At 41.7% G+C, this 61,491-nt stretch overlaps 5 protein-coding genes across 6 annotated transcripts; 1 reads left to right on the forward strand and 4 right to left on the reverse strand.

The window, feature by feature from the left end:
• Window positions 1–14,889: 14,889 nt before the first annotated feature.
• LOC139653531 (high-affinity choline transporter 1-like) lies at window positions 14,890–21,263 on the reverse strand. Its single transcript, XM_071530393.1, has 8 exons — window positions 21,080–21,263; window positions 20,277–20,390; window positions 19,538–19,693; window positions 18,914–19,062; window positions 18,296–18,439; window positions 17,795–17,948; window positions 16,084–16,301; window positions 14,890–15,543 (listed from the first exon to the last, which is right to left on the reverse strand). The coding sequence occupies exons 1-8, from the start codon at window positions 21,261–21,263 to the stop codon at window positions 14,890–14,892; spliced, it is 1,773 nt and encodes a 590-aa protein (XP_071386494.1).
• A 5,816-nt stretch (window positions 21,264–27,079) lies between these two features.
• Window positions 27,080–28,528, reverse strand: LOC139653538 (claudin-14-like). The gene is made up of 2 exons (XM_071530402.1): window positions 28,289–28,528; window positions 27,080–27,601 (listed from the first exon to the last, which is right to left on the reverse strand). The coding sequence occupies exons 1-2, from the start codon at window positions 28,520–28,522 to the stop codon at window positions 27,080–27,082; spliced, it is 756 nt and encodes a 251-aa protein (XP_071386503.1). The 5' UTR covers window positions 28,523–28,528.
• A 4,466-nt stretch (window positions 28,529–32,994) lies between these two features.
• LOC139653541 (F-box only protein 47-like) lies at window positions 32,995–39,237 on the forward strand. The gene is made up of 10 exons (XM_071530406.1): window positions 32,995–33,181; window positions 33,408–33,572; window positions 33,816–33,892; window positions 34,083–34,157; window positions 34,923–35,031; window positions 35,672–35,845; window positions 36,687–36,836; window positions 37,442–37,584; window positions 38,153–38,303; window positions 39,131–39,237. Exons 1-10 carry the CDS (start codon window positions 32,995–32,997, stop codon window positions 39,235–39,237), a joined length of 1,338 nt encoding a protein of 445 aa, XP_071386507.1.
• A 708-nt stretch (window positions 39,238–39,945) lies between these two features.
• On the reverse strand, window positions 39,946–43,935 carry LOC139653537 (ADP-ribosylation factor-like protein 6). Of its 2 annotated transcripts, none has more exons than XM_071530401.1 (7): window positions 43,813–43,935; window positions 43,311–43,372; window positions 43,120–43,188; window positions 42,910–43,004; window positions 42,070–42,199; window positions 40,961–41,016; window positions 39,946–40,400 (listed from the first exon to the last, which is right to left on the reverse strand). In XM_071530401.1, exons 1-7 carry the CDS (start codon window positions 43,933–43,935, stop codon window positions 40,375–40,377), a joined length of 561 nt encoding a protein of 186 aa, XP_071386502.1. In that variant the 3' UTR covers window positions 39,946–40,374. The 2 variants fall into 2 exon arrangements, with proteins under 2 accessions (XP_071386502.1, XP_071386501.1); XM_071530400.1 differs by having other exon boundaries at window positions 40,948–41,016.
• A 3,933-nt stretch (window positions 43,936–47,868) lies between these two features.
• On the reverse strand, window positions 47,869–54,791 carry LOC139653542 (ephrin type-A receptor 6-like; the record flags this gene model as incomplete). The annotated part of the gene is made up of 6 exons (XM_071530407.1): window positions 47,869–47,983; window positions 48,559–48,698; window positions 49,089–49,265; window positions 50,958–51,107; window positions 53,729–53,938; window positions 54,730–54,791. Coding segments are annotated over 6 exons (854 nt in total), but the record flags the coding sequence as incomplete, so codon positions are not given.
• Between the last annotated feature and the right edge of the window lie 6,700 nt (window positions 54,792–61,491).

Raw genomic sequence — 61,491 nt, forward strand, 5'->3', positions numbered from 1 at the left:
CAAGAAATATACTCCCATAGTCTGTGCCACAACTGGAGCAAATCGGCAGCTCCCAGTCAAGACACCAAAATAATTTTGTTGGAATCTTGGAAAAAGACGTTTTGCAAATTTTACAATTCGGTTCCACAGAAACACACTGAATTTCACAATCAATTAGATTTCACAAATGACAATACCTCAGATTTGTCCAAGATGAAACCTGCCTGCATTTAGAGACAAGATGTTGGTCTGAAAATCAACAAACATTTGACTTTCAAATATTACGGATGAATGGGAGTGTTTTTAAGCCATTGATGAAATATAGAAGAAACCAAGATCAACAACTTTTTTGTTTCATGAAATTAGAACAATAGATTTGCTTAACAGGTAACGAGTCCTAGTGCTCTCTGCTGAATGGTCAGGAGCAGGGAAACATGGCAGCCTGTCTGACAGCCTGCCTCTGAGCATGATGTGTAGCAGGAGAGTTGTCAGTTTGAGACTGACTGAGGCGAGACCCGAAACAAACACCAAACAGACCAGTCAATACATCTCACACACATGCAGGTACCAGCGCAGGCTTGTGCATGTGTGCACACCGAAACTCAGTGTGCAGCAGCCTACCTCCCAACATCATTTTCATAAAGCATGTCTCAGTTGTGTTAAGGTTTAAAAATCCTTCTTTAACCTGTTTCTTCCCCTTCATCTGCATCTCCTCTTCAGTATCTTATTGTATTGACTGTTGCTGAGACTTAATATTATATTGTTCTAACATATTAGACTTAATATGATTATATTATGGTATCTATCTTGGCATTCTCTTGGTATGAATGTTTGTTCATTTTATGCACTAAATAAATAAATGTAAACCTAAGTAGATTTAATTAGGTAAAAATCCAAATGGGATCACAGCCCTATACCTATCACCTGGATTCACCTGCTTGGTCTATTTCAGGGAAACATCTGGTGCACTCAAAACAAACGAGTATTACAGTACGTGCACACACACACACATAGACACAAACACACACTTGCTTCTCATTACTTGTTAACCCACTTCCCTTAATAGAAGGCTGATCGTCTGTCCTTGGCCTCGGAGCTGCTGGATGTCCCCCAGAAGGCAGATCAGCACAGTTGCTGCAGTAAGGAAGTACATAAGCCCCAATGTGACGATGGCAAATTGATGGATGATTGTTCATTACTGGAACTGGAAATGTGATGACCACTTTACATAGCTGGGAGCTTTGACTGACAGATTGGACAAAATAACACAACAACTACATGAAAAAGGACTTTCATTTTAAAGTAACTATGTTTAGGCAGGGCTGCCATTTGGAAACTGCTTGTGTCCAAGATCAGTGCACAAAGACACATAACCTGGTGTAAGAAGCACCAAACTTAACCCCCAAGCAATGCCAATGTCAGCAAAGTCATCTGATCTAATGAGTGGCCTTTCACCCTTTTCCTTCATCCACACAGGTTTACATCTGAAGAAAGCCAAATATTATCTTCCACCCACTGTGTCTGTTGCCAACTGTTGAACATGGTGGTGGATCTGTGCTGGTATGGGCAGCCATCTACTGGGAGACAGTAGGTCTGATGATTGCTCTGCATGGTCATATACAGGATATACAGTCCATGTCCAGGATCATGAGCACCCTAGGGTGCAAACACCATTCCCTCATGATGTTCCCATGTTCTAAGATGAAAATTTACCCATGTGCACTGCCAAACAAATTCAAGAGTGTCTTCACAGACACCAGGATGAAGTCAAACTCCTTCCATGGCCCCAGTCAGCACATCTAAACATCATTGAACCTTAATGGCAAGTAGATTTCCACTCCTTCATCCCTCAAATAACTGGAGGCTTTCCTTCTTATAGAATTTGCCTTATTCACATAGCAGCCAAATTTGATTTACGTTATACTCAACCAGTCCAAAAAATGTAATATTAACACCAAATTTATCCTTTGATATCACTGAGAGATGAGCAGAGCTGGAGGCCAAATTACCCAAGAAGGTTCACATGAAAGGCTACAGCAACTTACCAGATCTCATTCTTATGTAAATAACAGCCATGATTGTTGAATGTTTTACCAGGCATAAAAAAATAACAACAGTCATTCTGGAGATATTCTAGTGTTCTGGGAAAGAAATGTTTCATATTTCCTTCTTAATCCCCTTTATAAATTTGAATAAACTTCATGTTTCCAAGGAGCTCAGAACTGTGTCATTAGCAGTCTGCTTTCAATCTCAAGTGGGTCTCATGTTAGGCAGCTTGCCACAACACACACACGCACACGCACACACACACACACACACACACACACACACACACACACACAAACACACAGTTCTCTGCCTGACAATTAGAGCAAACTACATTCTTCAGAGTCCAACCTGCCAATATTGGACAGACAGTAATGAACTTTACAATTTATTTTTTAAAAAGACAGATACTTTCCAACAATTTCCCAGATTTGTGCTGGAGGATTAGATTTTCTACACCTCTTTCTGATTTGTGAAATCCTTAAAATTCTTCACTGCTCGCAAATATCCGAGTGAACCATGTCAGGACATTTGTAAACAATTTTATTAGACTCTGCATTATTTCCATAGTTGATAAGGTCTAATATACCTCACTTGTTCTTTTGAGAGCACAGTGAAATCTGATTAAGCCTGACCATTGGCCTGAGGTCTGGCTGTACTCTGGACAATACCTTTGGACAGGTATGAGGTTGGATAAGCAGGCATGGAGAACATCACATGGATGATAATAGAATTAACTGCAATTCTCCTACCTTGTAATGTCATTTATCATATTTCCTCTCTATCTCATTCCCGCTATGCTGTATTGCCTTTTCAGTGTGTCATGTATTCTTGTATGTATGCAGTGCATTTGCAGTAATAAAGTATTTTTATTCACAGTAAGAAGTATGCTCATTAAATGTGCATAGTTTATTACAGTAGCTGTGGCATTTGCAGTGTGCATGCAGGCCAACTGCATGATGGCATTACAAAATGAATGCTCCATGTCTATTTCCCAGTCTGTAGTGTGTCTTGTTAAGCTATAATACTTGCCATAGCTCCAGCTGTAATAACTCCTCCAGTAATTTATGTTCCTGTCTACAATCGGCAGCATTGATAAACTGGTGCCCTGGGGACTAGGGAGGCTGTGTGTGTGTGTGTGTGTGTGTGTGAGTGTTTGTGTGTAAATGTGATTCCTGAGTATATGTACAGTATATTTGTATGTGTGTACGCTTTGGAAGATGTAAATGGTTTGGCCATAAAAAAATACAGCCTGCTGTAGTTTGTGAGTTTAAATGCCTTCTTGGATTTTCAGTCATGGTGGTAGGCATCATTCCAGCTGCTAGAATGAGATACTTTATTTTTATTTTGAGAAATACACCTAAATCCCTTGAATTAAAAAGGAATGGGTTGATGCAGTCATAGAGACAGTGTCACATAGGATGGATGGAAGAAATAAACTGAAAAGTACTGAGTATCTAATTGGGACCATTTGGCTTCATATTAAATTTAGTAATGTAATATAGGTTTGCCTTTTTTTTCCATCTCCCTCTTTGTCAATATGCTCAGATGTCAATTGTTTTTTTTCTTCTTTTGTTTCACTGTATTATCCACATTTACATAATCCCAATTTGCTTCATAATTCTATTTCTGTTATGTTTTCATTGCTGTATCCTATTACTATTTGCTACTGCAACAAGCAGTTTTCCACATAGGGATCATTAAACGACTAGACTGACTTTTTGGGAAACTCAAATAGAGAAACTCAAACTTCATCAACAGAAAATCCAAGGAAAAAGATGTCACAGTACTGGACACACTGTTTGATTGACAGCTGATCTCTGGGAAGAGCAGTGCAAAAACACCACAGCAATGAGCGCTGAGCAACAATGATGGAGACAAAATGAAGAAACAATGAGAAACTCAGGGATTACTAATTTAAATGACCAAAAAGCCCTCCTTTTCCTCCAGAAGTAACTTGTGTTTCCAGTGGGATTAGCTCCCTAATGGCAAGGACAGGAGCAAGGGCATAGCTGATGGGTGGAGACTCTCAGTCCAGCCATCTCTCATATGAGCTAAGGGAGACACAGTAAATGTCTCGCCTTCCCATTCATCTCTCCCCCCCTTCCTCTTTTTTTCTCTCTCTTTATCTCTCTATCCCGAGGAGCGGGGCACTTAGTCTAATGTGAATAACGGTGACTATTTTCCTGACTGGCCCCTCTCTGCTGCCCTTATTGAAAAAGCAGTAAATGGGCCAAGATGTATTGCTATGAATTACATCGTCCCTCTTCCTCGTCTTTGTTTTTTACAGTAGCTTGCCTTTCTTCTTTGTTATTATTGTTTCTCTTTTTTTTTAGTTCACTATCTCTTTCCATTTTTGTTTTCTTTGATGTTGTCTTTGTGTCTCAATCCCCCAAAGATTAGGGATATGATGGACCAGTACTCAGCTTCCAGTGGTAGCAGGTTATACACAAATAATTTATCCTGACCCTGAAAAAGCTTGATAAGGGAAAACTAACATGGCTAGTGTTGTGTGGCATGTCACATTATTACTGAAGTATGCCAGAATTAATAAAGAATGGTCAAATCATATGCAAAAGAGGACATGTTGGAAAGAAAAAAGCACAAGTCTTTGTATTCATTTACTGCATTCATTTTGGCCATAATTGTGAACTTTCCTGTCCTGCTCCTGTTATTTTGCAGCCTAATACATGTGTTGAAACTATCAGTTGCATATGTTCATATAACCCCAATTGTCTATCACATCACAGAGTGGAACTACTTGCAAAGGATGTCTCAAGAAAGCTTTTGGAAAACCTTCGAAAAGCAGAGGTTATGTCTATCGATGTGGACAAATCAACTGATTGTACCGACATGGCCCAGCTGTGCATCTATGTCAGGTTTTTCGATGGAGTGCGCTTTCAGGAAGAACATCTGGGGCTTATTCCGTTGGAGGGACACACTACAGGTGAAGTGATTTTTCAAAAGATTGTCTCGTTTTTTAATGAGCGTGAACTGGATTTACAAAAAGTGTGCATGTTGGTTACTGATGGCGCTCCAGCTATGATCGGTAGAGTGCAAGGGCTGGTGGTGAGGCTATCAGCCATGGCCCCACATATGCAGTTTTTACACTGTGTCATTCATCAGTCTGTGTTGTGTGCAAAGCTCAGTGGTGATCTGAAAAACACCATGGACACTGTCATGAACATTGTGAATTTCATTCGCTCAACCTCCAGCCTACAACATCGCCTGTTCTGTCTGCTGCTTGCTGACATGTTTGCTGAACACACTGACTTCCTCGTCCATAACGATGTCCGATGGCTCAGCAAAGGAAAAGTTCTGGACCGTTTCTGTGAACTCCGCCAGGAGATTGTGTCTTTCCTTCGCACGTGTAAACACAAACGGGCAACAAACCTCTTGAACGCATGTTGGATGAACAGTTTATGGCAGAAGTCTACTTTCTGTGTGACACTTTTGGAAACTTGAACCCTTTGAATCTCGAAGTGCAGGGACGGGAAAAGTCTATCGCTGATTTGGTTGAGAGGCTTTGTGCCTTCAAGACAAAGTTAACGATTTTCACAACAGACCTAATGGCAACAAAATTGCTGCACTTCCCACAACTCCGTGCATTCATGAGCACAGCACCTGGGGCACACATAACGCCCGTCATGACAGACTTCATGACAAAATTGAGAACTTTACTGCGAGATTCCAAGACTTCAGCATTCCCACTGAGGTATTGCAGTTTGCTCGTGACCGTTTTCCATCAGACCTGAGGCAGACGTCTGCGTAAAAGCAAAAGAGGTAATATCTTGTATTGATGAGAGCATCTTTCAGATGGAGTTGGTTGATGTGCAGTCCTCCTTTGCTTTAAAACAACACTTGCAGTCTGAGGGTGCAGTGGACTTTTGGTCTAACCATGTTAGCCAATATCAGTACCCCACAATAAGGAAAGTGGCCTTGCTACTACTGACAATGTTTGGATCTACCTATACTTGTGAGTCTAGCTTTTCTCATATGAATGCCATCAAAACAAGGGCACGTTGTTCCATGACCAATGAGAAGTTGCATGAGTGTCTCAGGATTGCTCTTACTACTTATAAGCCAAACTATGTTGAAATAGCAAAATCAAGGCAGTGTAATTTCTCTCACTGACTCAAACAGACTCAAAATGACAGAAGTCTGATATGTGTGGTGGTTCTATAGTAGTAAATCACCTGATTGAGGCATGTAATCCTAATGATTCAAACAGGCCTACTTATTGCTAGTCTGGATACTGTTACTGTTTTCACCTTTAACAAATATGGATATGGACCTGCTATAAGCACCTTATGTTTGCTTGGAATTGTTTTTGATATATGAACAGGTCCATTTATTGTTAGTCTGATGGCTACTGTTTTACTAACTATGTTCATCTTACATTTATTTATATGGACCTGTTTTAAAAGCACCTTATGTATGCTTGGAAGTGTTGTTGAGGATATTATAAACAGGCCTACTTACTGTTAGTCTGATGCATACTGTTTTACTATATTCATCTTGTTTTCTACATTTGTGGATATGGACCTGTCAGAAAAACACCTCATGTCTCCTTGTTTTTTTAGATTTGCACTTTTTGCACTTCTGTATCAACCCTTGTAACCATAGATTTCCAACTTTTTTGTATGGACTGGCTGCTGTCTGGTATTGATTATAATGATACAATTAAAGTGAAAGAAAAGGGATGTGCGTGACTAGTTTATTCCATGTAGTAATATATCTATTAACATTATACTGTGTAAGAGTTATTCGTAGCCATTAATTGACAAAGTATTCTGTGTGGCCCATGAAACCCCATTGATTTTCCTATTTGGCCCACTTGCTATTGAAGTTGAATAGTCCTGTCGTATCGCATTGCATCGCATCGTATCGTATCGCATCGTATCGTATCGCATCGTATCGCATCGTATCATAGTTGAAGTGCATTGAAGCATTACAAGCAGGTTATAAACCTATAGAACTGATTACCTACTCATATGAGACATTGAACATTAGAAAATTACATTCTATTTAATATCAAGTCATTAACCGTCCAGATGCCCCATTCAATTCCCTAATTTTTTTACATTTTGACATTTATGTTCTTCTGATGGCCATGACTCATCAGAGTAAATTGTGGCTAAATCAGATGAGGTTGATGTCAAATAAATTTCAGCCATCTTTCACCCTCTCTCTTATTCCCGGGCTCTTAGATTCCTAATGAGCTCTGTTGGCAATGATTTTATTCCAAAGCAGGGACCAGTAAAAACATTTGAAGGGCGTCCAAGAGTGTAATTGGGTGTTTTTTCATCAGCACTTCCAACTGCCTAACTAACTCTTGGTCGTTTTACAGAGAATAAGTCATGAGCTGTGCTGCAGGGCTGAGTGTGTGTCTGTGTGTGTGTGTGTGTGTGTGTGTGTGTGTGTGTGTGTGTGTGTGTCTGTGTGTGTAAAGTACATGCAATTGATGACGTTCAGGGAATTCTCCGTCACTTCAAACACAGAGGAAACTTCAGTGAGGACAAATTGGGAGTCGTGAGGCCTGCGGCTTGGCTTAGGGTTACGAGATAGATACATAGAGAGAGACAGAGAGAGAGAGAGAGAGAGAGAGAGAGACAAGGAATGGGGAAACATTTCAAACATAAAATGTTAACTTGAGCTGGGAGTTCAATCAGAGGATTGTGGTGACAAACACAAACACGGCTCATCAGGAGTCGTGTGTTTGTCAGATGATTATGTATGGGCCAGTGATGCGTTAAACATAAAAAGCTTCACTCAGGACGAATAAGACCTTGTGATATGTGAATCTGAATCTGAGAAAAGAAGATTAATGATATGCTGTATTCATCTACTACAATAACCTTCAATAAGCCCAGGGGGCTTGGCAGTCAAAAGTCAGTTTAAAGACAGTTTGTTAAATGTAGACTCAAAATGGACACCAGGAAAATTAAAAGATTAAATAAAAAAGTGAGAGTAGCCACCATTGAGCAGCTGTACGGGAGCAGGTGGGATCGAGTGCCTTGCTCAAGGGCACAGTGGTTATAGAGGGAGGGGAGAGCACTTTCCCCACCCACTTTTTCACGGCCAGTACAACGATTCGCACCAGCAGCCTTCCAGCTGCCTGCTTCTCTAACCTCAGGCTACTGCCACCCACAATTTCAACATCTCTTTTTGTATTTGTATTGTAATGTATTCAAAGTGTGTGGGGGGTAATCTACTGTGCCTCAGAATTTATACGTACATAAATCATAGGAGGGGCATAGAAAAACATATAGAATTGTAGCATATAGCCTATACTGCACTCACGTTACGGCATGAGAATACCAGTCTAGCCTCATGGTGACTTACAGGGCTCTTTACCACCTGACATTAAAGGCATACTGAGTAGGATTTTACCGGTTGTGGCTTGTAAACACAGCCTTCGAAGTTGACACACGCGCCCTGAACACGAAGTACAGCGAGGAGAAACTCCAAGCTGACAAGGCTCCTTCCAAAACCAGAGTGAATGGGTTTGGCTTTCACCTGTTGGCGAGTACTGAAGGAGGAGATGTGGATGACGAGCGACATGGAGTGGGCCTGTTTTCTGTTGGACAGGTAGGTGCTGGTTATCTTAGCTAGCTAGGTAGCAGCTTTTCTACAACAACGAAGCTACGCTAACAACGGTAGCTAGCTGCCAGCTCACAACACACACTAGCTCTGACCAGAACTCAAATTACTCTATATTTTGGTATTCTGGTTGAAGGCGTACGCACCCACTGCCAACAGGTCGACACTCAGAAACGTCCCGAACATTCAGAAAAATTCAGGTAGAAGGCAGAGTCTGCAGACACACTGTCACTCACTACCAATGGGCCATAACTTAAGTAATGATTGAGTAGGATCATGTTTGGATGAGTTTATGGCATTTGAAGGGGCAAAATCCTGCTCAGTATGCAGTATGCCTTTATCATGCGTCTCATATTTGGATTCTGTTAGATATGATTTATGTGAATTACATTTACACCTGACATTATGCAAGGGTCAGATCAATATATTTGCCAATAGTGGCCTTTTATACAAAAATCTGACAATATTGTCCACCTCCAATATGATGGATAAGATGCAGTTTGTTTAATTACATATTTATAGTGTATATTTCTAATTCGTCATTTTGATTCTAAGTATGCATGAACACGTTTTGTTGTTATTATTCAGTATTGTTGGTGTTCTCATTATCGTGGTTTTCAATGGAGAGTTTTAGTGTCTAGTGGTCTAAATGTTTCAGAGGGTTTCCACAATGCCAAAGGAGAAAACACTGAATACTTGTAATTTTTTAAAATGAAAATTGTCATATATATAAAGACACTGAATATCAACTAATGGTAGCTTTAATTAAAAAATATTGGTTTGGTATCAGCCTTCAAAAACCCATATTTGTTGAGCACTAATCTCCTGTATACTGTGCACACACACAGATTTCTTTCCCTTGACAAAATGCAGATCGCCATGCATATCAGTTCCACTCATAATATTCACATCCTTTAAAACTGACAGTAAACACCTTGACCTGCTTGTTCCTCATCTAGCAGTATCCTGACAATCAATTCTGACAAGTATGTGAGCTGCCAGCCGCTTGTTTGACTTGTGTGTGCTTCCTGGTTGGGCCCATGCAATAAAGTTTATTTCCATTTCTGTAGCTGTTATATGTAGATTGAAGACAGATTGCATTTACACTTGTTGCCAAATGTGTCTCTGACCACCTCTGGTTTGGATGATCAAATCTTTTATACATCCTGAGTGTATTTAATTCTGAATTTGATGTGTTTTTGCTCTTTCTGAATTCGATCTGATCATCCAGAACACATGTTAATTCCAGGTGTAAAGGGGAACAAAAATGTCATGATCCTTTCCTACAGTAGTGAGTGTGTTTTCGCGAGTCTATCACACTCCGCTGAATGTACCTTTAATGTAATGCTTTATGATCTTGGTGACATCAAACTAATCTCACATCTGTCGCCTGCAGACAAATCATCTGTCACTGTGTGACAGATTTGTTTGACACTTACACTAATAACTATTACATCTCCTTGGATATCTCAATCTCTCTTAAGACAGAATAATAGTTTGCTGTTAGCTATCGGTCTGGAGGTGTAGAAGGTGTGTGAATAATTCACACAAGATACAGCACTGACGGAGAGGGATATCACATCTACACTGTTCAAACATGGTCCTATGCATGGAAATCCAACCAAAATATACAGAATTCATAAAAAAAGGAGGGTAATTCAAGGGTTTGCTAGTTAGGGTAGAGGTTGTATATGGAACCATAGTGACTCAAAAAAACATCTAATTTGTTAAAATAAAAAAAAGTGGTAAATCACAATAAAGAACCCAGAGTGGTTCTTAAAAAGTTCCTTTAATACTGCTGATTTGGAGGCTTTTCTTACATGTTATTTACAGCACCTTAAGGTTCTATGTAGAACCATTTGAGAAGAATTGAGAACCTGTCTAAAAGGGTTCTTTACAGGGAGCTGGGAGAGTTAAATCATCTATATGAAAGATCTAGGGACCTGGAGATGTAGGCAAGTAGTCTACAACACCAACTGCCAAGGCTTGTTTCTTCATTTTTCTCACAGTTTGGATCTCTGGTCAGAAAACAACAGGGTTTGGATCTCTGGTTAGAAAAAGACATTCTGAGAAGCTAGTGGACTGTCATCCTGCATGGGATACAAGGTCAAACCCATCTGTCTTCTCCCAACACACACAGACAGTGTTTCAATACTGACAGACCAACCTTGGCATTCCCCCACTCTCATTAGTTCATAGCGAAGAGGTTAAGGTGAGAGGAACACGTGACTGGTGCTTCACAAACCAACCAAAAACAAAGCTGTTACCCAAACCAAGGGCAAGATGAGAAAGAACCTTTGGTGACATTTTTGGTGATAACTGGTCATCACTTTGTCAATCATTGTGTCCAACACTGTGACGTCTTTTTCTTTGGATTTTCTGTTGATGCAGTTTGAGTTTCTCTTTTCTTTCTCTGTTCAGCCATGGTGGCTATCACTGCTCATGCTAACTACCCAGTTCTTCTTCTGTTTATTCCAAACAAAACAGAAATGGAAAAAGCATCACTTCCAGTGCGCCAGAGGAAAGACCTACTCGACACCGAGTGTTTAGAGCAGCAAATGCAAAGGCTTTGATGAACTGGATACAGGTTGAATCACTGTTGTGTTATATCAATCAGTGATACAGAATAGCAAATTGGACATTTATCTCAATGATGTTACGGCCGTGGCCGTACCCCAGAAGATTCCCTAGTGTTTCCTTGTGTTTCCCCTCCCCTGTGTTCCCAGTACTCCCCTGTCGGTCTGTCTCTCTCTCTCTGTCTATGTTTTGTTTGTGTGTGTATTGGCGTGGGCGTGGTCTCCCTTCCTTGTTCTCCTGGCTCCCGACTCTGCTCATCCTGCACACCTCACTGCAATCATCACCTCTCCCAGTCTGCTCACCTGCCTCTCATCAGCTCATCTGCCTGCAGTATATCTACCCCGGCTCTTCAACCATTCGTCGCCAGATTGTTGTTTCAACCTCAGTGGTAGTTACACTTCCAGGCCAATCTATATAGTTTGAACTCCTAGTGATTTTGTCTCTTCGTGTTTCCTGTGACTAACCAGCCTGTCTTGTATCCCAGGATCATCACCCGCCTGCCTGTTTTCCTGCTTGTCTCCCTGCCTGCCTGCTAGCAACCAAGCTACCCCTGCCTGCCACGCTTCCCCTCATCCCACGCTCACACCAAGCCCCGCTCCTCCTCACCATCACTCCCCCCTGCTGCCACCGGATTCCCATTCCCTGCCATCAGCCCCTCATCCAGATCCTCTGTTACAATAAAACCTTTTTTCTTACCAACACCACTCTGTCTGTGTCTGCGTTTGGGTCCCTCCTGTGTCCGTAACAAATGAAAGTTGATGACTTTAAACTTTAAGTTCATATGCAGCAGCAAAACACCTACTTTGTTTTTTTATTTTATGATTTCTACTTGGGAGGTGGAATTTGGCGTGAGGGGGGAAAAACAGGATGAAGACTTCTTCCATCAGTCTGGGGTCAGAATGTTATATCAGCTGTGTGTGTGTGTGTGTGTGTGTGTGTGTGTGCAGGGAGTTGATTGACCAGCAGAGGATTTAATCTAGCGGTTGGCGCCTGCTTGGACACATCAATCAAAACACCCACCTCAGAATATTGTAACTGCCGAAACTGTCAGGGCTGTCAATCTTACACACACACACACACACACACACACACACACACACACACGCCCTGTCAGTCCACATACCAATGTGGAGATAACATTGAGAGAGATTTGTCTATCTTTCCATCGCTCACTAAAAAGTTTGGAATAAAACACTGTTACAGAAAGCTGCCATGTGTTAAATAGACGTGTAAATCAGCATCCAGGTAAATCAGGTAATCTGTAAAATATGAAACATGTTATAACACCAGTACATACAGATGGAAAGAGAAAAACAAATCATCAATGTGCCAAATAATATAATTTATTCAACTGACCTCACATGTTTATTACTATACTCTTATGGACACTGCATGAATAAATAAATAGCTGTAATTTCACTGTCACCAAACAGATATCATTTTCAATGCTGCATTTAAAAGTAGACTAATTTGTTCCTATGCTTTTTTGGTATATACATTTATCACACAAAAATACAGTATCATTGCAATTTACGACATAGAGCCACAAATATGTGTCAGTCCAACAGCTGACATGGATTTTTTGTGTTTAGTTGGTGAATCAACCTAAGCTACGACACACCCATGTCTGCCTTTACGAGGCTTATCTGATGAAGAGGAAGGTTTACATTCACATTCAAGTCCAATGAGATTGCCTGATGCATTTTCTTCATGTGGACCTGACACTGACACTTTGTATAGCATCAGACCAGCAGCCACCCAACTCAGCTTGAAAGGTCAACTTGGTGGCGTGACGTCAAACCCACAACTGAGACACGTTTCCTTCAATCACCTCTTTTTGGAGGGAAGAGATTGTTGTGGTGACGACTTCACTAACCACTAAGCCATCCTGCCTCCCTTATTGAAAAACGATTTTTGAAAAAGTTGTCATTTCAGTTGCCAGTCAGTTTGGAAGCAACATCCCACCGCTCAGTTGACCTTTAAATTAAGGCGATTCAGAATAGATTGAAAGAGACTCGGTACAGACACCAACAAACCACGACAATGCGGAGAGGAGATGGACACACAGAAACCAACTGGACAACAGAAACACTTAACAATGTCAAAAATTACTGCGTCGACTGATAACCGATTTACTTCATTCTCCCTGTACAGTGCAGCAGTCTGCCTGGCAGTTAGAAACGTCCAACCTGGGAACTCTTTATTCCAATTGCAATTGCCATTGGTGAATTGATGTGTAACAGGTTGTTTAATCAGTAGCAGCACTGTTACTGTTGCTATTAGTGTAATATCACTAGTTGGCTCTGCCATCATCACAGCACAACACACTGTAAAACAAACACTTCTGCGCCTTAGCTCCTAAACTCTTTACAGCGCTAATCAAATGTCCTGCGGCCGATCGGATTGATGATGACCAGCGATATTGATACTGTCCCGGAGGAACAATCCTTTCCCGTCTCCGCTAACCTGCTGTGGCTGGCCAGTCAATAAAGGTTTAGGATGAGGAAACGAACCATCATAGACACACACACTTTAAAAATAGCTTCTGCGAGACCATTTTAACCTTATGATGATAGTCCCATTTCTGCACAATGGTTCCAAATAACAACTAAAGTGAGTGTTTATAACACTATTTGAATCCTAAAGATAGCTGAATTTTATTTAAGTACCATGGTTCTGATTATAATAGATTTGTCGTAATATTAAAAGTTTCCCTTGAAAAGCATCACTGCTTTCTTTTCAAAGCCTATCTACCTGCAGAGGAGGGTTTTGGCACATGTTCAAAAGCTAATCTGATTTAGATTTGGATATTTGACCCTGATTACATCAGGGTCCAATACGATGGCGGTACACAGTTCTTACTCTCCTGTGTCTAGCATTAGAGAGTATGACAGTAACATTAAGAGCATGGTGAACACACAACATAAATATGGCAAGAAAATCGATTGGTCCTCAAGTTAAAAACAATGATTGAGAATAACTGCCAATTCAGTAAAATGTGTCTATGTACAACGCGGATCCTAAAAATATTATTGCTCTATTGGTAAATTTATTCTACGCAAATGAAGATCAACTCAAAGCAGGTTTCAGGAGCATCCACTCGACGGCACTTTGTCATCAGGCAGACACACACACACATTAACACACACACACACACAAACACAAACACACATGCACACTGCTGTGTAGACATAATTCCTTGGTTAGATATTGCACTATTCTCATCTGACTCACAGCAGTCCGTTGTAGACCTCCTGATAGTGAGATAGATGTCCACTGGCCTCTTTTCATCGCTTTGCCTTTAAAATCCCTCCATTCACTGTAGCAGCACTTAAAACAAATTAAAATGGCGGAGGTGGGACTTTTTTCTTCACAAAGAGAAAGAGAGAGTCATCAATATGATTAAAAACACATGAGTGGGATCGGTATGCTTCGCACAGCTGAGGATCTGGGTCTGATTGACAGTCAACTTCCCGTTTCTAGGCAAGGAATGTCAAAAAAGAAGGAAGCACCACGTCATCAGCATAAAACACACTTGTGGAGCCGCTTGGGAGCCAAAGCAGATTTCTGTTGATTTGGCTGCCAGTGCGGCAGTAGCTAGTTTCCTGAAGGATGTTGATGCCTCTTTGACTATTCCTTCTTCTTCAAATTCCTCGGTTCTAGTTTGCTTTGTGTCTTTGTTCCCTAGTCTTCGTTGTGAAAAGCCTCTGGACTGGACTCCCCGTCATCGCTGAGGACCTCGGTGTTGATGAAGGTCCCGGCCAGCGAGGCACCCATCGCCTGCTTGACCGGCGCCATCTCCGAAAGGATGATGTTATCGTGGTTTCCCACCAGCGTGGTCTTGTCCATGATCTCCTTGCTGTGCTTGGACACCACGGCATCCAGGAAGTCGTACTTGTGCGACAGCATCCCGCTCTCAAACAGGTACTTGGTCAGGTAGGAGAAGGCCACGTTCGCCAAGAAGGACGCCGCCATGGACACAGACTTGAACGGGAACCTCTGCTGGACAAAGTACTCCACGTCCCCAGTGAGGTGGTGGACCCTCTCCTGGGTCACCCAGCCAGGGTAGTAGATGAAGGGGGGAAGTTTGAGGTAGGGCTCCCCTCCACCGATGCGGAGCAGCAGGCCGAAGATGTAGGCAGCCACCGAGCCGTAGGTGTTGGTGCCTTTGACAAAGAGTACGCTGAGGAGCTGGGGGAAGATGATGACGTAGACCAGGTCGGAGCTCAGGTACCACAAGCCGTACACTGTTCCCGTCAGCAGCGCCATAGCGGTGGCCAGAGCTCCGAATACAAAGATGGTGATGCGCATCACCCACACAATCTCACGGTCCGAAGCCTGGAGGAGGGGAGGGAGAGGAGAGTGAAAAAGGAGGCGGGAAATGGACAAGAAGGGGGGAGGTATGACGAGAAAAGCCAAATTAATAAATAAACCCTGCGTATAAATATTTGATCAATAGGTAGCATTGGTTCATTCTCTTAACATTAGCAAATGACAAATACAATTTTAATTTGATGAGGTAACTTGAAAATGTTCTGCAGTTTTTCACTTTAGCTCATGTCACCTTATTGATTGGCTGCAGAATGAAATGGAAACTTTGCATTTAGATATGTTGTTTTGAGAAGTTTTTTCTTCCATTTCTAAGTCTCCCCTTGCATCTAGTCTTCAGTGGATTTTTGGGCCGACGCACCCCTGGTTTTGCATGTCCAACCAGATAAGTGCAGAGTCAGTTCTGTTTCCATTCCTCTTTCAAGAAAACATCTGACACATTTCCACGGAGATGGAACTCCAATCGATTTATTGATTGGTTGACTGATGCTTGCACCCGCTGGCTCTAACTGTGCTGATGTATGTTAGTGTTGCTGTTGGTGCTCTCACCGATTGCCGGAACGCCAGTTGATAGATGTTCCTGGCAAACATGGAGCTGGCTGAGAGAATGGATGAGTCAGCCGATGACATGACAGCAGCAGACACCGCCCCCAGACCGAAGAAGGAGATGTAGGGCGGGCAGAGGTGCTGCAGCACGATGGGAAGGATCATGTCCGATTCATCCTTCTCTTTGGGAGGGAGGGACCCGTAGGAAGTCTGGTTCCAGTCTGGTGCAGGACACGGGAAATACAGTCAAAAATCAACTGGATAGTCGTAATACATGGCAAAGTGATTTTTTTTTGTCTGTTTCTTCCTTTTGAATTATCATTCCTTATATGCCAAAGCCTTCTATTGGTGTTGGAAGTCCAAATAATTGCCATTTAGTATAGAAATAGGCTATAGTAAATATACTATTCATAGGTCCTGAACACAAGGCCTGCTTGATAATTAATTTAACAATACTAAGAAAAAGAAGAAGAATCAGAATAAGAAGAAGAATGATAAATGATAGAACTATATTTTTAACGAGGTTTTGATGAAGTTCATGAACAAATTAATAATTGAAAATACAGCATACATGCAGTAATAACTAGGGTTACACAAATATATTGGTTTGATAATATTATGGCCAATCCTCACCTTCCATTAAATATGGATGATGAGGCAGTCAGTGTTGTAGAATATGATGCAGTTTGTTTGAATACATATTTGTATTATATTGTATAACTGGTTAATACTACACTGTTTTTTTTGGTGGGAAGCCCTTAACCTGAACTGATTCTAGATAGACATTTTGATTGGATATCATTTGCAAAAGCAATACCTTGCATGTAATACAGTGAACTGAAACTAGCGTAAGACACAGATGGTCTAACTCCATAGTGAAGGTCCCCATGATATTTTCCCCATGATGTTTGGGTCAACAGATCTTCCCGTCTCCCAGCAGAAGAGTGAATCGTCTTTACACTTTCTCCTGCACCTCCATCTATATCAAACTCTATCCATCCACCCATTCTCCACTACATCCACCTGTCCTCCCCTTCACTGTGATACCATTTGTCTGTCCCATCTCTCTTTCCCTTCTTTCTCTCCATCTCTCTTTCCCCTCTTTCTCCTTTTGACATGCTTCATCTCTCTCCCTCTCTCTCTCTTCTTCCTTCTCTTCATCCTCCAGAGGTAAATAATCTCTCTCTTTCTGTCTGTCACTCCTCTGGACGTTAACATGCAGTGGTTGATTAGCACTGGCTCACATGAAACAGCTTCAAATTAATTAGTTCTTCTTCAGATGTAATATTCACTGAATCGGCATGGTCTGATGGCTCTCTTCTCTGCCCAGTGTGACAGGAGCCGTCTGCTGTTGTTTATCCTCCAGATACTGTATGCATCTGCATTTACACATCTGAAATGAGCTGCTGTGGTGTAAACAAGCTAATAAGGGATCATATTCCCTTTGATCAAACTTCCCCCTGTTTGAATAAAGGATCAGATTCCTGGATGTTTCTATTGTCCTGTGATGTTTCATTAACTGCTTAATCAGTGTGTGTGTGTGTGTGTGTGTGTGTGTGTGTGCATTAAGTCTTAGATCAATGTGCTATATGTGTGTGCTCATCTGTGCAGGGTGTTTTAGCAGCTGCATCCAGGCGTGTCTATCAGGGTTAGCAGTTTGTTACTCCGCAGTATGTACGTTCACGCATGTGTGTGTGTCTGTGTGTGTATTTACCGGTGGAGGCCCCTATAGCTCCTATGAGGACCGAGGGGACGGCCATGACCAAGCAGCCGAAGGCGGCGAGGAAGGAGAGCACCTGGGCGTAGGTAGCTGAAGAGGCAGAAAGAACCCGTTGAAAATAGACCTGCCAGGGAATCCCCCCCAACATCTAGAAACAGAAACACCATAGTAAATACAGACACCAAACCAAGGCACAGTCAGCCAGACCATCACTATGACAACACTGAATCCTACACTTTTATTTCCACTCTCACAAATGAGAGTTGTGTTATCTGCAGCTGTGTTTCTAGTCATTCTGAATTATGACAATCAATTGTTAACCACATCCAGAGGAGACCTGTATCCCAAAGACAGTTGTGCTCTACCTACATCATAAAAATACTCCACACAATCCCCCTATTTGCAACACATGATGGTTTATCTGTTTTCGATGTGTAATCAAAATGTGTTTGCGCCATTTGAATATACTGTCTGATGATAAAAGCGCTGGCTTACCAGCAAACAGAAGTTGTCCGCCCAGAGCCATTTGTCCCCAGGCTCGATCTTCCCCAGCCAGGGTGACTGGTAGATCGCCTCTTTGGCTGTAACACCGATGTCTGACACCGCCGGGTTGGACAGGGCAAAAGGCACGCTGATCCACTGATGGGGAGGGGGATTAAATTGCAAATATTATTAATATCATTATGATATATGATTTATTTATTTAATAGGGACATTGCATATTAATGAACATTTAAAACCAAATGCAAATATGCCAGATTTAGCCACCAGGCTAATTTTCATCTGTTGTACATATTTGGCTACAAACATATTTGGTGATGTTAATCTATTTCAGATATCAGACTTGTTTACTAATCCCTGAGTTATTGTAATTGTTCACAAAAAATTTGAGATTGTGAGAAGATTGGCACAAATTATCAACTGATGACAGCTTCAAACTTTGATCTGAAAAATATCAGCATTAGTATTGTCCTTCAAAAACCTATATCAGTCAAACCCTACTGATAGCATTACATTTTGAGCAACATAATCTGAGAAAATATACCATTCTATCAACCAATCATCCACTCACTGACACCTCTAGGTGGATGTTGATCGCACAGTGAAACTCACCAGGCCCAGGAAGATACAGAAGAGCTGGACCACGTCTGTGTAGGCCACAGAGTAGAGTCCTCCAACCAGGGTGTAGAAGATGGCTATCATGGCTGAGATCACCACCGACATGTTGATGTTGATGTCCACGATCACACTTAGAGTGGCACCTGCACTCAAAGAGAGACATGCTTCACTGAGGCCAGGACACTTCAGCAGGCAAATGTGTCAGTTAGGGTCAAGTGAAAAGCTTAAAGTAGCTCGTATGTGAAAGACATTTTTGTAACACTGGACATGAAGCGGTGATCATAAGGAATCTCTAATCTTCTAAGGCATTAGAAGTGTGTGAGTGAATGATAATTTTTCCAATCAGACACAATGTGCAAAACAATTCACGGGGTTGAATACTTTATGGGGCAACTGTACAGTTAATATGATGATGGTTATCTGATGGTTATATTTTAACAAAAGTTCAAATTTGATTATGAATGCTTGAATTAGTCTGCTGTTTTCCAGTCCTTTCTAAAGTGGGTGAATGGAAGGTAAATAGGTGACATTCACTGCAGGCATTGTATGTTAGTGAATGGTGAATTGGATCTTTCTCCTCCAGTGACCTTTAAAAGATCCCGTCCAATGATCACCTACCCAGGGCAGATAAAATGGCTGCAGACCAGAAGATTTCCCCCATGAGTGCGGGGATGAAGAGCAGGCCACCCATCCTCTTCCCATACAGCTGCTGGAAGGGATCGAGCATGGTGACGTATCCACGGGAACGCATGGGCTTGGCAAAGAAAAGGCCGCCTGAACGATGCCAGTCATTGAGGCAAAACATAAATAGACAGGCAATCACAAGCAGCCATTTTAGCAAGCAAAGTTCATTTGTTAAACCTGAATCATTGTACTTCACGAGTATAATATTCCTATAGTGACTTAAAGTGTGTCTGGGTACTCAACAGTGAGTTTATAATGACCTTGTTGTACTTCAGGTCCTTTGTTTTATCTTGTATGGTATCACTATAATATTTCTATAGGGACTTACAGTTGTGATGTAATATTAGTTTATTATCCATCCATTATTTATTATAGGATTAGTTCTGTTTTGCAAGGGATAAATCAATGAAAAGGTTGAGGCTGACATTTTAGTAACATTTCATGGTGGAGTGAACCCATTTGTCAATTACCTTCACCTATGAGATAATGCACCAGGCAAAAAAACACTGGTAAATCAGAATAAAGAGCCCAGTGTGGTTCTTAAAAAGTTATTTTAATGCTGCTGATTTAGAGCATTTTGTGCATTCTTAAATGGTGCTTTATAGCAACATCAAGGTCTATGTAGAATCATATGAGCATGGTGGTAAGAGTGTATAGACACATGGGTTCTTACCTACAACCAGGCTGAGGGCGTACCCGAAGGGAGCCTGAGCCCAGGCCAGGCCGTAGTCTGGCAGGTAAACATACTCCGCCGTCCCGTTGATGTAGCCCCCGCCCACCCAGGTGGCTGAAAACCAAGAAAAAAGAATCATACAGAAGCCTAAAACACAGTTTATAAAGAAAGGTTGTGGGCTTTTATGAATGACTGGTTTGGCACTTGTCATGATGCATTTCATTAACATACCCAACATAATGGCATCTAATGAGTAAAGTGTGGCACTCACTATACCTCAGCCTGAGTGAGTTCAGTTTGATCTTGTAGTTTTTATTATAATGTAGGCTAGAGCAAAGATCAAACAGAATCTATTAAGAAAACCAGAACTCTATTTGGAAGCCATCTAAAAAAAATCACATCAGAGGAGCACTAATAATATTTACACTAATAATTTATCACATTGACCAAACAATAATAATATATTTTCAGTCATCAGTCACTGCTCCCCACAATAAATGAATGAATATTCCCTCAATGAATATAAGCAAGTTTGGAAGTTTTGGTAGTACAAGATATTAGATGCAGGAACAGGTGCAGTGCTATAAAAGTGCGTAAAAGACTGTGCGTCAATGGAATTCACAAAGCACAAATTTACTTTCTCTGACTTCATGTGACGCCCAAAGGTAACGGTATGTCGGTAAACCTGTCCAAAGTAACGGGAGAGGTTTATCAATACCTGTCACAGAGAAAGTCCTCCAACAAACAAAGTAAGGGAGACGTTTACCGACACTTTATCACACTTTATCACCTACTCAACTCACCGGTCATTGTGAATCCACCGACGAACAGCCCGATGTCCCTCCCGCCCACCATGATGCTCTCGCTCCGGTCCGTGCCCTTGCTGACCCCGGAGTCCTTGTTCTTCCACGCGGCCCAGATCCCCACGAACAGAATCAGCACGTAGAAGACCACTATAGCCACGAGACCCTCCGCGTGGATGGCCATCTTCCCGCCGCCGCCCGCTTCCCGCCTCCTGCCGAGATCAAGTTTTACTGCGCGCGGCGGACTGGAATCTCATGGAGAGAACCTGGAGGAGAGAGACAGAGAGACAGATAGAGAGACAGATAGAGAGACAGATAGAGAGATAGCGCAGGGCGTCAATTCACTAAACACTAAATTTTCAGGGACAAAGTAGTGGAATGACTGATGGCTGGCCAGATATTATTTGTCAGTGGTAAATTATTAGATGTACGTCACCAGACTATCAGTTTAGAGGGAACACTGGTCCTGAATGCTTCCCTAGTGGGGTTATATTTAGACTAGATAAGGCTTCCAAATAGATTTAAATCTTTAGTTTCTTGATCTTTGCTATGCTCTCCATTATAATTATAAGATGAAACTTAGACGCACATGGTGTCATGCCTTGCCATACCCAACTGCCATACAGGTTTTCGTCTAATGTTTATTTATGTTTATGTTTCTAATGTCTATTTGCAGGGGGTTTCTCCAAGTGTCTAGGGGACCAAGCACATTACAAGGACCATTAAGGCACCATTTTGAAAAAGAACTATATTAACCCTATAATACATTTTATAGGAATGCTATGCAAGCATATCCACCAGATCATATCATATTTTATTTTATTACATTGATAAACGCTACAACATCAGATTTGGTCTTGCTTAGTAAAAGATACGTAGAGTGGCCACACCTCGCCATACCCAATTGATTCCCAGTGCTTCCGATGAAGTCAGAGAATGCAAACTAATTCACTCTAAATTTCTTTGACATGTCTTTTACGCACAGATAACCGAGAAATCATTACCTTCATAACAAAAAGCTACAGGTTTACTTCAAAAGCCAAGCATTTACTACTTTGAAACCTTTTCATGAAAGCAACATTAACACATATTAAGTGCATGAACCCAGAGCTTTGCCTAACTCCAGTAATTGATGCTATTTTCATTTCAAACCCCGAAGGTAGATTCACTGTAAGAGAGAAAACCATCAATTATTTATTCCTTGCAAATTGCACATTTTTATGAATAGCAACAGCATTCCTGTTTCACGCATGTTGCTGATAAACCAGGCCGAAATAGCTTCTATAGATCTGTATTTTTAGACGTATTTATTTTAGTAATGTAGCCTGTAGTGGCGGCAATTCACTAAACCCCAATGTAGGCTACAATATGACAAAGTCCCTGCATCTCATATTATTTGCCACTAAAACTCAAAAAACAAAACAAAAAAACACTTGTAGACAAAGTTTTGACTGATGACTGACCAGATATTATTTTGTCAGTGTGATAAATTATTATTAACTAAATTATCAGTTTAGAGGGAACATTGGTCCCGAAAGATCCCTGATGTGATTTCTTCTTTAAATTATGGATTCCAGTTTCTGGAAATTTTCTTTATATTTTCTCTCTATTACACTAATAAAAAACTACAACAACAAATTTGGACTCACTCAGTAAAAGGCATGAAGAGCGGCCACACTTTGCCAAACCCGATTGACGCCCATGGGAGAGGGAGACGAAGAACCGGCGCTCCATTATGTGTCATGAAAACAAATTATCTGAATCGGCCAGATACAGAACTAGACCTAATGTTTCTTCGGGGTTTGACTATACGAGTTACTAATGTAACAGTGTTTCCATTTTTTTCTTCGGCTTTGAAGACGGCGCAGTTGAAGACGAGTTTTACGCGCGCCTTACAGTTCTCGCCACTTTAATAATCGGCATTGTTCACCCCAGTCATTCTGCCAATTAGAGCAGGTATGAAGTCTGATCCACCTTCAGCTTAATTTAACACTAAATTAACATTTCACGATTCAAAAATCTGGACCGTCAGGGGGGGTTTTGCCTGTGCTGTTGCCGTGCGTAAAAGTCGTTTCATGCTTTCCGAGCGCGACGCACCGTAAGGAAACTCCCAAACATGAACCAAAAGAGACCTAAAACGGATGGATAAGGTTTTTTTTTTTTTTGTCCGAGGTGCTGCATCACCGGAATCAAAGCTGGCGTTTTCAGCTCCCCGTTACGCTGACACCATGGGTCCAGGTGGCCAGTGTTGCAGTATTGACTTCTCTTTAAATCAACATCCGTCACTATGGGCAAATTCAGTTAGACTCAGTCGACACTATTAGTTAAGGAAGAGAATATCAGAAACTATCATGCTCTTACCTTTCCTCTGGAGAAGTGGATCTAAATACAGTCGTAGGAACTCCAACAGGGGATTCCAAAAAAGTATGAAAAATGTTTTTTGGTTGGTTAAATGTTGGAACACCACAACGTAATCCTCTACGACGACCAAACGCAATCCTCCTATGTTGTTTTTAAGTCACCAATGTTCGTCAGACGGAGAGAGAGAGAGAGAGAGAGAGAGAGAGAGAGAGAGAGAGAGAGAGAGAGGGGGGTAGGGGGGGTGGGGGGGGTTGAATGGGAGTGGTGGGTTCATTGGGTGCTGTCAGGGTGGGTAGATGGTGGATGGATGTCTTCCAGGGCAGGACGAAAATAGCAACTAATAGAGAATGGCATGACGCACAACCTCCCCGGGAAAGCTTTCCAATATCATATCGGCAATGAATGAAACCTTTACTTTGCCAGGTTACATTTCAGGGCCTGATTTACGGTCTTGCGGGCCGCGCCTGCATAGCAATTAAAGCGCTGCGTTTATCCTGCAAACGCTGCATGGTGAAACTACTGAGGGAGTAAGAGCCTTTTTCATATTACTATCTATGACTCGCTTCATGGGCTCTGGATGGCAATTTGTCTTAGGCACTTGCCACCAAAACTTCCAAACCAGTTTATATAGATAGAATGCATTTCTATCATGCATTTCTATCATTTCTCTCAGTCATTGCTCCACATGACTGACCAGATATTATTTGGTCAGTGTGATAAATTATTAGACGTAGGATACCAAGCTATCAACTTAGAGGGAACGCTGGTCCTGAATGATGTATTTTATTTAGATATGGCTTGCAAATACAGTTCTGGCATTTGCTTGATCTTTATTCTCCATTATAATGATAAAAACTTCACATTTGGAATTGCTAAGGCTAATGTATGGCAAGTGTCACACCATCCCATACTCAGTTGATGCCCATGTTTTCACCTAATCTTTACTTAGTATATTTGCCACTTCGGCAAACTGTCGAGAGGAAGTGTTCACCTTGCGAGCACAGTACAGAGAGCATTAAGAATGGCACCCTTACGAAAAATAACTATAGTAATCCTATAATATATATATACATTTTAGAAGAATACTAATATAATGCAAATATCACAGCTAGCTGACTGAATACAATAGAATACCGCAGACACATTATAAGACCATATAGGAATATTCTAGGGGTTTTTCGTTGGAGCAGCAGAAGTTCAGCCGCTGTCCGTGGTGCTGAAATGTGGAAAGCTCTTCTGCCTGTAACCCAAAGCCTCAGAGAACTTTTCTTTTTTTCTTTTGAGAAACTTGGTTTGCATTTGTGTCACTCTCTTAGATGTCTTTTTCTCGCCACTCCTAATGAAACATCATTACAATACTCCTAGAGAGTGTGTCTGTTGTACTCAACAGTAAGTTTATATAGTACTTGTTATTTTTCATCTGCTACGGTATATTTTTTGGCTCACTATAATATTCCTATAGGGGCTTCTAGTTTTGCTGGGATATTTGTATAGTATTTTTCTAAAAAGTAAAAGTGAATTAAAAGTAAAAGTAAATTACTCTAGCTCTGTTTCATAAAGGGTTATGCAACCGTATAACATTACGTAATTTTGTTTACTGAATTCCAAACGACATGAAATGCATTGTTCCATTGTTCCTCCACTCTTGATTTGGATAGTCCAATACTGATAATCAACTTACTGTCAAGTGAATATGTGTCATTAAAAAGTCTGTGAGTTTCAGGTGAAGTCTACAGGTATTCACTGTAACCTGCCAAGGGACTGCAGATAAAAATTAAGATTGGGATTAAGATTAAAAATGAGGTAAGGGGCAGCGTTAGGATTGGGATTAGGCTAAAGTCAGTGTTAGGGTTACACACTCTATGGAGATGCACCAAATAGGCGAGTGACACTTTGTTGAACATCTACTTTCTGTCACTTGATAGCTGATAGTTGAACATCAACATTGGACTATCCAAATAAAGTGTTACCATTCCTCCTTTACCAGCAACATCATTTAGTTTATTAATCTAAGTGGAAGTATCGACCAGTTTAATAACAGGAAATCAGACCAGTGACTTGCCTGAAATAGTGACACGTCCTCTAATTTAGTGCCAGTGAGGCTGACAGGCTGCCAGACAGAGAGGAGCTCTAATTGGAAGGCTCTCCAACAAATAAAGCACAGAAACATGCCCACATGTCTATTAGTTAGGCAGGTAGCCCAGCCTGCAATATCAGCCTTTATGGAGACAAGTAATGAATCACATCACAACCATATATGGATCAAACATGACATCGTAACAAGCATTCATGACAATTATTTTCATTTCACACATATACCTATTGAGACTCAGGCTATATGGTCATTCCCATTCCTAATTCCATCCACAACTTTTGACACAGCTTCTTGATAGAGTGTTGTCGCCATCCAGTGGCTTTCTCAAGCTTTACTGGAAGCTTTATACTCCTCATGAATAACAAGCTCTGTTGTGTGCAGCAGCAAATTAATCGACTACCAGAAATACTTTGAAAGTTCTACAATAAAAACAACATTTGGAGGACAGGGCTCCAAAAAAGACACATAATGAGTCACTTAGTATCTGAATTCTTTTGTAAGACAGTTCATCCCAAGATTGTGCACAGTGGAGAGTTTTAGTGTCCCATGGTCTAAATACAGTTTGAGACAAGAATACAATTCTGTGGGAAACAATGAATAGTGATATTTTTTTTTTTGGCATGAAAATGGTCAGATTTTAAGATATTGAATAGTAGCACAAAACATCAATTTCATTTACAAAATATTGTTATTGGTATTGGCTTTCAAAAATTCATATCAGTAAAACCCTACTTGAAAGTACTAGAAAGTGACAGAAAAATTATAACAACTTTCAACTCAGTCTGGTCACAGACTGAAACCAGAATCCATGTAAAGTCTAAGAGAAAACTCTTGACACAAAGTCTTCATTTGCTTTCTTTGTAAAAAACAATAACACAGGTTGCAAAATAGCAAAGCATTTACTTAAAAAAAGAACAGAGAGTATGAGCAATGTGGAGCAAAATCAACGGCAACATAACAACACAAATGTGGAAAGAATTCTAGTGTAATGCATAATTAAATGTATTTATCCAGCAGGGGCAAGCAAGTGTCCACTAGGAGTCTTGTGCCATACAGAATAAGCTGATCTCGAGTCAGTTTTGTGGATATTTGCAGGAATATACTGCCACCTTCTGGTCTTTATGGCCATCAACTTTTTTCCCTTCAGCCACACGTCAACTAAACATTTCTCCTTTGCCTTATAGCTTACTTTAAAAAATATACCAAAAGTGGAAATGGGAGACCATAGCTGCTTATAGACTCATGACTCTGACTGGGTCAGAGATTTGATCACTGTCTCAGATTTGAACATATTAAAGTTAGAGGAAAGCCTGGACAGTTTAGCAAGTTGTGATATCCTTATGAGTTTTCTCCTTGTTATTAAAGTATCCTTTCCCACTTTTTGCTGCTTGTTTTATGGGTCTGGAGGGCAAGAAAAATACCTGCAGAGGTATTAAAACATAAGGCAGAGGTGTGTTTAGTTGACAGGTTGGTGTTATGGTATCCTCAGTCAGACACAGTCCTTGTGGCTTTGCAGTTATTCTGTTAGTATTTCCCCTCTCTTCTTAGACGTAGTCACTGAGCCTATAGCCGCTGCTGGAGATGGAGACAGATGAGGGGCAACGATTGTCCTTGAGGGCCTCAGGCGGCTTGTAGGGGGGAGCAGGGGGATATATGGTGCTGAAGACAGGGGGGGGCGGGGGAGGTGCGGACGCCTGGTGCCTCAGCATGGGGAGGGGGTTCCCGGCTGACCTGACGGCACCGCTGTTCCAGCACAGCACCAGCCCCCCGGTCAGACTGAGGCAGGCGGAGGCGTATCCCACGTAGACGGCCAGGCCGATCTCATACTTCATGCCGCTGTGGAGGAAGGGGTCATAGAAGTCCAGGATGACGTCGTTGGTGGTCCAGGACACCGTGACCAGGCAGAGCAGGCCGGCGCAGAGGAAGCAAACCCCCCCGCTCAGCGCCAGGGCCGTCTTGGTGGGGGGCGAGCCGCGGGCAAAGCGGGTGCACTTCATCCCCATCACGGAAAACAGGGTAGCCAGGGTGGAGGTGATGCAGGAGAGCACCATGAGCGCCCGGGCAGCCTAACGTGGAAGAGGACAGAGAAGCTTTTTGACTTTGACTAAACAGGATTTTAAAGGCCTGCAGACATGAACAGAATCCTGTACTGTAGTGGTTATTTGTCTCAAATAGCCTAACCATACATGTGCTACAACAGATACAGAGATTATTGTTGTTGTTGAGGAAGATTGTCATTAATTGTGCCCATAAGAGCACACTACTGACTAATCAATCAATCCACTGATTCATCAATAGATTGGTCCAAATTGTTATAATAACAATAATAATTGTGCCAAATGATATTATGTTCAATTTATTCTTTACCCTGAGCTGTTTGCACTTACAAATTTGTTTTTCACGTACATATACACAACCCAGATCTTACACTTAAAGGTCATTGTCTTGACATCAATTAGTCAATTCATTGATTCATCAATCTATCAAACAATAGACTGATCAATCAATGGATTGGTTGATCAATCAGTAGTGTTATGGGCACAATTAAAGACAATCCTGCTCATCCATCCATCCACCCACCCATCCAGCCATCCATCCATCCAACCATCCATTCATCCAGTCATCCATCCATCCACCCACCCATCCATCCATCCATCCATCCATGGGTTTGAATCCAATTGGGACAAACTATACTATAAAAGCGTAGGTACTCCTGATAATGTAAGGTGTTTTGGATAAAAGAGTATCTGTACCTGCAGGTCAGGCGGCAGTGCCAGGAGAGATCGGTGCAGCTCACACTGGTAAATGCCCGTGCTGTGCCACACACACTCCATCCACAGGCCCTTCATGTAGGAGGTGGCTGTGATGATGTTGGAGCCCACATGGGCCATACTGCGCCAGTGGGGGAGCACAGTCGCGACTACAGTACCCACAAAGCCCTGCAGGCCCAGGAAGAAGCCAAGGAGCTGGACAGCCATGTTGGCCATGATGGGCTCACTTGTTTGTGGGACAGCCGCACAAATCGAAGAGTAAAAGGTCACACAGTGTTATCCAAAGTTGAGTGGTTTCATTCACTTGCCTCAGAAGTGCACATCTCCCCAGTCTGGCACTTTGAGCAGAAGCAAGCACAGTTACACTTTGGATCCCGGTCTAACTCAAGATAACTGACACACAGAAACTACATTATGAAGTGCAACCACAAACAGCCGCACAAAAAAGAAAAGACTCTCATAACAGAACTACAATCCCCCAGGCTGGAGAATAGACTGGAGTCTCCCTCTTATCTGCTCGATCCCCAGCAGTACAGTAAATTCCATTGAGCTGGCAGCCAGTCACACAGTCTGAGCCACTCTTCAAGGGTCTCTGGAGTGTCGGCGGCAATAGCTGTGGAGGCTTTCAGTTTCCTGGCTCCGGTCTCTGGTGAGCGGCGGCTCACTGCATCTGTAACTAATGAGAGCGGCGTTCGGCTTCACCTGTTTAACGTTCCCCTCTGAAGGGCAAACCGCAGCAGTCTATTCGTTAAGCGCCCCGCCGCCCCTCAGGAAAGGAGAGAGAGAGAGAGAGGAAATTAAACATTCACAGAAACCACCCGAGCTGAGAGCGCCGTTACAAACCACTAACTTTGAAATGACGGAGGTTTTTCACAGCTCTGCAGGGTATTCAAGGGGAGAGACTGAAATGACTTAATGATAGAGCACTTCCAGCTGTTGGGGGCCGCATTCTTATAATAATAATAATAATAGTAATAATAATCCTGCCAATAATTGCCCTAATGACAGTATGTTCAAATTAACTTCTACCCTGCGCTCAGCTTGCACTCTGTTTTACATTTACAGCTACACAACCCAGATTTGACACATCCTGGTCATTCTCTGAACATTACACAGCTGTCAGCTGTTGCACTGCAAGCTCAGTTAGGAGTTTATTATCCCCTCCCTCTCAGCAAGAACATGTGAAACCCAAGGGTAGTTAAGCATTGACTCCTGTTCACTTTACTTTCCCTTCCTCCACCATGTGCTGAACCAAGTGTTCTTGGGGAAATGATCTTGAATCATGAGCTGGCTTTTTCAGAAGACTTGACAGCTCCGGTCTCTGAAAATAGTGACAAACAGGCTGCAGGCTTGGCATGACCCACCGCTGAATAAAACAGAACGTCCACAAATCAAACTCCTTAAAATCCACAGTGGCTTGTTTTGAACACTGGATTGATAATGAGTAACTTTTAATTTAGCCATTATCCTTCCTCATGACAAAGCAAAAGACAGCATACATAGCCCCATTGTTTAGACTTCTTCAAAGAACAGAGGCTGTCTCCCAGTTCTGATTATTGTTCAGTGTGTGACCTGGTAGTGTTGGGGCCTCTCCCAACAGGGAAACATCACAGACACAAGCCTCATTGTCCTCGCTGATTGACTATACTAGAGATGTGACAAGTGAGCGATACAGGAACACAGGCTGGGCTGTGACGGGCATCACTAATTTCACCATTCTTTTTTTCCCCCAAAAGTGGCACGGTCGAGAGCAAAGCCAGGCAATATCCAGAACCTTTTGTCACTGTTGCTATAAATACTCCTAAATGAGATTATGCAAACCACCTGTCTTTGTGCACTTGCCAATTGCGATTTCAACACAGTGCGACAGACAGAACACGCTTTCATATTGTTACAATTGAATAAAAAAACTCTCCACTTTTACTCACCTGCAAGGTTACAGCAGGATTACAGAGCCCATGGTCGCAGGTGTCCAGATGGTGTATTCATCCTTGCAGTGTTAGAGATGTATTTGGAGACGATCCAGACAGACAGGGCCATCAGCGCTGATGCCACCCTGACCAGCTCCTTCTGTCTCTGCCTCTGCTTTAACGGGCAAGTGATGTCCGTGCGTGTGTGTGTGTGTGTGTGTGTGTGTGTGTGTGTGTGTGTGTCTGTAAGTGCTGCAGATTTGTCAGACATGTGACTGGCCAGTGTTAGATATCATCATCATCATCATTACCCCTGTCAGTCTCAGGGACATCATGTCAGTGTATGTATAGTGGTGCTGGGTGCTGGCTGTTGCCCCAGATGGATAAACAGGGCCGATGTCAGCACGGACCCACAGGCAGAGCCGAGCCGAGCCGAGCAGAGACAGATGAGATGTTGACCTGACTGGTGCTGCTGTTAGCGTCCAGCTAACAGCTCACTGCATAGGGAGGGATCTGTTGGCATTGAATATGGATAATGAAATGAATGAATGGACAAATGAATCAGCCTACCAACTAATAACCAACCTGTAGCATTAAGGAGGAGTTATCAAGTTGCACTCAGGTTTCAACCAATATAGATTTTGTGATGATATTCAGTTTTTCGTGCCAATACATGACAAGGATTTGTTCATGCATACTTGTAGAGAATCTGATCAAAATGTTGATCAGTCCAAGTTGTAATATACTGTACATGCACAATAACAAAAACACTTTTGAAAAAAAATTATCATATATACATACATGAAAAGTAAAGCTGAAAGTAAAACATTTTTTTTCAAAACATCGCAAAACAGATATCCCAAGCTGATCCTACCTGGCTAATTGTCGGTAATGTGTGGTGTGGGGTGTGTGTGTGTGTGTGTGTGTGTGTGTGTGTGTGTGTGTGTTACATGCAGCAACCCAGGTGAAGTCATTCAAAACTGCAGGTCTTTCTCTGGATTCTTCTGAATTCTATCTTCTTTCTTTGTGGTTCTTCTCTCTCTCTCTCTCTCTCTCTCTCTCTCTCCGTCTCTCTCTAACCTAAAAAGAATATTACCTTGCCCCTTCCTCCCAGTTCTCAGCGTATTGATATGTAGTGTTCAGCACTCCGTATGAGCCCTATAGTGAAAGGATTATCCTCTGTAGGGTTTGCCTGAGGGAGACGCCATTTTAATGCTGAACACTTAATAGCCTTAGTTAAACAGAGTAATCCTGCGATTAGCAGGTGAGCATTGCTGGGCACTGTGCTGGAGGATAACCCAGCCGGGGAGGTGTGTGTAGTACAGGGCTTCTCAAACTTTTTCATGTTTCCAGGAGTCCAGGTCTGAAAAGTTGCTGTGCACTTAACTTTACAAATACACAGAACTCCCCAAAAACATATAATATATACAGTATACAGTACAAATACACAAAACTCTCCCAAAACAGCCAAAGAACATATGAAGAGGGAAGTAGGTAGGGGTGACACATCTTGCTTTGTCAGGAGACTCTTAAGCAATATTACACGAGAGGGTGTGCTTTACCGTCATTACGGTAAAGCACACAATAGTAATAATTAAATAATTACGGTAAAGCTCACCCTCGAGTGTAATATTGCGATTATACAACGGTTACCAACAAAATAAAATATATAATCAAAATGTATTCATATTGTGGGGCAATTCGCTCTCAAAATAAAAAACTTTTTGCTAGGGTTATCTCAGTTTCCCTGGAAATACATGGGGTCTGACTAATAACTGGAAAACAATCAGTCACGTCAGTAGACTCCTATGTAATGGAACCTAGTTTACTACTCCAGCAAGTAGGCTGATCCTTAGTAACGACCTAGCAACAGAGACGATTTCTAGTCCCTGTTGAGTCAGTCAGCCAACTTGAGCTAATGCTTTCTAGAGATCGTGGGATTTCCCAAACTGAATAAATACCACACATAAACACAAAACTGCCTTGCTAGCTCAATCTTGTTGTAACTAAGATATCTGCTGAAAAAAATATTTTTTCCATGGACAGATTTAACGTTAGCTACTACGTCCTCGAACTTCACATGTATTTTTAAGCTAGCTAGTAGCGCCGTGTCACCGACTCACCGGCACAGCTGATGGAGGATACCAGAGCGTCTAGTAACATCAAGGCTGAACAGAGTTATATTTAAATATATTGTATGATAATATATGGCGGAGTAATATTTTTTAGCACGGCTAGGTGTGCTGTCATGCTGATTTGATCACGTTCTAAATGTCTAGTTGACCAATCAGATTGCTTGGTCGGAACTACCTGTTGTATAATCTGCTGTAACATCTGTCTCGAGGATGCAGTTTCGCGCCGTTGTCTTCTCTTAGGACAGCTGATAGCCAGTTATTAGTGATAGTACGGATATACTAATAATAGTGTTGGTAATATACTATCTTGCTGCAGTTTATACTAACTATCCTGGATTCTGTAACTACATAGACAGAAATGTTCTGACAATCCAGTTGTAGTTAATCAAGTTTTTCAACTAGCTTAGACTGTCTTTAGCTAGGTAAGCTAGTAGCTAATTCAACTTAGTTAGGTTAGCTAACCTAAGATAGGTTACTTTTTGACTGAAGGAGTTGAGAAACACCTGTCTGCCTCCTTCACCAGACAGATGAGTAAAAAGGTCTGGCTAATTTAGCTAACGTTAGGTAAAACATTTACTTTGCTTTAAAGTTAAATTTGGAAACAAGAGCTAACGTATCTCTCTGAGTACAGACAGTTCTGGCGATGGTGACGGCAGCCTCTAAAAATGTTAGGAAATACACTTGGACACACAAGTTCCTGCACTACAGAAGGACTCGCCGGCCCTACCCAGTCCGGACCATCGTGACCCGCAGCCAGTGTAAAACCAGCAGCTGCTTCTTCGAGAGGCTTCCTTCGGAGGTGTTTGACATGATCCTGGATAGACTGTCTGGTAGGTTTACTGCCTAGTAGCCCCGAAAAAGTGCTGTTCTTGTAGAGAGACAAGGTCACCCCAATCTCCATTAAAAATCTGCCCGTTTAATGTTGCCTTGCTTATCAGCAAATACCTGGTAGAACATGATGACTTTTAAACTTTTGTGAATGAATTATTTTCCTGGCTTTCTTTAGATACTCATTTGATGAATGACAATGTGTGTGTGTGTGTGTGTGTGTGTCAGTGCTGGAGATCAGTGTGTTCAGCATGGTGTCCAAGACAGTCAGTGGCTATATCATGGACTACATATCTACCCTGGCCTGGAAAAACAAGATGATCACCCAGAGCTTCCACCACACCACCTGTCCGTATGAGCAGCACTCCGCCATTGGACACTACAAAGCCCTGGGTGAGCGGCAATACAGATTTGGCTTTTGTCAGTAATCAAGGAAAAGGTCAGGGAAGAGTAGGCTAACTTGATCTGTGGCATAGTCATGGTAGCCTCACCCTGCATTTGACATTGAGTAACCCTGAGTCATCACTACACATGTAAAAGGATAAGCTAGTTTCTACTCTTTTCTGAAGGGATGGAAGAAAGAAGGATTTGGCAATGTGCAGTGATACAGTTTTGCTTTTGTGTCCATTGTCTCAGGTTTGTTGTTCAAGAGATGTACCCTATTGCTACCAACAAAGGACAGGTTAAAGTTTATCTATAGCAAGTTCTCACAGGTAAGAAAGGGAAAGGTGAGAGAAGATCAGCAAGAACAGGATATTGTGTCATGACTATTGTCAGACATTTTAAAGCCAGAATAATATTGAATTTGATGTTAACCATGCATATCTATTGATTATGACACATGGTCTTGAACAGGCAAATGCACAATCATCTTAGAAAGTTGTCATGTTTCCTGCTTTTCAGGTCCCCTGCTTCATGTTGGAGCAGTGTGCAGCAGCAGGCTGCCTCGGCTTCTCCAGCTATGGAGTCTTCCTCCAGGTGAGAGCCCACACACTGAAAATTACAAAAAAAAACTGAAGCTTGGATGCTATGAAAGGAAACCATAAAGCACTTATGGCTAAGGGTCGATAAACACAACAAGATTGCGTGCAGATTCCTGGAGTTTATTAAGTTTAAAGTTGCTGTCTTCGGCTTTTTTCAGATTGTTGAGACAAAACCTCTGAGGAAACAGTCATTTCACCCCATCTACCTTTTGTGTGGAACAGCCTAATTGGTGCTAAGTCTAAATCTACTCATGGAGTTTTCTTTCCCAGTGGTTTCCCAACAGTTTTTTTTGCAGGGCAAACTTTTAATAAGCTGTTGTGTGAGCGAATCTAACAAAATTCACCCAGTTTTTTGGCTACTACGTACAAGCCTTCAGTGTTCTTTATTCACCCCTTGCATTGCAGAGAAAGGCTTTGAAGACTGGATGCTCACACTCACAAAGGGAAGAAAAAACACACCAACCAGAAATGTCTAAATGCAAATTTTATTCTACATCTTACCAATGAAACAATGTGCTAAAGTGCATCAACTGCACTGATAATGGGGTAACACTAAAAGGTTTTTTTTTTTTTTTTTCACTTTATCACGTTACATTTGGTTTAAAAAATGTTTCCTTCCATTTGTGAATTTGAGCTCCCCTTACATCTTTATGACTCACCTTTGGGTCCCAACCCAGTGTTTGAAAAACATTTCGGGAAACATGAATTATCTTTTCTGTTCTCTAAAATGTTTAAATATGTGCTGTTTGTTGCTTGACAGACACTGATAGCGGGGTGGGATGAGCTGGAGTGCCACAGAGTCTTCAACTTCCTGTGCGACTTCACAAACCTGCCACATAAAATCGAGTTAGTCGTCACTGGAAAACCAGGTGTGTGTCTCAGTGTCTGCAGGCTAAAGAGCTACAACATATAGAGAGGGACATCCTTCTTCCAATTATGAAACAAAATCAAATCAGTTTTGTCTTTTCATGATTTTGAAATAATTATTCATGCCTTTGCCATCTGGGCCATTGCAGTGCCTTCTCTTGCCTTAGCCAATCTGTGGAAGCCCGGCTCCAGTTGCAGGTGCAGATTTGACAAAGACAAGTCCATGTATATTTGCAAGTTGTAGATCGGGCATTAAGATTGCATTGCCTACAAAGGGTACAATACATTCTTGGAAGTGATTCATCATTTTCAACTCAAGAAAACGGTTGCTTCCATTACGAAATAATCAGCCTTTTACATTTTGCTTTGTAATTCTAAGTAGTCGCCACCATGTCACTCTGTGACTAACCAGAGGCGGCATCCACACTGATTGGTCAGAAAAAGGCTTATTATTGGGTGAAAAATAGTAAGACAAGAAACTTTTTTGGGAGCACGTTTAGGCCAGTGACTGACCAGTCAACAATTTACTGGCCCTTGGTCATCAGGCAATCCGTACAACCTGTGTACGTCTAGAAAGGTGCTTTATACAAATAATACAAATGAATTTTATTTACTTGCTAGTCTGTCTCTGTCTGTCCTCAGGTGGGAGTTGTTACCAGGAGCTGCAGCTCCGTCTGTTCTGCCGTCAGGTTTTGTTGGACCAGTGGCCGAGCCGCCAGGACTCTGTTTTCTGGCTGACACGAATCCTGAAGCCCTGGCCAATGGTCAGCCAGGCACGCCTGCTCTTCATTCTCTATGGACCCCTGCTGCCGGACGGTAAGGGTGTTTTCACACCGACTTGGTTTAGAACAGTTATTTCAAACCCTGGAGTTGTTTCACCTAAGTTCGTTTTTTTTTTCAACCATATGAGAGCACAGAAATTGGACCAAGACCTTGTTGAGAGGGAGGTTTCTCGACATGTTTCCAGTCCAACCCTGGAGGCTTTGTTGATACTGAAAATGTGATCCGACAGTAATCTCCCCCGGCTACAGGAAGCACCATGCATTATGGGTTAAACCAGGGGTTCTCCTGGCTCAAAAGGAGACTTAGGTGGTGCCCAAGTGAACATACACTGAATGTACAAAAATTAGGGACATCTTCCTGATATTGAGCTGCAGCCCCTTTTGTACAATCCACATCTCTATTGTCTCAAAATGTATTTATATACATCTCCTCTGTGATTTGTTGGTTCAAAGGTTGAAAGAAGTTGTAAACTGCACTTCTTGTTATCCATAATTTAACTTCTATACGTGGTTCCCTTTGGCTCACTCCACTTGGATTAAATATTTTGTTAAGCCACTCTCAGTTACATCAACACTGTGCTACCACAGCACTTTGGCGTTAACAGGTAGAGTTTTTCAGAGCAATCTGAAAGACTATAGTTAATGTCATTATACATACAACCACAAGTGGTCAGTAGTCAGTAGTAGAGTGAAAAATGGGTTGTATTTTGAGACCCAAACTAACAACCTATACTGTCGTGTTGTGGAGGGAGCCAGGCTGAGTTAAGTCGTTGTTGGCATGCTACCTGTCTAGCTTGCCGTCTGTCTCTTTCATAGCTGCGAGGTATGACAGTGTAAGTGAGTGAGGTGCTGTCCTCCTGCTGTCCTCCTTGCAGGCACACTGGGGTGGCAGGAGCTGGTGAGGAGGGAGCTGCCTCACAGCGCTCTGTGGGACCTGGTCCGGGCCGTCCTCCTGCTGCATGGCAACCTCAACGTCCAAGCCTGGACCACTGACACCGTGCTTGCAGTCCTGGAGGAGCTCACTGGTAACGTATTACAGTGGTTCTCAAAGGTTTTCATGACACGGACCCACAAATAGATACACAATAGGTCACCCCACTTGATAACACTTAGTCTCTGGGAGTAATATGTGGAAGATTTTTGTTGTTGATTTAGTATTGAATTGTAGAACTGTCTACATTATGTGGGAAAATAATAGTTGTAGAGTAAAACCTATGATCGTTGTTATACACTCTTTAATTGGGATAATTTCTAGGGAATTGGATTATAATGAGGAAAGACAAAGTATTTGGAAAGAAAACATTTTTTAATTACATTTAACGAAAAACTTCAATTGATTACATTTAATCATTTTTTATTACTTTCTGTAAGTGTCTTTTGGTATCTTGAAAAGCACTATAAATATAATAATCATCATCATCAACATCATCATCATAATGATATTAAGTTCACGTTATTATACACATTTTTTAGGACACAGAACTCCGTTGTGTTAAATGCATATTTTGGTACCACGTAAAAACAGTCACTGTAAACATTTCAAATACATTAAGTGGAAGTGAAGAGTAACGTCTTGGATAGCGATGGAACTGACCCTGGACCTGTTGGGCCTCCTTCTCTCCATCCTCAGTGGTTCCCCAGGAGTGGCACGTGGAGAACGTGGCTCGTCTCCTGGTGCTGTGTGGCAACAGTCTGTGCTACAGCTTCCTGGCCAGCAAGGCCCTCAACGGACGACTCCTGGAGATCTCAAGACTCATCGTCTATATCATACTGGTGAGGGGACCGGTCATTTCTTTTTCAGCTGAACTGAGAGGAAGATGATTTTAACTTCAAGGCTCACTGAGGGTTAGACTGCTATATTTGGCCAGTCAGTGCCATCCACTTCTGATTTGATGGACATGTTTGATTACATATTTATGTAATCAATATGTATCATTATTACTATTATAATTAATTATTTTAATGAAGAGTTTCAGTGTCCTTTTGTCTAAATGTAGAGGTTTCAGAGGCTTTTCCACCCTGCCAAGAATATAATTCTGGGAGAAACACTGAAAACTTTTTTTAATTCTTTGACATGAAAGTGATCAAATTTAAAGATACTGTATATCAGCACAAACCATCAGCTATTAGCCTTCAAAAACTGTAGACTAAACCTAGACTTTATTGCATTTGTAGACAAACTGATATCAAAGTAGATAGGATATTGTGTCCCCATTTACCATGTTTGCAATCGTTTCCCCAATCTGAATTTCATTATTTGCCCTATTTCCCTGTGTTTTTATGATGAAAATTTCCTTGATTAGTTTAGTCAGTTTTGTGTTTTGTGTGGCTCCATCCGCAGGTGTGTGAGAAGGATGGCTACCGTATGAACTGGGCGGTGAAGATAGTTCAGCAGGTCTGCCAGGTCTTCAACACCACTGCTGAGAAGTTCTCCTTCATCCAAAACCTGGAGAACATGTTCTCCGAGGTCACCATGGAGCTGTATGAGGCGGGTGAGTTGGGGTGGCCGTTTTTATTCCATAAAGGTGTTCAGTCTTCTCTTGACGCCCCTTTCTTTCATCTGGGGCAGTTGGGCAATAAGATAAGATGGAACTGTAATGATCCCTGTGGGGAAATTGGATTGTTACAGCAGAAAAATAGTAACGTGATACAGCAAAGGAGCAGCTGGAAACAGTTTAGCTGTTTAGTTATCAGGAAAAAAAGGGAAAAAAAGGAGGAGAAATAAAAGTAAAAAGAAGGAAGGTGGAAGGATGAAGATGAAGAAGATCATCAGGAAGAGGAAGAAGAAGAGAAATTGAGAATTAAATAAGAGTTTACAGTAGCTGGTTATAGGACCATAAGCAGGCCATGAACTGAATGAAAACTGCAGAAAAAAATGACTTGCGTACGTCATTATGAATTTAAATACTGTATATGTACAATATGAAAATATAGCAAAAGAAAATGAAATATATGTAATATGAAATAAGTACAAAATAGTAAAAGAAAAACTACAAATATTAAAACATGCAATATATAATAAATGAGAAAGCATTTGAAAAAATATGTGAATTTGATAACTATTCACCTTGTCAAATATATTTAATTTACAGATTTAAATTACATTAAATTAAATATTATCTAGTATATTATATATTCATTAGCCCTGTATTTATCAATCTTGCAGTCTCTAGACAGTTCTCTTTGTTTCTGAGTTTAAATTTATATAAGATTGGCCCTCTTGCTCTGAGAGCAGGAGGGCCAAGAGTGCCTGGGATTAATATTAGAAATGATTTAAGCTGGTTGATTTAAGTTTAATCATGCCACCGTCTGTTCCCAGGGAACCATCATGAAGACATGGGCTCTTTCCAGACCCTGTGTAGCCTCCTCAACTCCAGCGCTCACTTCCACACCAGAATCCTCCACATGTTCCTCAAAAAGGAATGAGGCAGAACAGTGGTTCATCTGAACTCGCTTCAGATGATGTGGAAGAGAGGATTCAAAGAGGCTGGGGTCAGTAATGGAGGGAGGTGACAGTGAATTAAGGAGTGGAAAGGAGTGAGATTAAATAGGAGGTCAAGACAGGTCTCCAGAAAATGGAGTTTGTTTTTATGGCAATCTTGAATGTACAGAAAAATCTTTACAGTTGACAGTTCACCGTTCGCTGGTTGAGAATTGCACTGTTTTAATGACTTTTGTTACACACCATACACATACTAGTGCTTTATACTATTTATACCTATTTTATATTTTTCTCAAAATGTTTTAAAATCTTGCTATTCTTAAAAAGCGTCTTGAGCCTTATTCTTATAAACAGTATTTATTTTAATATCTATTTATTCATATTTATTTATATTAGGTGTTCAACCTTTCTAAGCAAATATTATGGTTGTGATGCATTGATTACATTGATGATTTTGTATCACCCATTAAATTGGCATTTTGAATCCTAATTTGTCTTTTTTCATTTCAGAACAGTTGAATGTGGTCAAAGGGCAAATTTTGAAGGTGTCATTTGGTACTTTACAGTTTACAGCACGCATTGAGCAAATACCAAGCCTTTAATATCATCCAGGCAGTACAATATACATACACACTGACAGATTTTCAGAATAATTCAACGTCTGAAATTATTACAGCACATTTCATGGCATAAAAAAACACAAGCAGCTTCAAATAGAAATATTGAAATGTTATACAGAAACAATAGTAAGGTTTTCAGTTTGACCTTTTACTCAGTCTGTGCCCACATGTGTGCAGCACAAGCTGCGCTGTGCGACTGAATATCATGCAGTATATGCAGTATATAATGATGATGGTAAGAATATATTACATAGGCATCAATGAAGGGCAACTAATAGTGGAAGCTTTACATCATCGCTCTGCAGAGCCGTGAATACAAACACTAAGTAAATAATATTTTTCTACAGCAGGAAGGACTAAACTATTGTCATTGAAGGTTAAGGCCTATATAATGTCAGGTGTGGTTGATGAACTGGATAGATACTTCCTCCGAGTGGTGAGTGAGACCCAGATACCACATCCCTCTGTCCCTCTGTCCATGGCCACAGGCATTTCATGCTCTCATGTCTTTGTTGTTTTGATATGATCTGGCAGGGAGAAAATAGATGTATTTTTATTTTATTTTTTTCTGTGATGGCAGAGTGTGCCTACATGACCGAAGAAGGGTTTGGATACAGAGTCAAATAAGCATGCCACAATACCCCAAAAATATCAACACTTTGAAAAAGTGGTTGATTTTCCTCATCGCTACACAATGCATTTTTGCAAACATGAAACAGGTTTTGAGTGGGTTCCATAGGCACTAAGGGCAGGAAATTTACTTGGCACATAATCTTTACATTCGCATGGGAAAATGGGGAAGGGAGTACAATAGAAACAACTATACGGCACACTAAGATCCAGTCCACCACAACAATCACATTACACGTTACATGTTGACATGATACTTACTGTGCAATTTGTTCTAGGGATATCATAGAAAAAAGCAAAGATATGTCTTAATAGAGGTGGTAGAGAGTTAAATGAAATGTAGCTTTTTCTCTCCTTTGACCCAAACGTGACAGTGACATATGTGCATCTATTTAGGCATGCATGCAAAAAAAACCTCCGCTATAAATGAATGAAATATACTACATATACACAGTACCTTGTAGCCAGTCCACCCCTTCCTGTAGGCCCTCTCCTTTGATAGCATTGCTGGCACTGGAAAACAAGGAGTTGTCAAGGAGTTAAGCTCCATGTGGCACACGTTCATTTTCTCTTGACTTTTCTTGGATCTTGGATGTATAAACCTGTCTAGCTCTTAATCCATCTGCCTCCCATCTGTCTAATGGGTAAACAGGGTGCAGTAGAGCCCTATATGAAAGAGCTGCGCTTTTGAAATCACCACAGGTTTCTGCGCCTCCTGATAGTGTTTAATAAGTGAGTGATGTTTAGCAAAGATGTAGTTTTAGTGTGGAAATGGACAAATAGACCTTGGAAACAGACCCATTTCCAGGAAGTAACCAGAGAGTAAGCAAACTGGTCGCTTCATTACCAGAAGTATTCAAGGGCTTTAAGTTATAACTCATACTCCTGTGTGATGCAGCCTTATGGTTAGAGCTTTTTATTTTGTCTCCATCTCTGTTGCTAAGCGCTCATTGCTGTGGTGTTTCTGCACTGCACTTCCCAGAGATCACCTGTCAATCAAACAGTGTGTCCGGTACTGTGACGTCTTTCTCCTTGGATTTTTTCCTGGGAAAGAGCTACCAGGCACCAGGTGTTTAGAACAGCAAATGTAAAAGATTTCATTAACTGGATAGAGGTTGAATCACTGTTGTGTTATATCAGTCAGTGATACAGGGCTTTTTTATGTATGGAAACGTTACAGATTATTACTTTAAAATACTTTGTATGCCATTGCTGTATGATTGCTGTAAGCAAGTGGAGTAAGATGTGTGTGTGTGACCAGAATTTGACTTCTGGAAGCAAAAAATACAGCAAATAGTAGCAAGTAGTGACAGGCCTGGGTTACTCCATTAATGAGGTGCTAAATCCCCCTATAAGAATTGAATTAGTATGGATTTAAGTGTCCCATGGTCTAAATGCTGTTTCAGAGTCTGTTCCACCCTGACAACAATACAATTCTGGGGGAAACACTGAATCCTTGTATTTTTTACATCAGGTTTCCCATTCATTTCCTTTCAAAGTTTAGTTTCTATTTTCCATTGATCTTTTGAGCCCAGCCTTGGTGTGGTGTGTGTGGAGCCGGCCTACCAGATATGCCAGGGTTTGTCTTTGATGTTCTCCAAACACAGCTGCTGGGAGACCTTGACGGAGGACATGGCGTCCCGCAGGTCCGTCTTGTTAGCAAAGAACAACACCGGCAACCTCCTGCTGCGGATATCTGGACCAGAGACACAGACAGACAGACAGACAGACACAGACAGACAGACAGACAGACAGACAGACACACAGACAGACAGACAGACAGGCAAGACCGGTGAATCATCAGCAAGCATCAATATGCTCGAAATCTTCAAATAGAGTTAGTGGTGGGGTTTGTCCGATATGGGTCTGATAAGGCCGCTACTGATATAGATATTTTAGTATGAAGCTGCATTAGATTGCTGAGTTTGTGAAGATATTTAATATCTTTAAATTTGACCATTTTCATGCCAAAACATGCAATAAATTATTCAGTATTTTCAAAAGTATTCTGTGTTTTCCAAATAAAAGCCTCAGCATTTAGACCATGGGATACTAAAACTCTCCAAGTAATCACAGGATGCTACTAATACTAATGTCAATACTAATAAAAAATTTATTCATGCACACTTGAATCTGATCCAAATGTTGCTCCAGGTTAAGTGCTTCCCATAGACAACCAGTGTAATACTGACCCGCTGTACAATGAACTGCATCATATCCATCATATCAGAGACAGACAACACTGACTGGACCAGATCCCATTTTTAATAAACGGCCAATATCACCACATATATTGATCTAATCCTTTATCAGGCATCTATCTCATTTTTTTTGTATTAGAAACACTATCTTTAAATGCAAAACTGAAAAAAAATAACAGTAAAACAATGTAGCAGGGAATTTTACCTTGGTGGTTGAGAAGAGTGTCTAGCTCCTCTTTGGCAACAACCATTCTCAATTTGTCACCGCTGTCAATGACAAATATGATGGCATGGCTCTCTCTGAGGAGGACAAGAGAAGAAATCATGACTAACACTGGATCATGTACCATAGATTAACATGTTTGTATATTTAGTATATGCGTTATGTGTGTGTGTGTGTGTGTGCGTCTTATACTTGTAGTAATGCTCCCATAGGTTTCTGTATCTGCTCTGCCCAGACATATCAAAGACTGTAAAAGACAAGCTGTATACAGAGAGAGAGAGAGAGAGGGGAAAGAAAAGAAGTCAGAATCATACTGATAGCTGCCTTTGCCTTTATGGCTATTATGATGTGATGAAAACAAATCTATGTGTATAGATTTCTACCTTGAGCTCTTGAACTTTTCAATGTTGAAGCCAATCGTTGGGACTATTTCTTGTGCCTGTGTCTGCACACATGCAAACAAGCGCACACACACACACACACACACACACACACAGGCAAGCACACAAAAGACAGACAAACAAGTAATGGCAAAAGTATGTCAACAAGGTCAGGGAGAAATATGAAGACAGTATGGTACGGGCTTTTACCTGACTAACATGTTTCCACTCCTCTGACAATGGACCTATGTGACTCGAATGCTGAAAACAAGCAATCAGTGAATGATTGCAGTGAATTAAGGGAACTTTTGATAGGCCTTCTCACAATATTTATCCTAATATTAGTCATGATATGAGTAAAGAATTTGATGTGATGTATGTGAAGTGCCACCCACATGGCCTCTAGGGTTCATACGCTCTCACAGGCCACAATTCCACACTACGTTTTTTGACAGAATATCAAAACACACACATCATGCAGCCCATGGCGGGTTGGCATACTTACATTAGCCGGTTTGAGTTGGTTGATGATGGTAGTTTTGCCGCTGTTGTCCAGTCCCAAACACAAAACGTTCACCTCTTTCTTCCTCAGGCCGAGCCAGCCTGACAGTTTATCCAACAGCCCCATTACACTCAGTTAACAGCCAGCAACTAGACTACAGTACACCATCTAAATTCACTCAACACTCCAGCCCCATGGATACTCAAATTACTCTGAATCAAAACAACAGTATCTCATGGAGGCAAACATTACTGAATAAAAACTAGCAGTAGATAGAGTGTGTTTCTACTGAGAGGCAGCTGGCTGGGTGTCCCAGCTTGGGACAGGTAATCCTATTAAGGCGAATTAAGTACTTTGAACCACCCGGTGACCTGGCCAGGGTGACAAGATGTGACAACAGGCCCCCCACACTGATGCATCTAATTATTACAGTAACACCCCACCTCTCTGATGGGACCCCTCCTTTAGTGTGTCTGTGCTTTAGTGTCTAGTTTGGTCCATTTATAAAAAAAAAAGAAGTATAGTTATCCTATAATATATTTTATAGGGATACTATAGAAATGTCACACCAGAACTACACACTCCTATAGGAATATTACAGTAATACCATAAGATTAAAAAATATAAACTATGATGAGGTCACTATAAACTCAACACTGAGTACCACAGACACACTATGAGTCCCTATGAGAATATTATAGAAATATAAGGCTGTATGAGTTATTATTATAGTTTAGAATATGCATTTTTGAAGAGGTGATGGGACAAATGGTTGTTAGTAGGAGGACTGTAGTATACCCAGTTTGAATATAGTATACCTTGGGTTAAATTGGCATAATGATTGCGGCAATTAAATGTGGACTTTGACATGGCAGCTCTGCAGCGGGCCAACGGTCCAACAGCTCCATCTCTTGGTCATCAATTACAAGTACAACTTCATGAAAAGTCCCCAGGTCTAAAAGGCTGTTGACTTTTACAAGTGAATTATGGAGATGGGTCCAACTCTATGTGATTTTACCATCTTACATAGAGGTACTGTATATCCAGTGATGTAGTGGTAAATAAGATGGTGGGTAAACCATGATCAAACTTCATCAAAAGGCAAACATCAACCAGTACAAAGAAAACTCAATAATAAAGAAAATTATTAATTTATGGTTTTGTTCCCTTAAAAGACACTACTGTCACATAATTTGAATGAGTTCCATTCTACTTATGATATATACTATAAAATCAATGTCCTAAAGATTTATGTCACCCTAGAAAGTGGTAAACTGTATTCAGCAAATAAAAAGGCAGGCAAACTAAGTTCCGGTGGGCTCACCCTCCATTACATCCTTGCTTATACTGTATCTTGAGAGTATCTTCAGATCTGTGATGTTTCCCCTTAAATTCAAGTAGAAGAAAGGACTCCCACACACTGTACTTCACTTGCAATTAGCAAAGATTTATTGGGAACGTTTCGGTACACAGACCTTCATCAGTGCCGAAACGTTCCCAATAAATCTTTTCTGTGTACCGAAACGTTGTTCCCAATAAATCTTTTTTTTTTTTTTAAAGTAGACAGTGTGTGGGAGTCCTTTCTTCTACTATAGTCGGCCCATGATTTTCTCCTACGCACCTGTCGATCTACAGGTGTGCAAAAGTTCTTCTCCTTCCCCTTAAATTCATAACATCTCTCTGAAACCATTTTATCCTTTCAATCAATACTGCTCGATTCTCATGGTTCCTCACCCCAGTTCAAAAATAGAAATAAAACAAAATGAACAGTCAACCACCAGAACTGTTCACCTTTATTTGCAAATAAATATCTGCTGTAACTGCCTCTTACAGTGTGCAAGATCTACAACATCTCTTTGGAAATTATAGAAAAATAAAATACAAGAATTATAAGTATACTTGTACTTTGTACAAAAGAGCGTTCTACCATTGCTCAGCAGTAGGACATGCTAAACAAACAGCATCTCATACTCTCTATATTCTGCAGAAGGGCGGTGAATATGTGTGCGAGTATGTGTGTGTGTGTGTGTGTGTGTGTGTGTGTCTGTGTGTGTGCATGTATGTATTTATGTGTGTGTGTGTACGTGCGCTGCATCCTTCCTACTCCTGAAGCCCTGGATAAGTATCTACGCTGCGACTGGAAATCCCACAGCTCTAGAGGGGCTTCCATGTGGAATATGGTATACAACTCAAACTAATGGCAAAGTCCTGTGATTCAAGGTCCGTCGGATTATCACACCTTCTCCAAACCCTAAAGTGTTTCTTTCTAGGCTAATTGGACTGTAAGGCAATCTCTGTGTGTGTGTGTGCGTGTGTATGTGTGTGTGAGAGTGTGTGTGTTACTGCTGAGGTTATAATGACTCATGATGCTGCTGTGTGTGTTAGTTCTCTCTCTCTCTCTCTCTCTCTCTGCCTTCTTTTCCTTGAGCTCTATCCTATTGCACACACTGATAAGACCTATTGCCTTTTCTCGCCAGTATTCATCCGCCAGGTTCTAGCTACTGCTGCTGTCTGCAACTCAACTAACTAGTTACATGGTATATTCTGTCTATTCTCCATTGACTCCGAGATGGGAATACACGTTGATCTCCATGGCAAACATCTGACATCATGACATCAACTACTGTAGATCCAACACTTTTCATTTCAGACTACATTTATGTACACTGGCTTCCCATATTGCCACAAATGCCCAAAATCTTTACATGAATCACCCTGTAAATTCAGATTTGGGTAAAATGACTCCTTGAAATCCATTCACTAGCTCTGCGTCTGGGATGAGCTGACCCCCCTCTGGCAGGTTGGATCAGCTGGGTCGTCCCAAAACTGCAGACCGCCAACTGCAGGCAAGAGCAAACAATCAAGGTATATGAAAGGATTTCAGTTAATCCTGAAGAACCATATAAGTCCATTTTAAGTTTTCAGAATGACGATTTTGAGTATCGTCACCTAACAGACGAGGTTTCGTGAACATTCATAGTTAAAAGACAGTGGAGGTTGTGTACTTTTAGGCGATACCATTCACGCTCCAAATAATTCAGGCTGATGTTAAGAATAGACTTATATGGTTATTCAGCTGAAGGCAACTGATCCAGGTCTGCAAGTCTTAGCATGTGACGATACCAACAGAGGTGGATAGTGTTGTGTGATCTTAATGTCTAGATGCCCCTAAGAGTTTTTCTCCTTTCACAATTCACAATCTCTCTTCTTTGAGATACTGAGGTGACTGCATAATACTGTATTGCTGATTTGGATAGAATTTATAAATAAATAAAAACATTTGAAGTAAGATCCAGATTTACTAGGGCTTTCACATACAGGACTGCACATAGATAGATATTAGGTTATGATAATAATTATCGATAAATCGTCTATACACTTTTAAAACATTCAAGATATCCTCAAGACTGGCTTCGTAGTTCTTTCTTCAAGTATTAGCGTACCAGAATCTCTGGAGAGAGGCTAAATAAAGCGACGCGAATAATACCTTCATGAGAAGTTGTCAAACTCCAAAATAAAAACGTTTGAGGATATTTTTCCACAAAGGGCAAACCTTTGCGATTGCACACCCGATAGCAGCTACATGAGCACAAAACATGGAGAGAGAAAAGAAAAAGAAAAAAAAACAAAAAACCCGAAAAGAATCGGTAGATTACGTTCGCAAATCTACATCTCTAGATATTGTTGCTCCATATAGAAAGTACTGCTGCTGCAACAAGGCATTACATTCCCCTTTATTGAGGGCCGGGGCCAGTCTTAAAAGAGTCTACTGGGCTGTCTTATAGTTGTCTGGCAGAAGCAGGTCTATGGGGCAAAGGGGGGGGGGGGAGGGGGGGGTGTATAGTAGAAAACAGTCTGTGTTGCTATTGGTTAGGAGGGAGACCAGGGGACAGTCTGCTGCGGTAGTCCATCCAATGACCTCCAGGCTTCAACAGACTGTCCGTCTTGTCTGTATGAGGGGGTGGAGACTGAGGCACAGGCTGTAGACTTGTCTGGTCTAGACTTCGCTCCCGTCCGGTCCGTCTCTCCACGCGTCCCAGCTGGGGTCGGGGGGCGCTCTCATACATGAAAGCCCTTCTCCTGTTCGTGCAGCAGCTGGAGGCGAAGCGTCTGGATGCTGCTGGTGATCCGCCTCTGGTGGCCGATCAGCTCCACCCCGATACGCCTGACATCTCTAGGCCGAGAGGGGAAACACACACGCACACACACACGCGCAGACGCACGCACGCATATGCACACACACACACACACACACACACACACAGACACTATTATAATATTTGCGAGGACCTTCCATTGACTGCATTTATTCCTTAACCTTAACGGAAAATTCCATGCTTCCACTGTCATATGTCATCAATCTGTGATGTTCAATGCATCCTCTGAGCTATTTTGTGATCAATGTTGTAATTTACTTTATTGGTGAACCCACTTTCCCTCAACCTGCTCCATCTACTTCTACCTCAGTTAGTGAGTTCCTACGTTTCCCAGAATGCCTTTGGACAACCCCCAGTTGCTTTCAATCGAAGGTGGATGTATAGGTTAAGTAGCTTGTGAACATTGGGCTGTGTCTGTGAATGCAGCCACGTCCCTTACTCAAAACACAACACGTCTTGAATGACCAGAATGCAATGCAGCTGCGTTGCATTCTGGTCTATTGAGGCTACTGTGAATGGAGAAATTGGTATCTCTGCCTCAGTATGTGACATTGATGAAATAACTTGGTTATGTTTTGGTTCTTCAACTCACTCGATACTCATCCTGGCCACAGAATCCAACGTGTTGAAGCCTGCTGCCACAAAGTTGCTCTTGTACTGGCTCATCTTAATGGAGTCCAGCCAGTCACCGATGGAGATGAACATTGGATAGTCGATCACCTCCCCTGGAGACTCTGGTAGACTGATGCAATCAAAAGCCCAGTTAAGTTCAGATCTGATCAGTTCGGCTCACTTTAACGTACATTTACATTTTAGGCATTTAGTTGACGCTCTTATTCGGAGTGACTTGCAATGAGAGCTAAGGTACTAGAATAAGCCTCAAAAATGATAAGCAACAAAATTAAAAAGTGCAAAGATTAGAGCCTTTGTGCCCTTACGTTACTCCTATGACCATAGAATAAAACATAGAATAAGAGCTAAAGAGAGAGATGCAAGGCATTTTTAGGAGCAAGTAGAGTGAGTGGCGAGGTAAAATCTTTAGTTAAGCTCAGTTCAGTTCAACTCATTACATTTATCCGTCCTCAGCTAGGGCTCCACACTGTACCTCTGGATGTCCTCTACCAGCGGTAGCAGGCTGCTGGGGTTGCGAATCAGTTTATCCAGGAAGGAAACCACGTCGGTGAACTTGGGCCGATGACTCCTCTCCTTCTGCCAGCAGTGCAGCATCAGCTGGTGCAGGGCCACGGGGCAGCCCATCGGCGCCGGCAGCCGGTAGCCCTCCTCGATGGACAGAATCACCTGTAGACATGGAGGGATGGGATGAAGGGTTCAGGAAAAGAAATTGTGTCTCGTCTTGTCGTGGATTCACACATGTATTTGGATGTGGAGGCAGGCTGCTGTATAAGCACGGACAGTAGCCCGAAGAGCCTGAAGCTTGGGTCTTGCACCTTGAGTCTGAAAGCAGCCCATGCAAAAAGCTTGGAGGAAGTCTTGACCACATACATGTGACAAGATTTGGCTGGTCAGAAACGGGTTCTGATATAATGCCTTCCTCCTTCACTATGTACAAAATATATATATTTGAAACAGACACTCAAAAGTTACATTCTGTGGTCAAAATCAACCTAGAACATCTCAGAAATGGACCACTCCATATTCAAGTCCACCATTCACCATATTACACCTCTAACACACCAAGACCATATCTATATATGAGGACCAGACAAACACAACAAACCCAATAAATAACCTTGCATTCTAGAGCTTTATGGCTTTGCATATTGGGATTTGCGTATGTGGTCTGAGGATCAGTTTTATTTCGTGCAGAACAGCACTAACACAGTAGGGCATATATGGTGGACTTGAACATGGATTTTTCCATTCCAATTTGATTGTGACATCGAATCAAATGTATTTGTGCCTATTTTTCACATAAATCTACTTCGTATATACTCAAAGAAGAAGGGATCCTGTTGTTGTTGACGTTGGTTGCATTTGGACTCAAGATGCAAGTACAGTGTAAATACAAAAAGAATGACAGCGACATCGTGAGACTGTTTGGGATACATGAATAGTAGCTCTGCCTGAGACATTGTAAGCCTGCATTATTTCCCAGAATCCAGGGAGGATTCTTCTTTGGCTGTTTCATTTCCTGTGTGGGAGAACTGGGTTTGAATTTGGTGTGTAGCACATGTACTCAAACACGGGATCTGTGCAATCAATCAATTTCCCAAACAAACACCAAGTAGTTTCCATAGATCTTGATCTGTGTTGATTAAGTATTAGTAGTAGATCTCCATATCATATCTAAAGGGACTGTGGGAATGTCTATGTGTCTCTGTAGGGAGCTGTGGTGCTGCCTAGACCAGGATGAGACCGCGTTAGGCCGGTTGAGGCTTGGCCGGTCTTTTGCCTTAGAAAGCACTTCTAAGCAATTCCCGAGCAGCACAAATCCCCCCCAAGCCCCGAGACCTTACCAAATGTGTGTGTGCGTGTGTCCGTGTATAAATGTGTGTGTGTCAGGGGTTGAGGGGATTACGGCGGGGCTTTCACACTCAGCGGAGAGAGGGATGGAACGGCTTCCTCCGCGGACCCTCCAATCCCTGACCGCCGCCCGGGGATCAGCAGGTCGCTCAGCCAGGCTCTGACTCCACAGCTTTAAAAAACCCTCCTCTGCTGGACCCAAGTCCTCTGAAACTCTTTCTCACCTTTAGTGCTCTTTTCCTTCCCCTCTCACTCATCCTTTTCATCCCTTTGGTGAATCTCTCCAGCATTTCTGTTCTCTCTCTCTCTCTCTCTCTCTCTCTCTCTGATAGGATTTTGATGTGAGAAAACAGTGAGGCAAGGCGTTAAAAGGCGACCACTTTAACCGATATAATGGAAAATAAACTCAGAATTCCCTCAATGGAGTGTGAGGACTAGAATGGAGCCTACTGGGAAAACATTGGTGGTCCCTGGATAAATAAAATGAATGAGGATTCAATGACTCACATCCTGATTGGACATCTCCCAATATGGCCGCTCCCCATACGACATCACTTCCCACATGACGATGCCGTAACTCCACGCATCGCTGGCTGAGGAGAACTTTCTGTATGAGATGGCCTCAGGAGCCGTCCACCGGATAGGGATCTTACCGCCCTGTACACACACACACACACACACACACACACACACACACAGTAATACATAAACAGTGTGCATGCATGAATACACAAACACACAAACACGAGGATCAGCATACTGACTGCATGCTGCGAACAGCACAAGTGGAAAATGCGCTGTGTGACAGGTAAAAACCTTGTCACACTTCGGTGATGACCACTGCTTGTAAAAATGTTTATGTACCTGGCAAACCATTACCATGCTGTCATGTTCAATTCAGATTTCATATTCAAACGGAGACATCTCAGTGTAGCCTCAAACCCTGTAAACACTCGTCTCGGGGGCATTTCATCTGGAGGAGGTGGTTCTAAACCAGACGCAGCACTACCTGCCTCAGACAAAGCTCTAACGTCACTGTCTGAGTTAGATGCTACAGAGTTTCTCTAATGCGATGTAGAAAAGCAGAAGATTTCCTTGACTGGGCAGTTTACAGCACATTTCCATTGCCTTCTATGAGACTGCAACAGCAGATGTTTTATCACATATCTCAAGAGTGTTTTGCCTTCCTGGACATTATGAGCTGATCAGATGAACCAGGGCTGTTGTTTTCTAAATGTGTTCTACCACTGAGATTATGATTGCTTCTTTGGCATAGTATGGGATAACCAGGGAATGGAATGGATGGGAAATCCAGCATTGGCTAATGATAATGGATCTGAGGAGCTCCATTGTAAGACGCATAACATCCATAATACTTAAAAAATACTGTTCCTGCTAAGGCTTTCCAGAGTTAATCCTGAAGCCAGACTTACTGTCTCTTCCTGTCCATTTCTCTGTCTTTACTGCCGCCAATTTCCTCCTCTCCTCTCCTCACCTCTGCACTTCTCCTATCTCCTTTCCTTTCCTTTCCTTTCCTTTTCATTCTTTTCCTTGCCTTTCCTTTCCTTAGTCCCTTCTTCAGCTTTGACCCAGGGTCTTGTGGGGCAGAAAGTGACTGTTGGAACCATAAACGCAGCATTTCCTCCACATACAATAACCTCAATACAATCCAGAGAATGGAGGTCACTGTAGGACAGACAGATTTAAAGAGGAGAGTCTCTTTTACCATCCAGTTTTACCATCTAAGGCAACTCTCTCTCCTATGCCGCCGTAAGGAGAGAAGGAGGGGAGGTCGCTGAAATGTCGAGCCAATATTGGTGTCAGTCTGTAAAACCTGCAGTGAAACCTGCCTCACTCTGCCTTAAGGAGCTGCTAACCCACCTCAAAGAATTTCATTAGTATGGGTTTCAATGGAGAGTTTTAGTGTCCTATGATGGTCTAAATGCTGTTTCAGAGTATCGGTCTTCAAAAACCCATATCAGTCGGATCCTGTCTCCAGTCTCAGCACTGAGTGTGGTGTCGGGGAGGAGCTTTAGAGGAGAAGAGGGTCCTCAGGGTGCTGCTGGTGCTGGTTGTTTTGTGATACAGTATTGATCCCTGAAGGAGAAATTCGTATTTTCTCTTCCCCCCCCTCCACAGGGAGGTCAGAGGTCAGGGTCTGATACAGAGCAGCACCTCTGGAGCTGTTAGGGATTCAGTGTTTTGCTCAAGGACACTTCAGAGGCTTTTCCACCCTGCCAAGAATACAAGTCTGACTGTTCCCAACACAACTTCCAACAGTGTTCTCTCTAAGACCCAACACAATAGGTTAAGATTGAAGGGGGTAAAGCAAAGTTAGCCATACTGGCAGTGAATATGCTTGCACTGAGAGAAATAATGTGTGGTGAAGGACTCCATGTTATTTCTGTGTGCTGAGGACCTGTGGTTTAAGGGAATTAGTGGCTTCCAAAGCTGCTTCAGATGCATTTTTCAGCAGGCCGGCTTGAATAATTCTCCTCTCATCAAACATGAATGAGGTTCCAGTCAAAGGTAATAGCGACGCCTCCAGCAACTCTAGCAACAATGCAATGTTTTCCCAAACAAGACTTTCAACAAAACAAGACAAAATAGAAAGAACAGTTGTTTCATTCCAAGTGGAACAGGCACAAATGTTCACTTCTACCCCTCATTCACACTGCCTGGTGGTGACAGTCATGCCAAGACTTTTTTGTGATGTCACTGTTGGGTGTAGGGTCTTTGAAGGCCGATACCAAGTTGCTGATAGACAATGTTAGACATTCAACATCTTGAATTTTTCATGCTGAAAATGAAAAAAAATTCCAAGTAGTCAGTGTCTCCCCCAGAATTGTATCCTTGTCAGGATGGAAAAGCCTCTTGAACAGCATTTAGACCTTCATGGGACACTAAAACTCTCCACTGAAACCCATGATGATAAATTTTACTATTACTGCTACTACTACTAACAATAACGATATTCATGCATACATGTGTGGAATCGGATGAAAATGTCACATTGGAAGGTAAGGTCTTCCCATACACCAGGATTATCAATTCTACAATATATATGTAATCAATCACACTGCATCATATCCACCATCATCAAAGGTGGACGACACTAATATATGGGTCTAACCACAGTTGGGAGCATGTGTTGACCTGGTAAGGATTTCTCTGGTATGTAATAGAACCGGATTAATGCAATTTTGGTAAAACCTGTATCAGTTTACAGAATTAGCTGCTTGGTATTCGTGGATGAAGCATTAGGACGTGTGGTGTACCGTTGTGGTGTAGGCGGCCTCCGGGTCGTCCTCCAGCACTCGGGACAGGCCGAAGTCGGACACCTTACACACCAGGTTGCTGTTGACCAGGATGTTGCGAGCCGCCAGGTCTCGGTGAACGTAGCCCATGTCTGACAGGTACTTCATGCCCGAGGCGATGCCACGCAGCATGCCCACCAGCTGGATGACGGTGAAGTGACCATCATGTTGCTGACAGGGAGAGAGAGAGAGAGAGAAGAAGTCACTGCATAAACCAGGAAGTACAGAAAATGATCATGATGATGAAAGTATAGTAATGCATAAAAGAGGAGAGAAAAAAGAGGGTGCATAAAGAAGGATAGCAGAAAGAGTAAAGCAACATAATGATAATGAGAAAGAGGTTTAGGTTGTAAGCAGCAAGGAAACATACTGTATAGTGACGTAATTCAGTGATTTAGACAGTTCAGATTTCTGCTGACAGGTTATTGACAGGACTATATTTTTGATCACAGGATAACATTAGCCCTGTTTAAGCTTCTCTTAAGCCATGACAGAGATAAATCTAACTTGCCTGCTTGTTTTAGGATTCGTTTTCAGATTTTAATGATTACTTTCGAGACACAGCTAGGTTTGGTCCCTAGATACGATCCATATCCTTTAACCTAGGCTAAAGACCAAAGAAGACTTTGCTGTCTGGCCCAAAGACTTTGACTGAGGAACAAAGATGAGCAAGATCCTCGTCATCTTTTAAAGATATAGAGAATGTCTGAGTTTTTACCTATTTTATGCCTTGTTTATTGCCATTGTTCTTAAACCATGTACTGTATGGCAAGTTTGTTGCCGGCCTTATTGTCTCCTCCATCATTGTACTATTGCTTGTAAGTGCAAAACCACTTTGAAAAGAGCTATATAAATAAAGTGTATTATTATCATTACAGACCTATATTTGTTTCCCACAAAAACAGTACCTGAGGGAAGAAACAATACATATGTTCAATATCCCTGATCACTGCAGCACTCACCCTCAGGAACGAGTCCAGTGATCCGTTCTCCATGTATTCCACTACGATCATCACAGGCCGGCCTGCAAGCACACAAACACAACAGTCTGTACTTCTTCAAAGCTGATTTTTCTTGGCACTACTGCTTTATTGGCCAGGAAAGACAGGAGAGAAGAGACACAACTGGAATCAATCACAATGTACATTGGTAAACAACTCAGCCCACTGCACATAAAGCAACTTTTTCACTTTTTTTCATGTCTCAACAAACACAGGACCAACTCAATAGTTGGTGGGAAAACAAAGACGGACAAAGCCTAACTTGAGATCCATCACCGTTCTCCATACAGACTTAACGCTATGCTTTGTGTTGGTATTCAGTATCTTTAAATTTGACTATTTTCATGCCAAAAAATAAAAATTGTCTTCTTGTCAGCGTGGAAAAGCTTCTAAAACAACACTTAGCCCATCATAAGACACTAAAACTCTCCATTGAAACCTCCACTGAATAATAATTATACTAATAATACTAACATTAATACAACTATCCAATCAAAATGTCACATTGGCATCAATTCAGGTTAAGGTCTTCCCACAGATAACCGGTGTAGTATTGATCAATTCTACAATACATAATCAATCACTGTCTCATACCCATCATACTGACTGGACCAGATCTAATTTTACTTATGTGTGTGTGTGTGTGTGTGTGTGTGTGTGTGTGTGTGTGTGTTATCCTTACACAAGTTCACGTATCAAGGGGTTAGGCCTGCAGAGAGTGGACAGTAATCCACAGCAGCCTTGTCTGATTAGAACGCTGTCTCTAATTAGCTTAGCACCGCTATCACTACATTGGGGGGAAGAGAGGAGGGAGAGATGGACGGACGGGGTCAGGTGGACAGAGGAAAAAAAAAAAAAATAGAGTAGGTTTGGTGGAGAGAGGGGATTACGGACTTAGGAGGTGTCTGACGCAGAAGGACAGGGCTAAAGCGATGGGTTTGAGGGAGAGGAGCGGGGGGAGGGGTGGAGGAGGAGGAGGAAGGGTTAGGGGAGAAACAGGGGCATCGATTCACTAAACACACACTGACACACTAACACTGCCAAAGATCACCTCTTTCACCGCCTTATTGTAGATGTGCTGCCTGCTGGCTCCATAGAAAAACTCTTACTCAAGCTAAAATAAGAAATGTATGAAAGCTGTGCAGCCCTACTAGCCCGTGATTACAGGAGCAGCATGAAATCCAGTCCTCCTGCGGAAAGAAACATTAGATAAGATAAAACTTTAATGATCCCAGTGGGGAAGTTTAGGTCATTCCGACAGCGAAGAACAGAATATAGATAAGAATAGAACGATAAAGTAGAACATAGTGAACGAAGAAAAATAATATACGGAACATAATGCGACGGTTAATTACAACAAAAAGGTACATCGAAGATAATACAACAAACAGAACGTGTTGCAGAGTATGCAAATGTGCATTGTTGACTCTCCACATTGTTAGATTTACAAAGCAGAAGTGCAAGTGTGCATCTTTATGTTATCAGGTGTACAGACTGCTTATGCACTCAGGCCAATGTCAAAGAGTCTATGCCAACAAACTGTTGGGAACCCTGCCTTATTGTTTTATTTGTGCAAGTTGTTCTATACTTACAGGGCAACTTCATTAATCTGAAGCACTTGGGAACTGAAGTAATATATGGATGAGTATAAAGTGTGCATTACTGTGTTATTAATCAAAAACATATTTGACATAGAAGCTAAAACTGTGAGAAATGTATGACCAAATCAATCAGTGGGATTACTACTAATTTAATATGAACACATACAACTAAAACACTTGTTTTTTTACATACTGAAATGTCTTATTTCATTTCCCCCCCAAGCCCTATTCTGTTTTATTGTCTGTTGTTTCTTTTTCTGCACTTTAAGTCAATATAATACCGGTGGTAGTCGTATTAATAGCAGTATTGTGGTATTATAATCTGTCTTTTTACACTTCTAATAGCATTGGCTACAGCTCTAGTCATCCTGTTTTCCTCCTTTTTTCTCATCAATAACTTGACCTACTAATAGACTAAAAAAAAAACAACAGCAGCAAATGAGATTCTTATAGAACACAGCGTAGATCATTAATAATTTGGCAAAGTCAACGCAGTGTTACATATCACAGGTGGCCTAATTATAACCACTTTGCTCATAAAAGAACTATAATTTATACTTAGACTAACAAATCCTTCAACAGCACAACACTAAAAATGTTGAGCAATGCATGCAATCATATGCTTCAGTTTTACTCCCTCTCTGATGTACCTGTTACATCATCATCATCATCATCATCATAATTATTATCTGCTGGGGCCAATGGCTGCCAGCTTGTTTGCATACAAAACAGTCAGTTTATCACATTTTGTTGCATATTATTTCTAATTTGTGCATCCATTTTCTCTCTATTTGTTCACAACTAGACCGAAACTAGACTTCTTGAACTTGTCATTAAGTCATGAGTCGACCAATCACATTGTAAAACAAGCCTGGGATTGACCAATCCAGGGGGGGGGGGGGCCGCACTAACCCCCCTATCAGCCTCTAGGTGGATTTTGTTGTGCATGTGGAGGGACGTGTCAGTAGCTCTGTGTGTGTGTGTGTGTGTGTGTCTACCGCTGCCAGTCTGACAGAGAAAAAGAGAGAGGGGGGCCGGCAAAACCACACAGACACACATCAGCAGTCGATTCATGCATCAAGTCAAGTTGGTCAGTTTGTAAAACTGTTCCATCTCGGTCCCCCCCCCCCCCCCCCCACCGGGATTCGTCCCGCTTCCCCCGATTAGCCACTCTGTCGCGCGGCCCAAACCATTAGTTAGAAAGACGTACAACCACAATATCTTTCTAAAAAATGTTATTGTTTCCCCACAGAGGATCCCTATGGTGTTGCAGACTGACTGGTTTACAGCTGGCAGGCGGCTAGCCAGGCTTGTGTACTGCTGAGCTGTAAACCATTCGGAACTGCTGGAAAGAGAAATAATGGAAGGCTTACTGTAGCGCAGTAACAACATGGTATCACACTTCAAATTCAAGACATTGTTTTTTTTTTTACCACAGCAAAACAAATGGGAATATGAAAAATCACAGCACATGGGAAGATTCCCTGGATCACATCACCCTGCTGTCTAATAGTTTTCAGCAATCACAAGCCTGAACTTTAAATGCCAATGTACGGCTCAGTCAAATTTTTTAACTCACTTGGGCTATATTGTTTGACTGGCAAAAGCCTTTCACAACATATATTATTCATTCTTCATCTATAAGTCATAGTAGGACATTTTGAATATATTTTCTTTTCAAAATTGTTCCAATTTGACCTTTCTTGCTGGGACGTCTTATACCAGGTGCCTCCAATATGTCCGAATGGGCTTTTAGAGTGCAGGGTGTTTTCAGTCAGTGCATTTGATTTCAGTTTTTGGGGTTTCAAAGAAAAATAAACTATAATCCCTCCATCACTATATATGAAAGTACAAATGAAAGTGCACTTTCTCTTCTTTAATTTTACTATAGAAGTCAACAAATAAATTTGACATTAAAAAAGCAACTCAGGGTTTTGACCCGGGTTCGAATCCGGCCCGCGGTCCTTTGCTGCATGTCTCTCTCTCTCACTATATCTGTCCAATAAATCATAAAATGCCAAAGAAAAAAAAACAAAAAAAAACAACAACTCAAAAGTGCACCCTCTGTACTCAGGCTCCCCTGGCACTGGTAAGGATGCGGTGTCATGCTCCACTGCTGCATTATAATGTAAAACAACGCAATTCTGTTGTCACTTCTGAATCCCACGACATCTCGGCCGGTTTGTATTCAACGGGAAACGGAGACGAGGAGACTTGATGTTAATTAAAACTCAGAAACCCCGCTGCTCACCCACAAAATACATTTCACAGCTTCTGTGAAATGTCATAACACAACTAATTGACTCATGCCACCGCTGTCTCACACCCTTATGAAAGCAACATACATTTTGTGACAGGCAATAAGAGAACCCCTGATGTGAGTGATTGTTTCAGGGACTACAAAATTTGATTAGAGGAAAGAGAGAGACAGGAGGTGAGAACTGACCCCAGAGAGGACACTGTCATGGTTATATAACCTATTTGCCGCTGAATGAACAAGTAAAGCTGTAATTTATGGTCACGGACAGGAAATATTTATGTTCATTTTGTGTGCTAACGATCGGGTTGTAAAACAGATAACTTGAATTGTGAAGGACCTTTTAAATGTACAAGGAAGGGGCATTTTTACATTTTAAAATTCTAGTATAAGTCCTCACAGTCAAGAAAAAAACAAGTACATGGTGTTGGTGCATTCCTAATATATAGCAGTAGCACAAAACCAGTACACCCCCCGGAGGGTTCTGGGAAATGGTGGCTGTGTTTAGCCTGTAAATAAATTCAAAATCAACCTGAGTGTAATTTTTGTCCCTGCCTGTACTTTCCCATCTGAGCGTCTGAGCTACAGTTTATAATACTGAAGATCAATCAAGCAAAGCACTGGCAATGGAAATTCCGACCCCTGATGTATTTGCCCAATCGCCCATTCTCCCATTCTCCAGACACTAGAGAAAGGAGATATTTCAATTATGGAAAGAAAAAACAGAGCAAGTTTCAAGTTGAATTTGCGCAAATGCATGACATTTTGGTACAGAAGGCCCATTTTGGACCGAATAGGCCCATAATAGCTTTTTGAAATCAGCAAAAGTCTTATTCACATAACCCCAAAAAAGTATTTTTCCCACATAAATTCAGAAGTGATAGATGATAACTCTCATTAGACCAGTGGTTCTCAACATGGGGTCCGGGGACCACATGGGGTCCTTGAGGGAGTTCCGGGGGGTCCCCAGCAAATTGATGAATGGTTAAACTTCAGCATTATTTCATTTGCAAGAAGTTAACACAATTAGAGAATGTAGAAGAATGACTCTCTTGATGATAGTTTCACTGTTATCTCCCTACATACAATACAAATAGTCATAGAATTCTGGACAAATTGTGTTAACTTCTTGTAAATTAAATGATGCTGATGTTTAACAATTCATCAATTTGCTGGGGACCCCCTGGAATCCCCTCAAGGACCCCTGGTGGTCCCCGGACCCCACGTTGAGAATCATTGCATTAGACGATAGTAAATTACACAGCTTTCCTGAACTAATTAGCGAGGTCTGGAAACACTATATGGATCTGCGGTGCGGTGCGTGAACGAAACCAAGCGCACCTGTTTACCAGAGCCTAATGTGTCACCTGTTATTCCAGTGCAGGTATGGCAGTCAGTCACAGCACAATACTCTCCTTAATTAGTCTCTGAAGAACAACAACAGATGGAGGGAGAGAAAGACAGAGAGAGAGAGAGAGAGAGAGAGAGAGAGAGAGAGAGAGAGAGAGAGAGAGAGAGAGAGAGAGAGAGAGAGAGACAGGCAGACAGACAGGCTGAAAAAGGACATTGGAATAATTTGTCTCTCTATATGATGCCGTTGCCAAGCACAAGAAGGCTGTTGTGCATTGAGCTGTTATGTGTGTATATACAGTATGTGTGTGTGTGTGTGTGTGTAAGTGTGTGTGTATTTGCTGGCATTGGAAATGGCTTGTTCTGATGACTCACTCCCTTACAAACCCAAATGACTAGAAGATAGAAAGAATAAACCCGGCTGCTCCTTCTTGTGATCCATCTTGAACGGTGAAAGCAGGATTCAGTACTCTCTAACATTACACTGCTCCTGCAGCATGCTGCACAGTGGTTGAGAATGCATGTCAGAGTGCTGTTTGCACTTGTATTGATTGATTTTAAATATTATTAATATTATTATTAATTCATTATTATTAATATTTATTAAAAGTTAAAGTGATTTACAGGCTTTAGCAGTCCAGCTTGACTGCCTGCAGTAACTAGGGATTAATGTCTTTTTGTCACAAGGTGTCGCCACTTAATTTGAATAAAAATCACACTGCAGAGTGATTGGATTAGATGTGAAACAGCAGTCTGTTATTCAGAATTAACAGACCGCAGAATGTGTTCACTGGAACTGAACAAAGATGTGTAAGAAAAAGCTTTAGTTCCTTTCCTTGACCACAGCTAGTGGACATGTTTCTATTATTTCAATTTTGATATCAGATGTCGGACCAGAGAAGTCCACAGCTTCAGGAGTGGCAGTCTGAAAGCTGTCAGCGCAAAATATCGGCTTCCATCCCATAATCTCAGTATGGGTATCAGCCTTCAAACACTCGTATCGGTGCAGTCCTAGTCAGCGGGGTCAGAGCCGAGGAGTGTCCTCTATCTAGATGCAGGCAGAGGGTTGAGAGTCTTCAGGGGACACATTTATATTCACAGCCCTGTCTCACTTTATACACCCTCTGTAAAAACAACCATATGTTGCACTGGGTGAGCCCCGTAAAACAGAGCTCGTTAACAAGTCTACACACACACACACACACACACACACACACACTAACCTTGTGTGGATGATAACGTATATATGCCTGCACAAAAAACGTGACATGACTTACACAACCATGCACGCTGGCCACCCACACACACACACACACACACACACACACACACACACACACACTGATGCAGTAACAATTCTGTTGTTCAAGAGGTAGGCTACCCACAGAGGTACCACTTCAAATCCTTTGCTCCCTGAATATTTAAATATAAAAATAGAGTCCGAGCCAAAATACAAAGGTATTTGCTTGACACACTGCGCTGGTTTGATCACACATTCAGACTCAAATTACCATA

The sequence above is a fragment of the Centroberyx affinis genome, unplaced genomic scaffold, assembly GCF_046629955.1.
Source record: "Centroberyx affinis isolate AG114_WGS23_722 - 3 ecotype Tasmania unplaced genomic scaffold, CSIRO-AGI_Caff_v1 ptg001925l_1, whole genome shotgun sequence".
In the NCBI taxonomy this organism is placed as follows: Eukaryota; Metazoa; Chordata; class Actinopteri; order Beryciformes; family Berycidae; genus Centroberyx; species Centroberyx affinis.

Coding starts and splice junctions, on each gene's coding strand:
- LOC139653541 (XM_071530406.1), top strand. CDS start 32,995: ATGGTGACGGCAGCCTCTAAAAATGTTAGGAAATACACTTGGACACAC. Junction 35,032..35,671: donor AGTCGTCACTGGAAAACCAG/GTGTGTGTCTCA, acceptor GTCTGTCCTCAG/GTGGGAGTTGTTACCAGGAG. Junction 37,585..38,152: donor TCATCGTCTATATCATACTG/GTGAGGGGACCG, acceptor CTCCATCCGCAG/GTGTGTGAGAAGGATGGCTA.
- LOC139653531 (XM_071530393.1), bottom strand. CDS start 21,263: ATGGCCATCCACGCGGAGGGTCTCGTGGCTATAGTGGTCTTCTACGTG. Junction 18,440..18,913: donor TCTGTATCTTCCTGGGCCTG/GTGAGTTTCACT, acceptor CCTCCCCATCAG/TGGATCAGCGTGCCTTTTGC. Junction 15,544..16,083: donor AACTGGCGTTCCGGCAATCG/GTGAGAGCACCA, acceptor CCCCTCCTCCAG/GCTTCGGACCGTGAGATTGT.
- LOC139653538 (XM_071530402.1), bottom strand. CDS start 28,522: ATGGCCAACATGGCTGTCCAGCTCCTTGGCTTCTTCCTGGGCCTGCAG. Junction 27,602..28,288: donor CACTGCCGCCTGACCTGCAG/GTACAGATACTC, acceptor CTTCCACGTTAG/GCTGCCCGGGCGCTCATGGT.
- LOC139653537 (XM_071530400.1), bottom strand. CDS start 43,935: ATGGGGCTGTTGGATAAACTGTCAGGCTGGCTCGGCCTGAGGAAGAAA. Junction 43,373..43,812: donor ACCAACTCAAACCGGCTAAT/GTAAGTATGCCA, acceptor GCATGTGTGCAG/ACACAGGCACAAGAAATAGT. Junction 43,005..43,119: donor CTATGGGAGCATTACTACAA/GTATAAGACGCA, acceptor TGTCCTCCTCAG/AGAGAGCCATGCCATCATAT.